At 42.4% G+C, this 72,089-nt stretch overlaps 1 protein-coding gene across 1 annotated transcript; it reads left to right on the top strand.

The window, feature by feature from the left end:
* Positions 1 to 41,797: 41,797 nt before the first annotated feature.
* LOC112254925 (interferon-induced protein 44) lies at positions 41,798 to 70,581 on the top strand. Its single transcript, XM_024427902.2, has 8 exons — positions 41,798 to 41,935; positions 51,819 to 51,905; positions 52,170 to 52,203; positions 56,440 to 56,644; positions 68,131 to 68,280; positions 68,410 to 68,581; positions 68,753 to 68,853; positions 69,157 to 70,581. Exons 2-8 carry the CDS (start codon positions 51,860 to 51,862, stop codon positions 69,328 to 69,330), a joined length of 882 nt encoding a protein of 293 aa, XP_024283670.1. The 5' UTR covers positions 41,798 to 41,935; positions 51,819 to 51,859; the 3' UTR covers positions 69,331 to 70,581.
* The last annotated feature ends 1,508 nt before the right edge of the window (positions 70,582 to 72,089 follow it).

Below are 72,089 nucleotides of genomic sequence, written 5' to 3'. Positions count from 1 at the left end.
ACACTACAGTAAATACTACAGTAATTTCTGAAAAAATACTACAGTAATTATTACAGTTTACTACAGGCCTCAAAAACACTACAGTAAATACTACAGTATACTACAGTCCAAAAACACTACAATAATTACTACAGTATACTACTGTTTTCTTTTACTATGGTAATTATACTATAGCTAACTGTAAATACTAGTTTTCACAGTCATGTTTTTCCAGACTTTAGTCTATAGTATTTAGTATTGTTTCAACAAAACACCAAATAATAAAATTTCTCATAGAAGAATTGTGTTGCGTTCTTCCAATAGAGTTCCAGACACTTGTAGGATACACTGTATGCCAAGAAGCATTTGAAGCTGTTCTGGCAGCTCGTGGTGGCCCAACACTCTATTAACCCTTTAGATCCCAATAGAATGATGCTGTAGATTACTGAGAAGATAAAGCTACATTTCTCACACATTTCAAACAAACAGACATAGCTCAAAACAAAGCACAAATGAGAATTAACTGACTTGCTTAGTTAAATAAAGGTAAAATAAAATTTAAAACATGTCAATAGGACTAACACTAATTGTGTCTTCCATTGTGTAGACACACTATCAAAAAACAATTAATACTCAACTCAACAAAAAACCCTAAAGTATTTAAATTGGAGTAAATTTGACTAAATGACCAAAAATATATGAAGTATAATATATTATACTTAGAAATATTATTTATATATAAATAAAACAATTCTCCAAAATGTGACCAGAGGACAATATTCAGAAAGTATTTCAAAACCCACACAAAGTAGGTTATGTGATTGTTAAAGAAGTAAGAATTGTTGTCAATGTAAAAATGCAAAAAACTATTCAGAGACTAGTTCAAAATGTAGGTAACCTCTCTCAATAAAATTTAGTACAGACAAGGCCTGACACAAAATGTAGAAATAATAGCCTATTTTGACAACAATTCAGTGAATGCAACACTTATTAGATAGAGACAGATAAAGAGAGAAGATACAAAACACAACAACTGTTCAGAGACAATAAAATATTTGTAGGACAAATCCATATTTCACACTTTAGTGTTTCCATTTAGCCTAAAACATGTCATGTTAAGCACGGCCCCATCCGACAGTGATTATGGCACAGAACACGTAGAATACCAGTCAAAAGTTTGGACACACCTACTCATTTAGCGGTTTTTCTTTATTTTTTATTATTTTCTACATTGTAGATTAATAGCGAAGGCATCAAAACTATTAAATAACACATATGGAATATTTTGCCTTGATGAAAGCTTTGCACACTCTTGGCATTCTCTCAACCAGCTTCACCTGGAATGCTTTTCCAATACTCTTGAAGGAGTTCCCACATATGCTGAGCACTTGTTGGCTGCCTTTCCTTCACTCTGCGGTCCAACTCATCCCAAACCATCTCAATTGGGTTGAGGTCGGGTGATTGTGGAGGCCAGGTCATCTGATGCAGCACTCCATCACTCTCCTTCTTGGTCAAATAGCTCTTACACAGCAAAGCACCCTCACACCATCACACCTCCTCCTCCATGCTTCACGGTGGGAACCACACATACGGAGATCATCCGTTCATCTGCTCTGCGTCTCACAAACACACGGCGGTTGGAACCAAAAATCTCAAATTTGGACCTCTGAACAGTTTATGTTGAGATGTGTCTGTTACCTGAATTCTGTGAAGCGTTTATTTGGGCTGCAATTTCTGAGACTGGTAACACTACTGAACTTATCCTCTGCAGCAGAGGTAACTGTGGGTCTTCCTTTCCTGTTGCCGGTCCTCATGAGATCAAGTTTCATCATAGTGCTTGATGGTTTTTGCAACTGCACTTGATGAAACTTTAAAAGGTCTTGACATTGTCTTGATTGACTGTATTCATGTTTTAAAGTTATGATGGACTGTAATTTCTCTTTGCTTATTTGAGCTGTTGAATCTTGTTATGTTCATACAAATTTTTACACATGTTAAGTTTGCTGAAAATAAACGCAGTTGACAGTGAGAGGACGTTTCTTTTTTTGCTGAGTTCATATATTTTGTGTCCTCTATTGTCCATATTTGGTCAAACTATACTTACTATACCCGCCATGGGCCGTCAAATTCTGTGACACATGGGAATGCATTTTGATTCAATTAACTTCCAGTCTCCAACTCCCATATTTCACCAACTAGCCACTACAGTAATTTATTGTTTTTATAACAGTAAATGAGAGTATTGTCAACAGTGTGCTGCTAACAGCTAGTGTCCTCACTGTCCAACTGCTGTCTCGAACCAGCGAGGCTCTGCTTCGCAAAACATACGTGACGGTCCTTGCTTGACATCGTTACCAACGGGTGGCACCAGCCACAACATTTCAAGCTATCTATGGAGTGAGCTTATGGCACATTCTTACCTCCGTTACACATGCCTTTGGACTTTTGTCAATGCAGGCACTAAAACTGAGTATACAGATCGGGCTGTAATTGTATTTTAACTGATATGTCTCATGCTGTTCCCACAGTAAGTCATATCTCTTACCCTTCTTTGGTGACGTGCTTTTTGCATTACCCATGACTGCTTTTCGGAGGAAGAAAATAAAAATACAATTTTGGGTAAATAGTGTATGTCATGTCTGCACAGCAGCTAGGGCCACATAGAAACAGATACAGCGCAGTCTGGAATTATTGGATCCCTTGATAAAGATGGAGAGAAAAAATACTAAGATAAGTAATACAAAACTGAACTAGAGTGTATGCAAAAAAATATATATTTAATTTAACATAATCGCTCAGAAAGATAGGGGTCAAAATTATTGGATCCCCTGTTTTCAATACCGCTGGTGTGTGTGGCCAAAGAGCTCTATTTTCATGTCATCTGACCATAATACCACCTGGAGTTTGCTAAACTGCATTGGAACTTAGATTGAAACCAGTGCTATGGTCAAAATGACACAAAAATATAGGTCTTTGGCCACATACACCAGCGGTGGGTTAGGCCTTGGAAAATACCTCATACCTTTTGTCAAATATGGTGGTGGATCTTTTATGTTATGGGGCTATTTTGCTCCACTGGTCATTGGGCCCTTGTTAAGGTCAACTGCATCATAAACTTGACCAAGTACCAGGACATATTTTGCCAAAAACCTGGTTGCCTCTGCAGGAGGATGAAATTTGGCCACAAATGTATCTACCAGCATGATAATAGCCCCAAGCACACATCAAAATCCAAAAAGAAATGGTTAATTGACCACAAAAATCAATTCCAGTCTCTGGACTTGAACCCCAATGAAAACCTGTGGTTTGAAATGAGGAGGACAATCCATAAGCACATACAAAGGATATCAAGGATCTGGAAAGATTCTGTTTGGAGGAATGGTCTAGATCCCTCCCAATGCGTTCTCCAATCTCATGAAAAATTTTGGAAAAAGGCTCAATGTTGTTATCCTCGCATGTGAAGGGTGCTGGAGTTTCAAAAACAGGGGATCCAATCATTTTAACTGCTGTCTTTTCTATTTGTTAAACAAAATATTTTTCACTAAGCAATTGTACTAGTATAAAATAATATAATTTATTCTTATTCAATTTACAGTATAGCTCAGTATTAGCAATACTTAATTCATACGGTCTTTTTTGCTCATATTTATCAAGGGTTCTGTAGCATTCTTCGTCGGGCGAAAGAGAGGAGGACCAAAATGCAGCATGATGATTATCCATTTTAATAGAATACTTTAACAACAAACAAAAACAATAAACCGACAAAATGAACGAAGACGAAACAGTCCCATAATGTGAACACACACACACAGGAAACAGGAACAATCACCAACAACCCAAAACAGGCTACCTAAATATGGTTCTCTATCAGGGACAACGATTGACAGCTGCCTCTGATTGAGAACCATACCAGGCCAAACACAGAAATAGAAAATCATAGACAAACTAACACAGACAACCCACCCAACTCACGCCCTGACCATACTAAAACAAAAGACAAAACAAAGGAACTAAGGTCAGAACGTGACAGTACCCCCCCCAAAGGTGCGGACTCTGGCCGCAAAACCTGAACCTATAGGGGAGGGTCTGGGTGGGTGTCTGTCCGCGGTGGCAGCTCTGGCACCGGACGTGGACCCCACTCCGCCTCCTTAACCGCCTCCGTGGCCTCTTAAGAGCGGCGACCCTCGCCGTCGACCTCGGACTGGGGACCCTAGCCACAGGTCGCGAATGGACGGGAGATTCCGGCAGCGCCGGAGTGAAGGACGACTCCGGCAGCGTCGGACAGGCAGGAGACTCCGGCAACGCCGAACAGGCGGGAGCACCTGTAGGGAGAAGATGGAGAGACAGCCTGGTGCGGGGGCTGCCACCGGAAGACTGGTGCATGGAGGTGGCACCGGATAGACTGGACCGTGAAACCGTGAAAGCGCACAGGAGGTCTCGAGCACCGAGCCTGCCCAACCCTACCTGGCTGTATGCTCCCCGTAGCTAGGCCAGTGCGGCGAGGTGGAATAGCCTGTGCTGGCAAACCGGGGACACCATGCGTAGGGCTGGTGCCATGTACACCGGCCCGAAGAGACGCACTGGAGACCAGATGCGCTGAGCCTGCTTCATGGCACCTGGCTCGATGCCCACTCTAGCCCGGCGATACAAGGCACTGCAATGTACCGCACCGGGCTATGCACACGCACAGGGGACACCGTGCGCCTCACGGCATAACACGGTGCCTGCCCGGTCCCTCTCGCTCTCCGGTAAGCACGGGAAGTTGGCGCAGGTCTCCTACCTGACTTCACCACACTCCCCGTGTTCCCCCCCCCCAATACATTTTTGGGGCTGCCTCTCGGGCTTCCAGCCACATAATGCCGCCTCTCGGCTTTCGCTGCCTCCAGCTCAGCCTTGGGGCGGCGATACTCTCCAGCTTGTGCCCATGGTCCCTTGCCGTCCAGAATCTCCTCCCATGTCTAGGAGTCCTGCGATTCCGGCCGCTCCTGCTGCCCGTTACCACGCTGCTTGGTCCTTTCTTGGTGGGTGATTCTGTAGCGTTCTTCGTCGGGCGAAAGAGAGGAGGACCAAAATGCAGCGTGATGATTATCCATTTTAATAGAATACTTTAACAAGAACAAAAACAATAAACCGACAAAATGAACGAAGACGAAACAGTCCTGTAACGTGAACACACACACACACACACACACACACACACACAGGAACAATCACCTGGTGAGGAACAATCAATTGGCCTGGTATGGTTCTCAATCAGAGGCAGCATTCAATCGTTGTCCCTGATTGAGAACCATATTTAGGTTGCCTGTTTTGTATTGTGGGTAAGAAATACAAAGCACTCAATGTAAGTAAGAAATTTGACCTCTATTATTTCAAAAAACATTTAGGGGCAGTTTCCCAGATTAAACTTTACCAACCGGCCAAAAGATGAAGCTATTATTTCTTTTACATCATTTGTCATCTCACGTTTGACTATAATATATTCAGCCAGCAATACACTAATTTCCCCCATGGACCGGCTCGTACGTAAAACATCCACCATTCAGGGTGCAAAGGCATCAGTTTCCTCCTTAACTCGATTGAATGACTCATCGTGGGATTTTTTTTAAAAACTATGCTTACTGTTTCAATAAAACACAAGTATCATTCTCAGATTTCCGGACATCCGCGTTAGTCTGTTAACCACTGGATGAACACGCACTGCATCAGGAAATAGGATCATTGTGTTTTATTAAGACAGTACACATATTTAGCTGTTTATTTGTCACTGACGAGCCATCCAATCGAGTTAAGAAGGAAACCCCCACAGGATGTTTTATGGGGGACACAGAGTACTGCCGGCTGGGATGACTCCATCAACACCTAGAGGTAATAAGACATCAGGAAGAACTACACCCTCTAGGAGTCTCGGCACTAAGATTACACCTGGTCCTCGACTAAAGCCTTGTCCTGGATTATATGCAAGAATCATCTGCAAAAGGGTGTGGTCTCATCATGAATCCCAGGATTTGATACAGGAAATGTCACACAAATGAACACATTATGTTTGCAATTCTAACATGTTCTATGAAATAAATTGATAATCTGTTTTCAGTACATTTGTACTGTATTTAGTAACTAAAATGATCTCCAAACTAGCTTTTTAGGTGTTTGTGAAAGCAAAGATTGTTGGAATGCAATTTTAGCAGGTTACATTTCAATTTGTGTTATAGTAAAATGTGTAATTTTGCATTTATCGTACAGGCTTCATCTATATCTGGGAAACCGCCCCATAATGTAGAAGTTGTACTGGAACAATAGATGACAATGTAACACATTCCCCTTGTGCACAAATTACAGGGAGCTTCTACAAACATTGTAGTATAGCAATTAGATTTTTCCTTTTGCATTGCAAAGTAAGACAAACAAACATTTATTTTGTCTAGTTTGACACTGAGACAACTTACAACCAAGACCAAAAAACTACGTGTGCGCAACGTTGAACGTTTGCTGGGCATAAATGACGCTCAAAACTATTAAAATTGAAGTGAAGACCCCCAAAAACGTGTAGCCTCGGAACATTTACTGTTGACTGGGTCGGTACAAACGGATGCAGTAAACAAATAACCAAAAATATTTTCAGTCACTGAAACACAATGTAAACAAACTGAATAGGTGAACGAGAAAGCCTAGAAACACAGGAGTTAAGTAAAACCTTAATACAATGAAATTAAAATGACTGAATGCTTGTAAGGCAAGCATACTAGATGATCAAAACATTAGATCACATCAGAAAAGCCTGAATGGGTTCGCCAACTCCCCAACTATACAAGACAAGTATGTTATAACTAAACATAATTGTACTTACTATCCACAGTTCTCAAGCAACAGTTGCTGATCTATGGGCAAGTTCAAGACTTCCTGATGTGACGTTGAATGTGAGCCATATCCTCATCCGGAGACTCAAATGTGTAGTCTTTACCATCATGAGATAGCCATAAACAGGCCTGGAATCTCAGTCCATACTTCACACCTGGATGGTCCCGTAGTAGTCGTTTGGCCTGTCGAAAGCTGCGAGCTGCCTGGAAACAGTGGGGGAGTAGTCCTGGTAGATGAAGAAGCTCTGTCCTTGAAAGCTCAGAGTGGTATTGCGGGCTCCTCGGAGAATCTCGATCTTCTCATGGAAAAAGTGCACTCGAAGAATTATGTCACGGGGACTCTCACCATCCCGGGGCTTTGGGCGCAGCGGTGGGCATGATCAATCAGGGGCTTCTCATCTAAGGCAAGAACATCCTTCAGCAGCCCAGAAACTAAATCCGTGGCGCGAGGCATTTCCGCTGACTCTGGGACTGATACAAGTCTCAGGTTATTGCGGCGAGAGAATCCCTCTAAACTCACACAGCTCTCCTTCACCTTTTTCAAATCCGCAGCTAGGCGTTTCACGTCAGCCTCCATGGATGAAGTTAAGTCGGAGACATTGGTAGCGGAGGTCTCCAGTGCTGCAATCGTTGTAGTGTGCTACGCCGTTGTTGTTTTGAGTGATGTGATTGCTGGCACCGTCTCGTTCCGCAGGATGGTTAGATCTGATTTTAAAGTATCAGAGACCTCCTGTATTCGGGCCTTAATCGTAGCAACTACCTCCATTTTCATTTCAACTATGTCAGAGCGTAGTAGTTTGACGGCCGCACCCCCAGGTAAAGTGTGAGTCCCCGGGACTCAGGAGAGGGTGGTGATGAGAGTGGGTCTTGTAGGCCGGGTTTTCTCAAAGTCATGTTTTTGGGCTTATGTTTCGTCAACATGCTGACATTCGAAAGCAAAGTAGTCTTGGTTTTTACGGAAAGGGATCACCTAACTAATATTTACGGTTCTACTGCAAAATTCACATAAACTTTAAGAATACCGTGGGAGCAAACGGAAAACATGTCAGTCGCAAATCGCGTCCCTCCAACCCCCCATCCAAAGTATTTTTTGACACAATAAATAACACAACTGGTATATTTGTGTCACAGATATAAATAAAATGTCAACAATTGCCAAAAGGAAATTAAATAATGAAAAATGATTATGTATTTATTTACCTTCATTTTACCCAGAAATCTCAAAGAGAGCCAGCTAAAGCAGAAAAGCATAAATACACAGAACCATAAGGTCACATCAAATGAGTGACTTTATATCAATGTCAGTTAGAATGCAAAAACATGATGCATATAGCTATCAATGAGACTAGCTTATCTAATACAAGTGTGCACTGTTGTGTGTTACATGTACACTCTTGGGGAAAAAAAGGCTCTATCTATTACAGTAACGAAAAGGGTTCTTCGCCTGGCGTCATGACACCCCTTTTTTGTTCCAGGTAGAACCGTTATTGATCTCGGTAGAACCCTTTTGGGTTCCAAGTAGAACCCTTTACCCAGAGGGTTTTACATGGAACCCAAACGAGTTTGACCTGGAACCAAAAAGGGTTTTGCTATGGCGACAGCCAATGAACCCTGTGTATAGTTCAAAGTAATATAAAACTCAACCAGTGCACTTACATTCTTTCAAGCTTTTTGTCACACAAAGGTGCATATTGCATCTATAAACAGTATAGGCCTTTACATTTAAGTGAAATGATACAACCACAATATGAAAACATTGAAATGAGAACTTTCATTCCAATCTTACTTCATCCTGTCTGCAAAACAAATGTCCAAAAGACTACAATCACCTTGAAAGGCTACATTGACCTTGAAAGGCTACATTAACATTAGTATATTGACCTTTATACAACCGGTGGGACTAATCCTGAATGCTGATTGGGTAAAACCACATTCCAGCCTGTGTCTATTTCACAAGTTACCACCGGCTAAATCTATGACGTTGAAATGCACATTTATGTCCATCTCAATGCGCAACCCACTGTCTCATCAACCCTGCCAGGAAAGGTATAAACTTAATCTCTACTATAATAAGTATCTAGACATTATCTACCATATCTTTTAGATTAGCATTTGGTTTTCAACAGCAGAGATTTGTATAAACCCTGCTGTCTGTCTCTCCGACCTTTTCAATATTGTATTGCGATCTCCATCGTCCCAAATAAACGAGTCAGACAGGAAATTGAGCAACATAGACAACTTTTTTTCAGTTGACTGGCTAAATCGATACTTTGTTGCGAAAACTAAAATGGATGAATGGAAGATTTCTTCTGATCTTTTTGGCGGCATGACTATGGATGAATAAAAAGAGATGGCAGTAATACCCAGGCATGCAGATTTGGGGGAAACTGCATTGAATGACCTAGAGAAAAGACACAACGGGAAAAAAACACATAAGAATACAAACTGGGCTGTCCGTTGCTTTGAGGGCTGGCTAGCAGAGAAGAAAAACGTTGTTGACTTCAAAACTGTCACTAAGGAAAAGTTTAACATCCTTCTCCAACATTTTAATGGAAATTAACAAAATGGGAAGGTGGAGCAGTACATAAGTAGCTACCTGGCACTCCGGAGTGGGCTCAACCAGTTTCTAAATTACACACCCATCGGTCGCAGCTGATGCCTTATGAAGGACACTGAATTTACCACTTCGAATCATGTATTTCTGGGCAACATCAAACAGCTAAGAAGGCAAGGAAAATATATCAAACAGCCACCCTCCCATCACCGAGAAGGACATGGCCCCGCTCCAAAACTCCCAGGCTCTGAATCCCGGTACACCATGGGGTCTGGTCGAGAAGGTGTGGTTTGACCTCTGGTAACATCTGGGTCGAAGAGGAAAAGAGGAGACAACTAAACTCTAACTCATGTAAAAACAGATGAGAGCATTCTAAGGTTTGTTGTTCATAATTTGAACTCATAATCAGGCTACTGGAAAACAATATTATAACAGGCCACAAAGAATCATCTGGACCTACGGGAGAGGGGCAGGGGGTACAAGAGTGGATTCATGTTCAAGCAGCCAGGGAAGCCACTATGCCCGGTGGCATCACTGGAGAAATATCTATCGAAATGCCCGGAGAGCGCCCGATCTGGTACATGTCAGAGCAAATGGGCATGAACTATCTGGCAGAACTTCTACCTAAGATCTGCAGGGCAGCAGGAAAAACTACATACACAAATCACAGCATCAGGACAATGACAGTCCAGAAACTGGCCAATGCTAGTTTAGAAGCGAGCAAGATTATGTCAGTGAGTGGGCATAGGTGTGACGGTTCGCTCCATAGCTACTGGCTTCCATCACAGACAGGATGTGCCTGCAGGAAGGGTACCATATGAGGGAGGAGGATATCTTCCCTGTAACACACAGCGTTGAGATTGCCTGTAATGATAACAAGCACAGTCCGATGATGCTGTGACACATCGCCCCAGACCATGACGGACCCTGCACCTCCAAATCAATCCTGCTCCAGAGTACAGGCCTCGGTGTAAACCTCATTCCTTCGACTATAAACGTGAATCCGACCATCACCTCTGGTGAGACAAAACTGCGACTCATCAGTTTAGAGCACTTTTGCCAGTCCTGTCTGGTCCAGTGACGGGGGGTTTGTGCCCATAGGCGACGCTGTTGCCGGTGATGTCTGGTGAGGACCTGCCTTACAACAGGCCTACAAGCCCTCAGTCCAGCCTCGCTCAGCCTACAGTCTGAGCACTGATGGAGGGATTGTGCATTCCTGGTGTTACTCAAGCAGTTGTTGTTGCCATCCTGTACCTGTCCCGCAGGTGTGATTTTCGGATGTACCGATCCTGTGCAGGTGTTGTTACACGTGGTCTGCCACTGTGAGGATGATCAGCTGACCATCCTGTCTCCCTGTGGCGCTGTCTTAGGGGTTTCACATTACGGACATTGCAATTTATTGCCCTGGCCACATCTGCAGTCCTCATGCCTTCTTGCAGCATGCCTAAGGCACATTCACGTAGATGAGCAGGGACCCTATCTTTGAAAGACAAGGTCCTGATAAAGGGACGTTTCTTTTTTTGCTGCGTTTAAAAACTGTAGTCTATTCTACTGTATCTTAGTCTATGCCGCTCTGACATGGCTTATCCATATATTTATATATTCTTAATTCATCATTCCTTTACTCAGATTTGTGTGTATTGGGTATATGTTGTGAAATTGTTAGATATTACTTGTTAGATATTACTGCGCTGTCGGAGCTAGAAACAAGCATTTCGCTACAACCGCAATAATATCTGCTAAACACATGTATGTGACCAATGACATTTGATTTGAATAGCAGGCAGGCATATTCATGGTAATTTTCAACCTCTCCTTGTCCCAGTCTGTAATCTCCACATTTTAAGATGACCATCATCAATCCTGTTCCCAAGATTTCTAAGGCTTCATGCCACAATGACTACCGGCCTGTAGCACTCACATCTGAAACCATGAAGTACTTTGAGAGACTGGTTAAGGCACAAATCAACTCCATCAATCCAGACACCCAAGACCAGCTCCAATTTGCATGCCGCCCCAACAGAGCCATAGATGACGAAATCCACACCTCCCTCACCCACCTAGATAATAATGGCGCCGAAGGAGATGGACGCTATTTGTAACTTATTTTGTTCATAAAGTTTCTGCCACCGTGTCTTATGACCAAACAGAGCTTATTGATATGCAACGATTACTCACCCCGTACTGGAGGAAATCTTCTTCTTCAACGAGTCGGACGGGAAGGATTTACTCCAGACACCCGACAAGGCCCTCGTCCCCATCATTCGCAGGAGGAAAAGACGGAGGTATCGTGGACGACGGTCCGGGTGCCTTGTAAGAATCCATCGCAGAGAGGGTAATCTACCTTTACCATCGGTCCTACTAGTCAACTTACAATCAATCAATAATAAAATAGACGAACTACGAGCACGTATATCCTACCAACGGGACATTAAAAACTGTAATATCTTATGTTCCACAGAGGACAGAACAGTGGCTTCTGGTAAGACAAGGGGTGGCAGCCTATGCATATTTGTAAACAATAGCTGGTGCATGAAATCTAAGGAAGTATCGAGATTATGCTCACTTGAGGTAGAGTATTTCATGATAAGCTGTAGACCACACTATTTACCAAGAGAGTTTACATCTATATTTTTTGTATCTGTCTATATACCACCGCAGACCGATGCTGGTACTAAGACCGCACTCAATAAGCTGTACACGGCCATAAGCAAACAGGAAACGCTCTTCCAGAGGTGGCTCTCCTAGTGGCTGGGGACTTTAATGCAGGCAAACTGAAATATTTTTTTACCTCATTTCTATCAGCATGTTAAATGTGCAACCAGAGGAGAAAAAAACTCTAGACCACCTTTACTCCACACACAGAGATGGGTATAAAGCTCTCCCTCACACTCCATTTGGCAAATCTGATCATAATTCTATCCTCCTGATTCCTGCTTACAAGCATAAACTAAAGCAGGAAGCACCATTGACAGTCAATAAAAAAGTGGTCAGATGAAGCAGATGCTAAGCTACAGGACTGTTTTGCGAGCACAGACTGGAGTATGGTCCGGGATTCTTCAGGTGGCATTGAGGAGTACACCACATCAGTCACTGGCTTCATCAAGTGCACGACGGTGACTGTATGTACAGTCACCGTCGTCCCCACAGTGACTGTACGTACATACCCCAACCAGAAGCCATGGATTAGAGGCAACATTCGCTCTGGGCTAAATGGTAGAGCTGCCGCTTTCAAGGAGCGGGACTTTAACCCGGAAGCTTATAAGAAATCCCGCTATGCCCTCCGACGAACCATCAAACAGGCAAAATGTCAACACGGGACTAAGATCGAATCGTACTACACCGGCTTCAACACTCGTCGGATGTGGCAGGGCTTGCAAACTATTACAGACTACAAAGGGAAGCACAGCCGCTGAAACACTGAAACTTGCATGAGAGCCTCAGCTGTTCAGGACCACTGTGTGATCACCTTCGCCATAGTTGATGTGTGTAAGACCTTTAAACAGGTCAAGGCCGCAGGGCCAGACGGATTACCAGGATGGGTACTCTGAGCATGCGTTGACCAACTGGCAAGTATTTTCACTGATATTTTCAACCTTTCCCTGTCTGAGTCTGTAATACCAACATGTTTCAAGCAGACCACCATAGTCCCTGTGCCCAAGAACACTAAGGTAACCTGCCTAAATGACTACCGACCCGTAGCACTCACGTCTGTAGCCATGAAGTGCTTTGAAAGGCTGGTCATGGCTCACAGTGGTAGGCCTGATCACAGACAACGACGAGGCAGCCTATAGAGAAGAGGTCAGAGACTTAGCTGTGTGTTGCCAGGACAACAACCACAGAGAGAATACAGTAGACGGTTTGTGTTCAAAGATGATTGATGACCTATTTTGTGTCATGTGGTTATGCCCATACATGTACATCCTGTTCTTCCGTTCTCACACTATCGAGTGAGTGCTTATGTATCCTGATAGTGCATCTGTTTATGGTAAAGCATGTTTTTGCATTAAAGATGATTGATGTGTAGTGACCTTGTTGAACATTTTAAAGAGTAGAGTAGTGAGTCTCTGCTGTTTATGATAATGTATATGAAACAGTCATTTCTGGGGGGGTTGTGCATTGGTCAGTATAAGTAAAGAGCTGTGAACACTACGAGCGACAAGAAACCTCGAGAGAGATAAACCACTGAAGACTCCAAAGAAGAAAGAAATTAAACATGGCTCCTAGACCAATTTTAGGTGTATTGTGATTTAACTACAATTAATGAAATCGCTGTCTCTCTCTCTCTCTCTCTCTCGCTCTCCGTGTGTGTGTGTGTTGAGAAGGATCTGTAGCGTCCGGGAGCTAATGACCTCTGTCACCCCCCAACATGGGGTTGTGTGTGGGAGGTCGTTCGGTTACAAGCAGAGAAACATGCTGATAACATTATTTTATAAGAAAGGAATTAAAGAGTAATTATACATGTAAACATTTAAAGGATATAAATGGCATTTACGTATGAACATTTTAGAAGAAAATACAAGGGTTTTAAAAAGAAAAATGTATTTACCTTCAGTGAATGACAGTTCTTCCTCTTGCCCTCTGTCTGTGTGTGTGTGTGCGTGTGTGTGTCTGTGTGTGTGTGTGTTGTGTGTGTGTGTGTGTGTGTGTGTGTGTGTGTGTGTGTGTGTGTGTGTGTGTGTGTGTGTGTGTGTGTGTGTGTGTGTGTGTGTGTGCGTCCTCCGTCCCCAGGCTGCATGGTAGGTGTATGGTAGGTGCATGGTAGGTGCATGGTAGGTGTCACGAGCTGTGGGTTGACACAGAGAGATAATCCTGATCAAGGAGCAAAATGCCTTATTTTATATGAATACAGTTAAAAAACATGTTTTAAGGGGTAATAAAGTGTCGTATTGTTTGATAATAATATGTATGTTTTATAAACATTTTAGTAAAAAAAGCTATAGAAGGTACAGAGGTATAGTATAATATTGCATAGCACACATTTTGACAATGGTAATATGTTTAAAGGTCTGTACAGTGGGCATTTCGGTATTAACATTTTAGAATTAAATATTATACTTAAAAATAAAATATATCTAACCATGAATGGAATCTCTCTCTCTCTGTATCTGTCTGTCTCGGTTTCTCAACACAGGAGAAAGGGTTCTGGGAAGATGGGCGTGTGCGTGTGTGTGTGTGTGTCTGGGGTGTGTGCGTGTGAGGCGGGTACTGGGGCGATCTCATGACCTCTGCCTCTCCCCTTGGGAGTGCGAACGTGTGGGTATGCTTGTAGGAACCAAAGGTTTTTAAACCTGTCTAACCTCTGACCTACAAAAAAGACTTCTCAGCATATCCTTGTGAATGGTCAACAAACGTTTACAGACCTTACACAGTAGGTTACTATATGTACATATTGGTACCTCATAACAACACAGTAGGTTACTATATGTACATATTGGTACCTCATAACAACACAGTAGGTTACTATATGTACATATTGGTACCTCATAACAACACAGTAGGTTACTATATGTACATATTGGTACCTCATAACAACACAGTAGGTTACTATATGTACATATTGGTACCTCATAACAACACAGTAGGTTACTATATGTACATATTGGTACCTCATAACAACACAGTAGGTTACTATATGTACATATTGGTACCTCATAACAACACAGTAGGTTACTATATGTACATATTGGTACCTCATAACAACACAGTAGGTTACTATATGTACATATTGGTACCTCATAACAACACAGTAGGTTACTATATGAACATATTGGTACCTCATAACAACACAGTAGGTTACTATATGAACATAGTGGTACCCCATAACACATGTAGATTTTTTCCCCCAGAGGATGTCCCTTGGGACTGTCACCTGTGGTGGCTGTCTCATTCAATCAAGCCATCCTGTTTTTGAAAGGGTAATTGTACTTATGACTTAAACAGATCAATTTTACCCCCTTTAATGACCTTTTCATGCACTGGGTTATTTCAATAAGGGGCAAACAGAGGGTTTCATGGTAGTCTTAAACAAATCTACTGAGAAAACAAAAGTATACACCTCACACACATGGTTATGGACTTAAAAAAGAAGACACCAGTAACCAGTAACATGTCAGATATAGTTTAAATGTATTCATTTTTGAGTTTGCAACCCATTACTTTAAATACATCACAGAAGACTGAAATATAACAAAACGCCTAGTGTGTTTATTAAGATGTACACTGAGATGCTCAGTTGGGCAATATTCCCCACCAGTGATTCCCCAACATCTGGTCAACATGGGACCCAAAAATAGAGCAGGTATCTTATACCAACATATCTTTCTAGACATTTATCCATAACAAGGCCTTTAATAGTGTCCAAAAATGTCTCTAAAATGTCACATATTTTAAGCATCTTTATTTTCATGCATATAACTTGTCAACAAGTATTTTTATGACCAAATTCACATTCTTTAGAGTAGACATAAAAAAAGGATTTCATAATTGTTTGATAGTAGATCCCTGAATGGTCAAAAAACTCTTCAAATAGACGTACAGTGCCTTGCGAAAGTATTCGGCCCCCTTGAACTTTGCGACCTTTTGCCACATTTCAGGCTTCAAACATAAAGATATAAAACTGTATTTTTTTGTGAAGAATCAACAACAAGTGGGACACAATCATGAAGTGGAACGACATTTATTGGATATTTCAAACTTTTTGAACAAATCAAAAACTGAAAAATTGGGCGTGCAAAATTATTCAGCCCCCTTAAGTTAATACTTTGTAGCGCCACCTTTTGCTGCGATTACAGCTGTAAGTCGCTTGGGGTATGTCTCTATCAGTTTTGCACATCGAGAGACTGAATCTTTTTTCCCATTCCTCCTTGCAAAACAGCTCGAGCTCAGTGAGGTTGGATGGAGAGCATTTGTGAACAGCAGTTTTCAGTTCTTTCCACAGATTCTCGATTGGATTCAGGTCTGGACTTTGACTTGGCCATTCTAACACCTGGATATGTTTATTTTTGAACCATTCCATTGTAGATTTTGCTTTATGTTTTGGATCATTGTCTTGTTGGAAGACAAATCTCCGTCCCAGTCTCAGGTCTTTTGCAGACTCCATAAGGAGTCCATTCTTCCAGAATGGTCCTGTATTTGGCTCCATCCATCTTCCCATCAATTTTAACCATCTTCCCTGTCCCTGCTGAAGAAAAGCAGGCCCAAACCATGATGCTGCCACCACCATGTTTGACAGTGGGGATGGTGTGTTCAGGGTGATGAGCTGTGTTGCTTTTACGCCAAACATAACGTTTTGCATTGTTGCCAAAAAGTTCAATTTTGGTTTCATCTGACCATAGCACCTTCTTCCACATGTTTGGTGTGTCTCCCAGGTGGCTTGTGGCAAACTTTAAACGACACTTTTTATGGATATCTTTAAGAAATGGCTTTCTTCTTGCCACTCTTCCATAAAGGCCAGATTTGTGCAATATACGACTGATTGTTGTCCTATGGACAGAGTCTCCCACCTCAGCTGTAGATCTCTGCAGTTCATCCAGAGTGATCATGGGCCTCTTGGCTGCATCTCTGATCAGTCTTCTCCTTGTATGAGCTGAAAGTTTAGAGGGACGGCCAGGTCTTGGTAGATTTGCAGTGGTCTGATACTCCTTCCATTTCAATATTATCGCTTGCACAGTGCTCCTTGGGATGTTTAAAGCTTGGGAAATCTTTTTGTATCCAAATCCGGCTTTAAACTTCTTCACAACAGTATCTCGGACCTGCCTGGTGTGTTCCTTGTTCTTCATGATGCTCTCTGCGCTTTTAACAGACCTCTGAGACTATCACAGTGCAGGTGCATTTATACGGAGACTTGATTACGCACAGGTGGATTGTATTTATCATCATTAGTCATTTAGGTCAACATTGGATCATTCAGAGATCCTCACTGAACTTCTGGAGAGAGTTTGCTGCACTGAAAGTAAAGGGGCTGAATAATTTTGCACGCCCAATTTTTCAGTTTTTGATTTGTTAAAAAAGTTTGAAATATCCAATAAATGTCATTCCACTTCATGATTGTGTCCCACTTGTTGTTGATTCTTCACAAAAAAATACAGTTTTATATCTTTATGTTTGAAGCCTGAAATGTGGCAAAAGGTCGCAAAGTTCAAGGGGGCCGAATACTTTCGCAAGGCACTGTATGTTTGTAGCACAAAATATCTTACAGTTAGGCAATCATTCACTCTCTCATCATGTCACAAGCGAACCGGCTCCCAGAGGCAGGACCATAAAATGCCCCAACTCACTCAAGTGCCCCTCCCCTCTCCAACAGCCATCAGCCCAGAACAGCATGAAGACCGAACAGCTAAAAGATAATCTGGGAATCCTCCCTCCCTCATGGAGCTTTTTGAAGGTGAGTTGAATATTCAATGTGATGTTTGTATATAGATATATATTATTTAAGAATGATTTGTCTTAATTGTTTTCATTGACATATGTTTTTTTTAATGAAGGCTATTTATCCATTGAGCACTAGCCATTGTTTTTATCCATACTGTTTGTAAACAATAGCTTCTGCCCTCTTAGGTTCTATTTGATCCTTTTATTATATCAAAACCACTCAGACTAGAAAGTACGAGTAGAAACTATGATTAGAAACTATGGCCAACTATGTTCAAACTATGATTAGAAACGATAATTAGAAACTATGACAAACTATGATAAAAAACTGTGAACAACGATGAAGCCATGTATGTGTGTGTGAGTGGTGATCTATTATTTAATTGTGTAATATTACACACTCTCTCTCTCTCTCTCCCTCAATGTATAACATTTCACTCAATGTATACCAAAGTAACAAATATTTAACAATGTTTAAATGTTTTGTATTGCAACAGTTATGAAAGACAACGACATCCATTTTTTAGGCAAAATATTAATATAATGTGTTACATAGTGTGTGTATCTGTGAGAACCTTTCTCTCTCTCTCTCTCTCTCTCTCACTTTCTCTCTCAGGCTATGAAAAAAAAACAAAAGACATGACATTGACTCCTGAGTGTTGAACTTTTGCCCACTCTACAGCCACCCTGGTATTTATATGACCCCGATGGTCATCTACGATTGTTGGAACGTCTTGAATAACAATAAGGGGCACATGTACTCTTAAATGTCCACTCAGCACAACCCATGGAGCATGGTTCCTCTCTAGTTTTAATCCTAGGTTCATGACTTCTAGGGAGTGTTTCCTAGATGCTGTGCATCGGCATATGCATTGATGGGTCTTAGGTTTTTAGACTGGGTATCTGTAAAACACTTTGAGACAACTGCTGATGCAAAAAGGGCTTGAGGGTTGTTCAAGTGAAATTGTCCAGTTGAAACTACAAACTTCACAGTGAATGCAGCTTTTCATCGACTCTTCCATCATCCATTAAAATGTAGATTAAAGAGAGAGATTGACATTTTTTCACGTGTGCTCAAGTAGGCTTTCTACTTTCCTCTGATATTTATTTAGCAAAGATGAACACATAATCACTCCAGACAGATCCAAGCAAAAACTCAACACCTAAACATTAGAAATCTGACATGCTGTATGGGATTTAAATGACTAATTTTCAGACTGATCAACTGTAGGCTACTAATAAGAGCAGCTGTATAACGTTACATCCTATGCGCCCTGTCCATCTGGTCATGGTAAACTAATTGGTAACGTTGTGTATTTATCGTCCATTTATGTATCAGGAGAAAATGTTAATGTGATCAAATTCAGTTTATATTAAAATTTTGGGCTGGCTAGGCTGCCTACATGTTTTTAATCCAAAATGATTCACTGGAATTAATATCTTGTATCTCACACACCCTATTTTAGGTTTCCCTCCATTACGGGATAATCAGACCTATTTGTGCGCCTCCGGACGATCTCGACTATCCCCTCCAAAACGTATTTCGACAGGCAATCTATATTTATATAATTATGTCTCTGACCTACTCTCTTATAATTTTATTATTATATTTCGCCTTCTATTTTACGTTTTCCGGCCAATGTATATCAACCAATTTTATGTTTTAGGTCTCAACATTAGCTAGTTTACATTGGTAGTGGCCACAGATACCTAGGGTCATTACTACAGACTCCCCCCTTCCTCCTGGTTGGCACTATACCCCATTCCGAGATTTCATGTGGCACTTGCTTGCAGTTCCTATAGTTTCCACTGGGTGTCAAGTCTTTAGAAATTGGTTGATGTTTTTCCTTTGGGAAATGAAGAAGTAGGGCTGTTCAGAACGAGGGTCGAGTGAAGTGTACTGTTTGATAGGGGCGCGCGAACTGAAAGCTCGCTCCACTTTGTTTTCATCCGCAATTGAACACAGTTTATCCCGGCTTAAATTGTATTGATTATTTACGTAAAAAAATACCTAAAGTTGTATTAGGAGAGTTGTTTGAAATGTTTGGAACAAGTTTACAGGTAACTTACCGCTTCCACATGATGTCACCAGTCGTTGGAATTTGGTTGAGCTTATTCCTTTGTGCAATGAAGAAGTATGGCCATCTAGGAACTAGGTAACACTGTTGAGAGTTGCGCAAGAGTTGAAAAGTAGCGTTGGTTTGTTGTCTTCCTGTATTGAACACAGATAGACCCGTCTTCAATTTAATCGATTATTAACGTTTAAAAATACCTAAAGTTGTATTACAAAAGTATTTTGAAATGTTTTGGCAAAGTTTACAGGTAACTTTTGAGATATTTTAGTAGTGACGATGCGCAAATTGGAAGCTGTTTTTTTCTGGATCAAATGCACCAAATAAATTGACATTTTGGATATATATGGACAAACAAAAGGACCAATTGTGATGTTTATGGGACATATTGGAGTGCCAACAAAAGAAGCTCGTCAAAGGCATGATTTATATTTTATTTATGCGTTTTGTGTAGCGCCTGCAGGGTTGAAATATGCTACTCTCTTCGTTTACTGTTGTAAACGAAGAGAATATGCTACTCTCTTCGTTTAATTCTGTTTCAGAATGTCAAATACAATCTCTGGCTTCTCTGTAGGATCAACTGTTGTCTCATTGTGTAAATTTATCTTTACCATGTCTCTTGCTTTGCCAGATAATCGACTAATCATCTCATGTGATTGTTCCCCAACAGGACATCCCTTCCTCCTCAAGTATATTCTCATCAACTCCTCCCATTCATGAATGGAGCATTTGTCTGCACCATCTACTCTATATGTAGGAGGTTCCTTTATGTCTGATTGCATGATGAACTTAATTTGACTGAGATCTACATATCCTACTGACTCTGAATGATGATCGCTTATCTGTTCTGTACTTACTGGTGGCTCATAAGTACTGGACCTGCCACTCTGTAGTTATTCCCTAATGGAGCTCCCTATTTCCCGGGCTAGCTGAGTGACCAGCTCAACTAGACCATCTACAGGGGCATTTAGATTAACAATAGATGAAGGGCTTTCATCCAACATTTTTGTGGAGCAAAACATGGGGGAACCTCCTGCACCTACACACTTTACAGGGGTTTGATCAGAGTATGAGAAAAACCTCCCCCTCCCAGCAGTGAATTGGGTTCATCACCATTGTAAAACCACTAATGTTACGTTAAAATGTCTGTTGATGAACACACTTCTATGTTGGTTAACTATAAACAGCGCTCTCAATACATCGTTGTCAGAAATAAATTAAACAGGAAAAAGACTGTAGTTCCGATTTTTGCCACAAGGCGGCAAGAGTACCTCAATGATATAATTAGTCTCTAGAGCAGCAATGCAGCGGTGATTGAGCTGACGTCGATCAACGATGAATCCGGGTCTAGAAGCACACATGTAGCCGGTGCTATACTGCACCGCTGTAACTCTGTGTTGTGTGAGGTTGATTGAGACTATAGACGTGGACTTTGCAGATCAGGTAGTTTTAATTAAGCAGAACTCACTCTCTGCATCCTGCATCCAAAAGGAAATAAAACATTTGTAGAGCACATATGTTCCGCAAATCGTCGCCTCTTTCTCTCATAGTGCATCATGTAGAGAAATGCTATTTCTTATGCAGGTGACCAACCTATTGCTAATACGATTAGAAAGTCTTCTACAGTCTTCTACAGAGTCCAAACTTCTACAGATGCACAATCGAGAGCATCCTGGCGGGCTGTATCACCGCCTGGTATGGCAACTGCACCGCCCTCAACCGTAAGGCTCTCCAGAGGGTAGTGAGGTCTGCACAACGCATCACCGGGGGCAAACTACCTGCCCTCCAGGACACCTACACCACCCGATGCTACAGGAAGGCCATAAAGATCATCAAGGACATCAACCACCCGAGCCACTGCCTGTTCACCCCGCTGCCATCCAGAAGGCGAGGTCAGTACAGGTGCATCAAAGCTGGGACCGAGAGACTGAAAAACAGCTTCTATCTCAAGGCCATCAGACTGTTAAACAGCCACCACTAACATTGAGTGGCTACTGCCAACACACTGTCAATGACACTGACTCTACTCCAGCCACTTTAATCATGGGAATTGATGGGAAATGATGTAAATATATCACTAGCCACTTTAAACAATGCTACCTTATATAATGTTACTTACCCTACATTGTTCATCTCATATGCATACGTTGATACTGTACTCTATATCATCGACTGCATCCTTATGTAATACATGTATCACTAGCCACTTTAACTATGCCACTTGGTTTACATACTTATCTCATATGTATATACTGTACTCGATATCATCTACTGTATCTTGCCTATGCTGCTCTGTACCATCACTCATTCATATATCCTTATGTACATATTCTTTATCCCCTTACAATGTGTATGACAGTAGTTTTTTTGGGAATTGTTAGTTAGATTACTTGCTCGTTATTACTGCATTGTCGGAACTAGAAGCACAAGCATTTCGCTACACTCGCATTAACATCTGCTAACCATGTGTATGTGACAAATAAAATTTGATTTTGATTTGATTTAATACAGGGCTACAACTCAAAGTAAAGCCTGTGGGGTCCCCTACAGGATAGCTCCCACATTACACTAACTGCCAAAACCAGCGCACACACATAATCTCCTTTGTAGCTGAACATTGTGTGCCCGAAGAGGATTCTACGATGACGGACAGACAACTGAGCCAATGGCGGAAGACTACAGACTACACCCCAGCTGAACCAATCCAAAGATCCGATCTTCCAGAATCAACTTAATTTCTGTTCTGTATATTAGTGGTGTACTGATTGTAACGGTCTCTTTGCCTGCTGTTCCATACTTAACGGAGGAGCCGTAATTACACTAGATATCTTCACTCTGAATAAACTGTTACTTGTCATAAAATTTACCACTTTGTCTGAATCGATCCTTGACCGGCTCACCCATCTACATATCTAATTTCTAACAGAACTTGGTAGGCAGAGGATGGTTAACTAACGGTCCAGTCGAAGTGAACTGATTGGGTGTGCGAGAACGGGTGAGCTCGTGGAAAGGACGATTCAAGGAGGACGGGTGAAGATTTTTCGGTGGGTGGACAACAATTCTGCTCAACTCGGGAAACTGATCTAAAGGTGCACCATAAATAAGGTAAGCAAAACCTGTTAAATCAAACTTTGCATATTGTCGTATAGTCTGTCTAAATTTTGATCAGTATTTCCGAGTAAGTATGAATTCTTGTGTAAATTTATAATTTGCTGACGAGTCGAAAGAACAGTGTAGTGAACATATGTAGTAACGAACCGGCGACGGCCGGTGTGATATAAATCATTGATGAGATATCAGTAAGGGGATAGTTAATTACTATTCATTAAATCTGGCGCCGAGGGGATAAATTGTAATTTTGTCCCGTGACCCGGTCAGCACAGTCTGATAGCTTTCAATGATGAGAGATCACTTTTAAGGCCTGGATAGTTCCGATAGGGGTCGGGAATAGAGATCAGTAAGGGGATAGTTAATTACTATTCATTAAATCTGGCGCCGAGGGGATAAATTGTAATTTTGTCCCGCGACCCGGTACGGCTCAGTCTGATAGAGATTCACTGATAGGGGTCGGACATGTGTAATAATTCTGATAGGGGTCAGCTCGATAGGGATCAGGAATAGAGATCAGTAAGGGGATAGTTAATTACTATTCATTAAATCTGGCGCCGAGGGGATAAATTGTAATTTTGTCCCGCGACCCGGTACGGCTCAGTCTGATAGAGGTTCACTGATAAGGATCGGCTTTCAGGGGTCAGAGATATAACGTGTTGTTTTGTCTTGTTTTGTCTATTTGTAACTGTTTATATTAAAATGCAATGTGGTTGTAATTGCTTCCATTAAGATTGTTGGTGGTTAGATAGAGGGAGAGAGATAGAATTATAATAAGGGATATTGGATAAATCCAAAACTTCTATATTGTATGTACCTATGACTTCTGTGTTAAATGTATAATCAGGAACGAAATGACTGATGTATAATTGAAATAATATCTGAATATAATATTTAAATATTGAGACTAAATAGTCGAATACATCCCTTGGTTGTGCGCTCCACAAATGCTATACCAACCCATTCGTTTTTTCTCGAACTAAAACATACTAAGGAGAAGCTCAGTGATAAGACAGAGCACGAGCAGCAGTGTCTCTTCGAATACATCGTGGGTATTAATCAACGTCGGGCGAAGTATATGCTAACTATATTCAGATAGAAGGAGAGAATTTCGATTAAAACTACGATTAAATTCCGATTGAATTAAATTAAATTACGTTTAAAGCAAATTCACAATGGCGACCCCCAATACTCCAAAGCTGAGGTTTAATGAGTTCCTAGAACAAAAAATAGAATATAGATCAGGGGGAAAGGAACAATGGAAGCACATGAAGAAAGTTTGGGAGGGATTAAAGCTAAAATGGACACAAGAAGGTTATTTAGGAGGGGACCGCCATCCGCGGTTCAGCTGAAAACAATGGAATGTGGGTTAAAAGAGACGTTGCAGGAAGCTAGAGAGAAAGAGGCAGAAAAGAACAAAAATCACGTATTTAAGAAAAAAGGGACTAAACAGAGAGAAAGGGCAGAAGTGGAACTGAAGATAGGAACTTGGGCCATTGAAGAGGCGCTAAGAGCACAACTGAATAAAAAACCGGAAATGATGGGGGTGGCCACTCCCTCACAAGGGGAAGATGAGCAGACGGACCACCACCAGGAGATGGCGCCAAATCCATTTCCCTCTGCCCCGCCAACACATGTGCCCTCAACGACCCGACCCCTTTACCCAGTCCTATCAAATTTGCCTCCACCTTATACTGATAAGGGGAAAAGGGCCGGGCCCGCGTCAACACAGGCCCTGTGTTCCTTGTAAAAGAAGGAGTACTCCAAGGGGATACGTTGATCACAGGGGGCCACCTGGAGTGTGAAGAATTAAAGCCTGGCCCACAGGGTTACTCCACACCAGGGGTGCACAAGGTGCACACCAGGGCCATCTGACATGCATGCCCCTCGATCTATGCGAGAACAGCTCCGCCCCAGTGGCCACACGAGGAATCCATTCATAGATGGAGCAGGGGGCAACGGGAGCAGCTTGAAGTCAGAGGGGAGGGGAACCCCCACCTCCTGCACATCCAGTGTGTACAGAGAACATAGAGGGGAACCAAGGAGCGATATTAGTAAGGAGTATTTCACAAGTGGCCGCCGACAAGAAGAAAATTTAATGTGTCTTTCAGCGAACCGGAAGAACAGGAAGGAGATGATATGGAACCACAAGAGGAGACAGAGGAAGACGTTCCCCTCACGGCTGCAGGTGTATGGGAGGCAGAAAGCCAACTGAAACTCATGGAAGAAGTCGCAGCAGAAACGGGTGAAATAGTCCTGATACAAGGAGTTTTTAAGGGAAAATCAACCCCCGTTGAAACGGCAGTAAGACGGTCGAGGCGCATCATAGCCAGACAAAGGAGAGGAGAAGAAGAAGAAGCCCAAAGACAACATGGGCCGTATCAAATGCCACTCAGGATGGACGACACAACGCACCGAGAGGAATACGTTGCCTGGAAGATGCAAGATTTAACGGCCCTGATGGAACAGCTCCCGAGCTTACATGGGGGTGCCTCAGCCTGGCTGCTTCAGCTTCAGTCCCTAACTTCCGGGGTCCGGCTTGCCTTGGGGGACATGAAGGCCTTATTGGCTAGGTCAACCGACTACACGACCATGAATGCCCTAATAAACACAGCAGGACTGGGAAAATTGGGGTCAGCAACAGAACCTGAGAAATACAGAGTATCACTGTGGAATGAGCTCAGAAGGGCATATCCCACCGAGAAAAATTATGCAACCCTTACCTCTTTTGCCATGGAAGACGGGGAGCAGGCAGCTCAATACCTAGATAGGGCCAAGACCACCTGGAGGTCAGTCCACATTGAACCCCATGACCAGAGCGGAACCACTCTCAGCATGTGGAAGGAGATGGTGGTGAATGGGACACCCATAGAAGTGAAAACCAAGCTTAGGGCCACAGTGGGGCTGATGGCCTTGCCCACTGCCCAATTCAACTCCCATGTCCACCATCACATCTCTCAATACAACAAAGACAAAGGCACGGCTGATTCACAAGTTCAGTCGCTGCAACTCCAACTGCTCAAATTACAATTGAATGAGGCCCAAAAGACCGCAAAGCCAAAAAAGCAAATGGTGGCGGAGGAACCCACTGATATAGCCAAGATTGTGACTCAGACCATGAACCAGATGTTGGTGGCCGCTCCAGCACCACCGACCCCCGCACAGGCACCGGTCGTATACGCCGCCCCTCCAAATCCAGGAGCCAACTACGGATATGAGGGTTACACCCAGCCTGGATTTTCTAACCCATCTGGACCGACATGGGGGGGACCGCCGCAAGCTAGAAGAAATTGCTACAACTGTAACCAAGAAGGGCATTATGCAAGGATCTGCCCTGCTCCCCTCTCACAGCAGCGCCAGTCATACTTGGCCTACAGAGGGAGGAGAGGTGGACAACGGGGAAGAGGGGCCCCAAGGTACCCAGCCCCTGCCCAGGGATATCCACCAGCCCCTGCCCAGGGATATCCACCAGCCCCTACCCAGGGATATCAACCAGCCTACAACCCAGCGCCCCCTACCGGTCCCACCTTCCAGGGGATGTCCGAGGGATACCCCCCATGGGAATGAGGCTGCCCACCACCACCAGTTGGGTTAGATGGCCAACAATTCTCTGTCCACACGGAACCCACTATTACATGTGTAGTACAAGGGGTCACCCACAGGTTCCTTGTGGACACTGGATGTACATATTCCGCCATCAATTCTCATCAACCCCTCTCTTCAGACAAGGTAAAGGTGGTGGGGGTTTCAGGAAATCCTGAAGATCAATACAAAACTACTCCACTATTGTTCCAGTGGGGCCCTTCCAGTTTGAAACACCAATTCCTATATTGTCCAAATTGCCCAATCAACCTACTAGGTCGAGACCTACTCTGTAAGTTAGGATGCGCAATCTACCTAACTGAGTCAGGTGTGGAGGTCGCGCTCGATCCACCGCCAAGGGCCCGAATCCTGATGCTCCCAATTCTGCCCGCACCTGCTCTATCCACCACACAGGAGGTTTACTGGCTCAAATGCCTACCATCTGGACCTGGAACTCCTGCCATCCAATTTCAATTCAACCAATGGAGGAAGCTAATATATACCTTCCATCCCTATAAGACACCACAGGCTGAGTTGCACTGCACTCTCAACGTCACTGACGACGAAGACACGCCGTACACACAAGATTGGGATGAAAACATGATGCATCTTACCCCAAACATACGCTGCCTTACCATCGTGTGCGGCCCTGAGGGAGTGGCAGCCCCAGTCATACTCCCACACCATATTAAACCTTGGTATCAACTGGGACCCGACTCTGCTCCACACGTGACCCTCGCAGTAGGGAATGGACATGAGGCCCGAAGTCTGGGTCCAATGATAAAAAGGGCCTCGAAACTCACTTGGGAAGCGACTAGTACACCAGGCCTGTTGAAGGCAACCACCGAAGAGATGTGGCGTCTGACTATGGTGGACACTGAAGAACAGTGCCAGCCTGAGCGCCTCACTCTCCCCAGGCATCACGGGAAACCATATTCTGATCACCCTTCCTCCCTGCTGTCTTGGACTCCATAGACAAGGCAATATGGACAACCACACCATTTGACGTGGGAAAGTTACAGGTCCAACCAGTGTGCATTACCCTAACCAATCCGGCACAAGTACCAATATTTCGAACCCAATATCGACTGAAGCAAGAACAGACAGAGGGGATAAGACCCACTATCGAAGGCCTACTGGAAGCTGGGTGCATATACAGGACTCTATCACTCTGGAACACCCCCATACTTCCTGTTCTGAAGGCAGGAGGAGAAACATACCGGATGGTGCAGGATTTCCGGGCTGTAAATGAAGTTACCACACCCATCGATCTCCCTGTTCCAGACCCACACATCATACTGAGCAACCTGTCACCCAAACATCGGTATTTCACCGTAGTGGACTTGGCCAATGCCTTTTTCAGCATCCCATTGGATGAGGCTTCCCAGCCACTTTTTGCCTTTACCTACGAGAATCAGCAATTTACCTATTCCGTACTTCCCCAAGGTTACACTTCTTCCCCGGGAATCTTCAATTATATTCTGAAGACTCACCTGGCAGAACTGAAAATCCCAGAAGGAGTGATACTCATACAATACGTAGACGACCTGTTGCTGGGGGCTCCCACCTCAGACCTCTGTCTAGAAATGACTAAAACCCTGTTAGACTTTCTGGCAGTCAAAGGCTACAAAGTCAAGATGTCAAAAGTCCAATCATGCAGACGAACCGTTCTGTTCCTGGGAAGGGAAATCTCAAGCGAGGGGGCCGGACTCTCAAAATCACACCGAGACTCAATCCTACATCATCCCAGGCCCATTACTGTTTCAGGAATGCTCTCTTTCCTGGGGTTGACGGGATACAGCTGTACTCACATCCCAGACTATACTGAAAGAACTGAACCTCTGAGAGAAATTGTTCGAGAAGCTGGCCCAAGAAACCTACAGGCCCCACTTACATGGACTCCTGAAGCTTCAACGGCGTTTGGGCTCCTGAAGACTGACCTGTCTGTGGCTGCTGCTCTCACGGCACCAGACTACGGTAAAACATTTCACCTGGATGTTTCTGAAAAGGAAGGCTTTGCATCCGCCGTCCTTTTTCAGAAACATGAGGGGGAGAGAAGAGTACTCATGTACCACTCTTCAAAACTTGACCACATTGAAACCGGCCAGACCGCCTGTTCCAGATACGTTGTGGCAGTAGCCAAGGCGATTGAGAAGACAGCCCATCTGGTAATGTGCCACAAGATGCAAATACACACCCACCACGGGGTGGCAGCATACCTCATCAGCAAAGAATTTACCTTCAGTGCGGACAGAAAAAACAAAATCCAGAACAAATGCACCCAGTCACACATCACTTTTGTGAACACCGACAAGAACATGGCAGATGCACTCACCGCAGAAGATGGCCTAGCACACTCCTGCCAAGAGAGGGCAGCACAAGAGCTCAAACTGAGACCAGACCTGGAAAATGAACCACTGACATCTCCAGACCTATGGCTGTACACAGACGGATGTTGCTACAAGGGAGACACAGGAAACGTAGCTGCCTATGCGGTCGTACAGCAGCTGCATGACAAAACACATGTCACGTTGGAATCAGGAATTATCCCCCAGCCAGCATCGGCACAACTTGTGGAAATTGTGGCTTTGACTCAAGCTCTAGAGAAAGCCGAAGGAAAAACTGTAAACATTTACACGGACTCGGCATACGTACACGGAGCAGTGCACATAGATGGACCACAATGGGTTAGGCGCAACTTTACCACCACAGGTAACCTACCCATCAAGCACCGAGCCCAAATGGAACGTTTGATGCATGCCGTGTCCTTACCAAAGACAGTGGCCATAATGAAATGCCGAGGCCACCAAAGACTGACCAGCAGAATCAATCAAGGAAATGATGCCGCAGACCTGGCAGCCAAGGCCGCAGGAGGATACAGCCCCGACAGATGGTGCTCGGGATAGAACCGGCAAGGACTGAATTGACAAGCCAACACATACTAGAACTACAGGAAGAGGCAGGCCCTTACGAACATTCGGTTTGGACACAGAAGGGAGGCTCTAAGGGACCAGATGGAATATGGAGATGCCATGATGGCCGACTGGTGGCTCCGGCTAATCTCTGTCCAGAACTGATAAGGGAAGCCCATGGACCCACTCATGAAGGGAAACTCAGAACTTTACAGAAGGTTTCATACATATGGTGGCACCCCCACATGAAGGACATGACAGATTTATTCTGTGACGAATGCAACATATGTGGAAGCCACAATCCAAAGAAGCCCTACCAAACCCCGATGGGGCCTACCCGGTGCCAAACGCATGTTTCAAGACATCAGTATAGACTATACAGACATGGGAGAAGACAATGTAAAGAACGGGAAGAGATATTTGCTAGTAATGGTAGATAGATTCTCTAGATGGGTAGAAGCAATTCCAACAGCTAAGGAGGATGGGAAAACGGTCATTAAGTGGCTACAGACAGAATTCATACCTAGATATGGGGTCCCTAGACATATCCGAAGCGACAATGGGTCCCACTTCGCAAACAAACACCTGAGACAGGTGGAGGAAAAGTTCGGCATTATACACAAGTTTGGTTCCGTGTATAAGCCGCAGGCCCAAGGCCTTGTGGAGCGCTGCAACCAATCTCTTAAGTGTAAGATAGCCAAAGTGTGTGCTGGTACAAAACTGACATGGGTGGAGGCCCTGCCACTGGCGTTGATGGCCATGAGGTCATCACCTGGGGCAGGGACTCATCTCTCACCCCACGAAATAATGACAGGAAGAGTAATGCCAGGTCCACCAAGAGAGGGAGGTCATATGCCCCCTCTTGATGTACACCAGATAGGTATGACTGACTATGTAAGAAAATTGACGGAACTGTCCGTAGCTCTTTCCAAACAGATACACAAAGTCCATGAGGGGGAGCTGACGGGAGATCCGGAGCAACTGAGGGTAAAGGTCGGCGATTGGGTAAGGATCAAGGTCCACAAAAGAAAGTGGGCGGATCCCAGGTGGACTGGACCGTACGAAGTGAAGGAGGTTACCTCACACTCAGTCCAGGTCAAAGGTAAATCGGGCGCACCTTGGCACCACTTGACTCATTGTACACCAGCACCGACTCCGTCTAGAACTCTGACTGAAGTCAGGGTCGATTTGAGCGACCTAAATTTGATTACAACCACAGAACCCTTAGTTGGTGAGGATGTGGGAGCAGCTCCCCAGCACACCAACTAACAGGTCGTCCAGAGATAGGGGCTATCCCTGGACGAGATTGGGGATATCGGGCCCCGTGTTTGTTATTTTTATTGTAGTCACAGGAGTTTCCATGGGGATTCTCCTGTGGGTATTAGAGCATCATACACCTACATCACAAGCAGATATAGGACCCTCTAATGGGTCATTCAACCTGACCACATCCATGGCACATATAGAACTGACCAATCATTTGTGCAAGAGGCATTCCACCACCCCTGACACTGATTGTAAGGCCAACGACATACGGAGCACGACCGTTTGCGTCCCCGCAAACGCAACTAATATCATTAACATCCCTTGGGGGACTTTAGGGTACTCTAGGCTAAAGGGGAGGGAACAGGCGGGGACCAGTGCACTCTGGTTTGCCGGACACGTCTGGTATATGACATTAGGGAAGGTTGGCGATTGGTCTTGGAGGAATTTGGTGGGGGAGACAGGTAATGGGTGGGAAGACTGGACAACAGACGAGGGGGCAGTGAAATGGCGGAAGCGACTGACTTTAACTAAGACAAATACGGGACTGAAACTTACTGTTAGGCCAGGGGCCAGCCCTTAGGGTGTTATGATTTCATACTGGCCCCAGGGAATTCCGGGGTCAGATATTGGTTGTGGCGAATTTGCGTGACTAATAATCCTAAACCGACTTCGGTTACAGTAAGGAATGACATGACCACACCCGTAAAAGGGTCCCCGTCATCCCCACTGTTTGGCCCGGTGGAGGCAATATCCAGGCTTAAAAGTCCGGATGATGTAATTTTAACAGCCACAGGAGTCTCAGGTTTTTCCAATAATTGGCTATTGTTGACCGAGGAAGCTGCAAATACCACCAGGCAGAGTTGTGTGGTGTGCATGGGAGCTCGTCCATTGCTCCGCATTGTCCCAGCAGTAGTGACTCTAGCATGTCTAATCCCTCTTATGACTACAGATAACCCCAGGGATAATTGTACTGCCTGGGATGAGGTCTATCCGGTTACTAAATTCACCACTAGGAACCCAGTGTTTTCCAACCAGGTTGCAAGGGCAAATTTTACTTGTGTCAATATGACGGGAGGAGGAACCGAGGTGGGATGGATCCCTGCGGATTGGTGTCTGGATACAGTTAATATTAAGGGGAGCCTCAGGCCAATATCCAGAGCAGATGTGTGGTGGTGGTGTGGTAGCACGGTCCTGTTTGATAAGTTACCCTCCAACAGTACTGGACGCTGTGCACTTGTTACTTTCTTGTTGCCTGTTTCTATCTACCCTATAGGAGCCGAGGACCTTGTTCTGCGGATCCAGGGAGTGAATCCCGGATATAGGGGACGTTCCAGGAGAGACACCACCCCATCTAGTGGAGACCCCTCCTACATAGACGCTATCGGAGTCCCTAGGGAGTGCCTGATGAGTATAAGTTAATAGATCAGGTAGCTGCAGGGTTTGAATCATCCATCTGTTGGTGGTGCACAATTAACAAGAATGTTGATCGTATTAACTATATACATTACAACGTCCAAAGACTAGGCAACTGGACTCAGCAGGGTTTTGAAGCAGTACATGGTCAACTGGCTGCAACCAGCCTGATGGCTTTCCAAAATCGTATTGCCATTGATATGTTACTCTCTGAGAAGGGCAGAGTTTGCTCTATGTTTGGTGACCAGTGTTGTACTTTCATCCCTAATAACACAGCCTCGGATGGTAGTTTGACGGTCGCTCTGGAAGGTCTGCGGACACTTAATGGTAAAATAAAATCTCATTCTGGGATAGATACCTCGATGTGGGACTCCTGGATGAGTGTGTTTGGTAAATATAAAACCCTGGTGTCCTCCATTTTGGTATCCATTTCGGTGTTCGCTGCCATTTTAGTTCTCTGTGGATGCTGTTGCATTCCATGCATCCGTTCCCTTACCACTAGGGTTATCTCTAGAGCTATTGACCCTTCCTCCCCTTCCCAGATGTTTCCTCTGCTGGATAAAGACCTACTTGAATTCGAGGATGAGGAGGAGAGTGCCTATTAGGTTTACATTATATCTGCTGTTGCCTTATGGGGATGTATGTATGTGTTATGCAAGTGGATCATTCCGCCTGACTTGCCTAGTTTAAGTCACATCTCTTTGGAGATGTGAAGAGAGGGAATCACAACTTTTTCCTGCGGGAAAAAGTTGGCTTATGTAGACAAGCATTTTACTTTTATTTTGAGCTGTTGTTCTCCGCTCTGTTAAATGAGGGTTGTAAGTTCCTAGGTGGCTGGTAGCCAACTTAGTACATAGTGGGATTGAATGGAGAACATGATGGTAATACATATATATCTATTTCTGTTTAATACCGTGCCTTATTTCATAGTCCCCTTGGGAGAAGTTTCTCTTTCTGTCTGGATCTAGTTAGGTTGTGTCACGTCTCTGGTGAGACGTGAAGAGAGGGTTTTGTAGAAAAATGCTATTTCTTATGCAGGTGACCAACCTATTGCTAATACAGGGCTACAACTCAAAGTAAAGCCTGTGGGGTCCCCTACAGGATAGCTCCCGCATTACACTAACTGCCAAAACCAGCGCACACACATAATCTCCTTTGTAGCTGAACATTGTGTGCCCGAAGAGGATTCTACGATGACGGACAGACAACTGAGCCAATGGCGGAAGACTACAGACTACACCCCAGCTGAACTAATCCAAAGATCCGATCTTCCAGAATCAACCTACTTTCTGTTCTGTATATTAGTGGTGTACTGATTGTAACGGTCTCTTTGCCTGCTGTTCCATACGAACTAACGGAGGAGCCGTAATTACGCTGTACTAGATATCTTCACTCTGAATAAACTGTTACTTGTCACAAAATTTACCACTTTGTCTGAATCGATCCTTGACCGGCTCACCCATCTACATATCTAATTTCTAACAATCACAATGATTTTTGAATACAAAAATGAGTACATTCTCTCCTTATTATACATAACATATTTTACATAGATAAAACCACATACCTGCATCCAAAAAGGAAATAAAACATTTGTTGAGCACATATGTTCTGGGCTGGGATCATTCGAGGAGCTAGCCATCGTTCACACATACAATAGCCTGCTAATACCTTAACTAGCTATTAACCATATGTTGAATTCAGAATGTTGAGATCATCCTAAAAAGTACAATTACAAGTGCATCTTAACAATACCATCCACTTATGAGTGACCTCTAAATATACATCATTATTCATGAACAAAACACTGTGTGTATGACTTTGTACTTAAAAGAATCAAACTTTTCTGAAGACAGAAAAAGCGTGCCTACCTCATAGTGCATCAAAATGATTCGAGCACGAGCACCCTGGTCAAAACGTAAGTACACACTCCCCTTCTCCCAGGATGCAAGCATGCATAATAACAAATCAACACGACATATTAATATATGAACCTGGTGAAATTCACATAGTACTTTAACAGCTGTTACACTCTTACCAACTAAGCCAAACAATATCACCCATTCCATATATAACACTGTCTACTCCTAGAGAGCCACTGTTATATGTTCTACTGGTCTGTTATCTATAATTAAATGTAATTTATAGTAGTAACAAAGAATTGGGCATCACTAGTCCATAGTGCGGTCATTCAGAGTGTTGAGCTTTGAGGCATTTACATTTAGTAGCTGATTGAAGGCAAAGTGGAAACCAGACTTGTAGTCTGTGGTGCCTTTAGCTTGCATGATCTGCACAGTCTCTTTGAAGATCTTCTTGTTGCGAACGTTGGCCTGGACCAGGTGTTTGAAGCAAGGGACCACTGCCTCTGCCTTCTCATTAAACTGAAACAGGGCAGGAGAGAGAAGGACAGAGCAGAAGAGAGTTTGAAGAAAGACTATGAGAGAGCAGGTTAGAGAGATAAAGTGTTGGTGTTTCATACTGGAGAGGGAATGCAAAACAACAACGCTGGACAGAGTGGAATCAGGTGTATCAAAAAGGCAGTTTATTGGTCAAAGTTATCTTGTCCTGCCGTTTATCTTGCACGGACCTAAGGAATGTGACTCTGTGAGGAGTCAGAATAATTAGGCTGCTCAGCCAGAGTTTACAGCAGAATGTATACACAGAATAATGTAGGTGGAGTCTCGGCGTGTTGGTCTTCTGACTGGTCCTGAAGAGTTGGAGGCGGGCCTTGCTCTAGCCAGAGCGGGCCCCATTGGTGCACAGCAACGTCCTTTGCTCTTGGCACCCGACCAGTAGGGGGGGGTAGAGTGTGAGTGTACAGTGCTTCATGAGATGTATGTGTGTCAAGGAAGCGTGGATTTTAGGGACTGGTAATGTCTGCTTTAGGCTCAGGTGTTTCCTGTTTATGCAGGAGTGCATGTAGGGTTCAATGTCAGTGAAATAGCTTGGCACTTCTAAGCTCGTTGCAGGCTGCTCTTTGTAGTTTGAGGGGAGTATATTTGCGTGATGGCAGCTGTGTGTCCTTCGGATAATCATGTTATTGCACATAGGCTCTAAACTTGACTGAGGACACTGGGCCCAGAGTTATCTGAGGGCATCCGGTTTAACCAGAGTGTTGGTCTGGTAGTAGTGCTCGATATTAGAATTATTTATATAACAAAAGACAGTGGGTTAGAGAGGGAGGAAGGGAGGGGTTGATTATTAACAAATGTATAACCGTCATATGATTGTGTTTTGTTGTGTTGTTTAAGGTTGTGCAACATGTTTTATGTTGATATCCATGTATCAAAAATAATACATAAAAAAAGTATAACCAATGAAATATCAATCCCAGGTTTAACGAAAGTACCACATTATCAGACATACGCACCCTGGCCACGTTGACATAGTCGTCATCAGACAGTATCCAGCATCTCCGTCACTGATGCCTTGATCAGCTTCAGAGTCAGTCCGCTCACACTGCCTCTCCAGAGGTGGGAAAGGGGAAAGGTATCATGGCACACATTAAAAAAAATATAGAATAATAGCCCAAGCCAACATAATTCAGCCCACACGAACACAGTGTCACACTGAACACAGCATAACACTAACCTGTAGGAAGTACACAATGTTTTATGAGGCCTACATAAAATTATCCCCCGTACAGACTAGGTCGACTTCAAGTTTTTTTAACAATCGGTAATCTGCATTTTTGGACACTGATCACATTGCACTCCACGAGGAGACTGCGTGGCAGGGTGACCACCTGTTACGCGAGTGCAGCAAGGAGCCAATGTAAGTTGCAAGCTAGCATCAAACTTACCTTATAAAAAACAATCAATCTTAAAATAATCACTAGTTAACTACACATGGTTGATTATTATACTAGTTTAACTAGCTTGTCCTGCGTTGCATATAATCAATGTGGTGCCTGTTAATTTATCATCGAATCACAGCCTACTTCGCCAAACGGGTGACGATTTAACATCCGCATTCGCAAATAAAGCACTGCCGTTGCACCAATGTACCTAACTATAAACATCAATGCCTTTCTTAAAATAAATACACAAGTATATTATTTTAAACCTGCATATTTAGTTAAAAGAAATTCATGTTAGCAGGCAATATTAACTAGGGAAATTGTGTCAACTCTCTTGCGTTCTGTGCAAGCAGAGTCAGGGTATATGCAGCAGTTTGGGCCGCCCGGACTCTTCCTAACAAATGTAACAGTATAATTTTAGACCGTCCCCTCGCCCATACCCGGGCGCGAACCAGGGACCCTCTGCACACATCAACAACAGTCACCCTCGAAGCATCGTTAAGCATCGCTCCACAAAAGCCGCGGCCCTTGCGGAGCAAGGGGAACCACTACTTCAAGGTCTCAGAGCAAGTGACGTCACCGATTGAAACACTATTTAGCGCGCACCGCTAACTAAGCTAGCCGTTTCACATCCGTTACACAAAGACAGTAATTAATTTGCCAGAATTTTACATAATTATGACATAACATTGAAGGTTGTGCAATGTAACAGCAATATTTAGACTTAGGGATGCCACCAGTTCGATAAAATACTGAACGGTTCCGTATTTCACTGAAAGAATAAACGTTTTGTTTTCGAAACGATAGTTTCCGGATTTGACCATATTAATGACCTAAGGCTCATATTTCTGTGTGTTTATTATATTATAATTAAGTCTTATGATTTGATATTTGATAGAACAGTCTGACTGAGTGGTGGTAGGCAGCAGCAGGCTCGTAAGAACTCATTCAAACAGCACTTTCCTGCGTTTGCCAGCAGCTCTTCGCAATACTTGAAGCACTGCGCTGTTTATGACTTCAAGCCTATTAACTCCCGAGATTATAGTGCCTATAAGAACATCCAATAGTCAAGGTATATGAAATACAAATGGTATAGAGAGAAATAGTCCTATAATTCCTATAACTGCAACCTAAAACTTCTTAACTGGGAATATTGACGACTCATGTTAAAAGGAACCACCAGCTTTCATATGTTCTCATGTTCTGAGCAAGGAACTTAAACGTTAGCTTTTTTACATGGCACATATTGCACTTTTACTTTCTTCTCTAACACTGTATTTCTGCATTATTTAAACCAAATTGAACATGTTTCATTATTTATTTGAGACTAAATAGATTTTATTCATCTATTATATTAAGTTAAAATAAAAGTGTTCATTCAGTATTGTTGTAATTGTCATTATTACAAATACATAAATTGGCCGATTAATCGGTATAGGCTTTTTTTGGTCCTCCAATAATCGCTATCGGCATTGAAAAATCATAATCGTGAGCTTCACAGCTATGGCATGATGCTAGGAAACTACGTCTAAGAGCCAGCACAGTGAAACGAGTCCCCAAACGAAACACCACAGATCCCCAAAAATGTATAAATTAGCATTTGTATCAAATCAAAATCAAATCAAATGTATTAATATAGCCCTTCGTACATCAGCTGATATCTCAAAGTGCTGTACAGAAACCCAGCCTAAAACCCCAAACAGCAAGCAATGCAGGTGTAGAAGCACGGTGGCTAGGAAAAACTCCCTAGAAAGGCCAAAACCTAGGAAGAAACCTAGAGAGGAACCAGGCTATGAGGGGTGGCCAGTCCTCTTCTGGCTGTGCCGGGTGGAGATTATAACAGAACATGGCCAAGATGTTCAAATGTTCATAAATGACCAGCATGGTCAAATAATAATAATCACAGTAGTTGTCGAGGGTGCAGCAAGTCAGCACCTCAGGAGTAAATGTCAGTTGGCTTTTCATAGCCGATCATTAAGAGTATCTCTACCACTCCTGCTGTCTCTAGAGAGTTGAAAACAGGGACAGGTAGCACGTCCGGTGAACAGGTCAGGATTCCATAGCCGCAGCCAGAACAGTTGAAACTGGAGCAGCAGCATGGCCAGGTGGACTGGGGACAGCAAGGAGTCATCATGCCAGGTAGTCCTGAGGCATGGTCCTAGGGCTCAGGTCCTCCGAGAGAGAGAAAGAAAGAGAGAATTAGAGAGAACATACTTAAAATCACACAGGACACCAGATAAGACAAGAGAAGTACTCCAGATATAACAAACTGACCCTAGCCCCCCGACACATAAACTACTGCAGCATAAATACTGGAGGCTAAGACAGGAGGGGTCAGGAGACACTGTGGCCCCATCCGATGATACCCCCGGACAGGGCCAAACAGGAAGGATATAACCCCACCCACTTTGCCAAAGCACAAGAGCACCAGTTTGTACCCAACCTTCACTGGCAATACAGCAACAAAGCATGGCAAAGCAAATGAGGTCAATGTCATCACACTCCTGGAGAGCAGAGGGCATGTTGTGGAGAACAGAGGCCTGGTGGTGCACCCTGACCATCCTTGGTTGGGAGCCAGCTCAGATGGGATCCTTGATGCAACACAGCTCCTTGAGATCAAGTAATCATTTTTGAGTCGGCCAAATGGTGACATCAAAAGCTTGGATGATGGACAGTACCTAATTCACCCCAATAGAAAAGATGGATACTACCTTAAGCTGGGTAAAAATGTTTTCAAGAAAATAGATTATTAGCTGTATTATTACAAGTATTGAACATTGTATTGTAAACTCATACTAATCAGAATTTTGCTGCAATGTGCTTTCTTATTCCTTCTTTCAGACACAAGTGACCATGATGTGCATGGGCCTACAGAGCTGCAAGCTGGTTGTCTGGACACCAAGCAAGCACATAGAAGTGGACATTTCATTTGATAAAGACAACACATGTGCAACAGCTGCAGAAGTTCTACTTTTTACAGATACTACCTAGGTTGGCTGATGATTTGGCTGAAAAGAAGATACATCTCTGCCCAAAGTACCTGGAGCTCTTTAAGTAAATGGGAGTGAGCAGTAGATTGAATATGCTGGGCATACACAATTCAATTAGTTTGAGCATGCACTTACTTCATGAAGTACTGTTTTAATAAATATATTAAATAATACAAAAGATACTAATATTAGATAATCAATTTATTAAGAGATATACCTACACAAACACAGTGTCATGATGTCACCAGTTTATTTTTCATAGGACAAAGTAAATTTTCATTAGACAGAACCAGTTAAAATAGGCAAGTTGGTACAGGCAGTTGTGTGAGCTGACAAAACAATGATTTAAAACAAATAGAGCTAACAGTAGGAATAAAATAATGTTACAAATGCTGACAATGTTTTGTAATTCATTAATAGGAATAAAGTGATGTACATTTTTGTAATACATAAACTATCAGTGCATGTTAGTCATGTTGATTGTGTTAGACATAGTCTCTATTTGCTAGAAATAAGCTCTCCTCTCAGATTTACAAGAGCTGCACACATTTTAAGTATGTTGTCAATTTTAGGGACCAAACTAATTGGCAGTTTGTGAGAGAATCTTGTACACCCTTAAGACGCCTTATTGCCGTTCCACATGAATACGGACATTAGCAATGCGTCGTGTACGAGTGACCTGCTAATTTGTCAACTGGCATTTCTTGCGTGTAAATGCTTGTAAGACCAAGCGTACATTCCGTTCCTCTAGCAAGTCCCCAATTGTGAAGCCACGGACCATCACCTCATCTCCAGCACGCAAATGGTCGAGAAACCCTGAGTTCTGTGTTATGAACCAATCGCTACATTTCCCACCATAAGCCTCTGAAATTAACACAGCCATTCCTGATGGAGCAGTTGCAACTAGATATTTTACAGTATTACTGGCATATTAGTGACTGTAAAATTCAGTTCTTGAGTCCAGATTTTAGCCTACTGCAAAACACTTTCTGTGCAGTCAATAACACAAGTTGTGTTTGAAAAATGATCCTGAAAAACCTGTGGCATGGCAGCCTTTATTGTCTCACGAGGCAGCCATGGAATGAGATCCTTGGTGTGCTCAGCAATAACATCTATCCAGAACTTCAATGTTTTACTGACCTGACCAGGTGACCTTTTGAAGTGTCTTGCTAAATCAGCTATAACAAAGTTCTGTCTAAGTTTCATTAGGGTCAACAGAATTTGGTCTACAACTGGCATTGCTGATGATGTGGGGGCAAAACCTTGGAAGCAAGACACAAGAGTGTTGAATTCTAGTAGTGGAATCCCTGTGTGCAGCAGACAGTCTGCATCATCTTTCAATGTAACATCTGCAACAGATAGTGACCTCTCAGGGGCTGGTGCAATTGTCATGCCACATGTGATAATAGGTCCTTTGGTGTAGGTGTGGTACTCCATTGCTGGGTCTGACCACTGTGTTTGGGTATCATGGAAGGTCTTTGAAATATAACCTGGCTCCTCGGAAACCTCTACCACACCAGACTCATCTGCAGTTGATGATTAGTTGAATATGAATATAGATGATTAGTTCATGAAATTATTTGGTAAAGACCTGGAAAAGCAAATACACTAATTAGGGATACTTTTGAATACATTTTTAACTCCCTGTGCCTTACTTATATTGTTTATCAGACTATTCACTACTGCAAATAAGCACTCTAAACCCAGTGGGATACATAGACTAGGTTTAATATTTTCAAAACAAATATTCTGTATCTATTAGCTAGAACATGGAATGAACACCTGCCAAATACAGGGTAAATGTGGGCTGTGACAGGTAGTTAATTATTAATATTATTATAAATTAAGAATAATCATGGATTAAAGGTTACACAATATGTACCATATTTCTAATGCCAGGTAGCCTTCCACTGACTCAGTGTTTTAAATTATAAAGCGTTTAACATAGATTTCGTAAGTGGGCAAAAAATAATTCTGGTAGAAATTAAAGAGATTAATTTCAGACCCTAACAAACACGCGATATCAAAACTAGTCGACATAACGTTACCTATTCTTGTGACATGTATGTCAACCCTCCTGCTGAGGCGGCGTCTCATAACCCAGAGAGTGTCGTGTATGGGTTATAGTGCGTTGGCGTTTTATCAACAAAGCGAAACGAGGATTGTTTAGTTTTTGAGACAATTTCTTTTCACTTTGTCGTCATTTGGGAGGCAATGGAAACTGTACCATCTCGTGACAGGAACATTCTGATTTAGTTTTAGGTTTATCGAAGGACTCCAATTTCAACATCTAGCGAGTGAATATTTTATTATTCCTTATCCCAGTTGGTTAGCTTCTAAAACCAAAAATACAGCTGGTCAACTCAGTACCGCTACTTCCGCAGGAAATGCCACCCATAATGGTTTCCCCAGGAAACTTCTGGATAAAAACATGTTTTCACTTTGTCATTATGGGGAATTGTCTGTAGATGAGTAAAAAACAACAACGATTTAAACCATTTTAAATTCAAGCTGTAACACAACAAAATGTGGAATAAGTCATGGAGTATGAATTAAATATTTCTGAAGGCACTGTAGAAGCACGTTTTGGTACCATAATTGTGTTCTGGAAAAAAATCACATTTACATGAATATTGACCACAAATATTGCCATTTTCCCAATAACTATAATGGAGGATTCTGCTTCTTGAATACAACAGCCTGCAGAATCCAACGCGGCATTCAACTTTAGATCCTCGACGAGATGGGACAGTCATAAAACAGAGTCATATTGAAAGTGAAACTATGGCCCCTCTATTCCTGTAACGGTACCATTTACAGGAAATTGGTATAGAAATAAGAGAGCCAGATTGCCCTCTCTACTTGATAGATTTGTAGAATTATCTAGTTATTCTATATCTAACACTGGAACGTGAAAATCACTGCACCAGTCAATTTCACTTTCTATTGTAGCCTATATAAGTGCAGCTGCAATCATTGTTTCACATCTATATCAGCATCTCAGTCTCAGGAGGAACTAGTACTAACAAGGTAAGTCTGTGGCATTACCAATTATTCTACTGATAAATATTGGTAGAGGACCTACTTGATATACAGTACAGTATATTCTTCCCATTTGCAATGTAAAAGGAAAAATGTAATTGCTATATTTCAATGCTTGTAGAAGCTCCCTGTAATTTGTGCAAAAGGGGAATGTGTTACATTGTCTTCTATTGTTCCTACAGTATATAGCCTCTATATTACGGGGCAGTTTACAATATACAGATTAAGCCTATATGACAAATACGAAATAAGACATTATACTTTAACACAAATTGAATTGTAACCCGTGAAATTGCATTCCACCCATCTTTGCTTTCACAAACACCTGACAAGCTAGTTTGGAGTACATTTTTTGTTACTACATTACAAATGTATTGGAAACAGGTTATTAAGTAATTTCACATGCTGTGGAACATGTCAGAAATGCAAACGAAGCGTGTTACTTTTGTGTGAAATGTCCGGCAGGGAATACTGGACTAATGCTGCTTTTCAACTGTATACACCCTTATATTATACTAGGGAAATTGTGTTTCCCTAGCTAGGGCTGACAGTGAGGACATGTGAAGAGTAGAATCAACAACCTCTGCATAATCAAAACAGTTGCTTTATGAGAAGGTGTTAAAGTTCACAGTTAACCATTGTTATGACAGCTGAAAAGTACCAGTGGCCTACCTTTGGCCCCAAGTAAGAGAAGGTCTGCTCGAGCCATGGCCCAGTGAGACATGGGTGCCAGCCATCGACTGCAGCCCCAAATGTTTTTGTTCCAGACCCAAACCTTTTGATCAGGGCAAGCTCTAGTCTTTGGGTGGCCCTAAGTGGGATTTGGGCCCTAAGTGGGAAATATGTTTTAAAGTAAATTTCCTGCAATTATACACATTTTGCCATTGGGCATAAAGACAATGTTGCTGCTTTAAACCACTTTTTTTTGCAGTTCTACACATTTTGCCATGGGGCTCAGAGAACATTGTAGCAATGTTAAAGCAAGTTTTGTGTTGTTATACACATTTTCCATGGGGCGGAGAGAAAAGTTTGCAATTTTATTACAAATTTCATGTAATTCTACTCATTTTGCCATGGGACATAGATACATTTGTTGCAGTTTTAAAGCTAATTTCCTGAAATGACTTATGCTGTGTTAATGATACTGTATCTGAGTAAGAGCGACTACAGCCAATAGCCAATTCATGCAATTCTACTAATATAGCCAATTTGTGAACTTGTACTATTCGAACTCAAGTATTCAAACTCTCAACAGTCGTTTTTGGTCGGGAGACCCTAGTGGCCAGAGGCCCTATGTGACTGCTTATGTTGCCTGGATCCAGCCCTGCTTTTGATGGTCGAATAATTGTTAAATTGCACACTTTAGGACCAAGCAGATGACTTGGAACTTTGCACCCAGCGGTTTCTAAATCCATTATAGCATGTTACATTTGTTTTCTTCCTATGAATTTGGCTCCAGCCTTGGAAATGTTTGGGCTATTAGCAATTATGTCCCAATTCCTGAAAGGGAAGACTCCCAAGGAACATACAGTGCCTTGCGAAAGTATTCGGCCCCCTTGAACTTTGCGACCTTTTGCCACATTTCAGGCTTCAAACATAAAGATATAAAACTGTATTTTTTTGTGAAGAATCAACAACCAGTGGGACACAATCATGAAGTGGAACGACATTTATTGGATATTTCAAACTTTTTTAACAAATCAAAAACTGAAAAATTGGGCGTGCAAAATTATTCAGCCCCTTTACTTTCAGTGCAGCAAACTCTCTCCAGAAGTTCAGTGAGGATCTCTGAATGATCCAATGTTGACCTAAATGACTAATGATGATAAATACAATCCACCTGTGTGTAATCAAGTCTCCATATAAATGCACCTGCACTGTGATAGTCTCAGAGGTCCGTTAAAAGCGCAGAGAGCATCATGAAGAACAAGGAAAACACCAGGCAGGTCCGAGATACTGTTGTGAAGAAGTCTAAAGCCGGATTTGGATACAAAAAGATTTCCCAAGCTTTAAACATCCCAAGGAGCACTGTGCAAGCGATAATATTGAAATGGAAGGAGTATCAGACCACTGCAAATCTACCAAGACCTGGCCGTCCCTCTAAACTTTCAGCTCATACAAGGAGAAGACTGATCAGAGATGCAGCCAAGAGGCCCATGATCACTCTGGATGAACTGCAGAGATCTACAGCTGAGGTGGGAGACTCTGTCCATGGGACAACAATCAGTCGTATATTGCACAAATCTGGCCTTTATGGAAGAGTGGCAAGAAGAAAGCCATTTCTTAAAGATATCCATAAAAAGTGTTGTTTAAAGTTTGCCACAAGCCACCTGGGAGACACACCAAACATGTGGAAGAAGGTGCTCTGGTCAGATGAAACCAAAATTGAACTTTTTGGCAACAATGCAAAACGTTGTTTGGCGTAAAAGCAACACAGCTCATCACCCTGACCACACCATCCCCACTGTCAAACATGGTGGTGGCAGCATCATAGTTTGGGCCTGCTCTTCTTCAGCAGGGACAGGGAAGATGGTTAAAATTGATGGGAAGATGGATGGAGCCAAATGCAGGACCATTCTGGAAGAAAACCTGATGGAGTCTGCAAAAGACCTGAGACTGGGACGGAGATTTGTCTTCCAACAAGACAATGATCCAAAACATAAAGCAAAATCTACAATGGAATGGTTAAAAAATAAACATATCCAGGTGTTAGAATGGCCAAGTCAAAGTCCAGAACTGAATCCAATCGAGAATCTGTGGAACTGAAAACTGCTGTTCACAAATGCTCTCCATCCAACCTCACTGAGCTCGAGCTGTTTTGCAAGGAGGAATGGGAAAGAATTTCAGTCTCTCGATGTGCAAAACTGATAGAGACATACCCCAAGCGACTTACAGCTGTAATCGCAGCAAAAGGTGGCGCTACAAAGTATTAACTTAAGGGGGCTGAATAATTTTGCACGCCCAATTGTTCAGTTTTTGAAAAAGTTTGAAATATCCAATAAATGTCGTTCCACTTCATGATTGTGTCCCACTGGTTGTTGTTTCTTCACAAAAAAATACAGTTTTATATCTTTATGTTTGAAGCCTGAAATGTGGCAAAAGGTCGCAAAGTTCAAGGGGGCCGAATACTTTCGCAAGGCACTGTATCTTCTGTTCTAAAAAAAGATGAAATACCCAATGATTGCCTGATGATCTTTCTCCTGCTTTCCTGAATGTTCCAATACCTGTATGATGCATTTCAATCACATGAAAGCATACCTAATTCAGACTTCATTTGGCATTCCCTGACTTAACTTATCCATGTCTTATTTATAAAGTCAGATTCAAATGCTTCATCAAACAACTTTAACAGATTTGTTATAGATACGCTCAGGGTCCTAAAATAGAAAATAAAATAGTGTACTGGTAAAATAGTGTACCATTTTATCCCTACTTTAAAACAAATATGTGTTAAAAGGGCAGTAAATATATACTGAACAAAAATATAAATGCAACATGCAGCAATTTCAAAGATTTTACTGAGTTACAGTTCAGGAAATCAGTCAATTGAAATAAATAAATTAGGCCCTAATCTATGGATTTCACATGACTGGGCAGGGGCGCAGCCATGGGTGAGCCTGTGAGGGCATAGGCCCTCCCACTTGGGAGCCAAGCTGACCCACTGGGGAGCCAGGCCCAGCCAATCAGAATGAGTGTTTCCCCACAAAAACGCTTTTTTACAGACATAAATACTAAAATGCTCACAAATAGGGATGTAAACAAATTTGTGCACAAAATTTGACAGAAATATGCTTTCTGTGCGTATGGAAAATTTCTATGATCTTTTATTTCAGCTCGTGAAACATGGGACCAGCACTTTACATGTTGCGTTTATATTTTTGTTCAGTGTAATAGAAAAAATATATGGATACAGTAGAATGCACTGTACTTCGGCATGGTCTGCCACTAGTGCTGAGCAATTTATTCACATTACTTTACTTAAATAAAGTATTTCAGTTGTTGTGTATATTACATTTGTTTTATTTGATAACTTTATTATTTCATTCCAAGTCATCATCTCATCTCCAAAGAGCTGCTGCCTATGCTGTCTGACAAAATCACTATTTAAGTAGTTCTTCAAAGTAAATTAGGCATACTGCTGACTGCTGATTACCAACTGTCAATCACTTAGATCATGTATTTTCAGGTAGAGATAAATCACGAAGCAACTGCACCCTATCCCTTTTGAGCATGCACTTTTCTGTCTCTTCTCACTCTCAGTGTCTGCCCCACACTAACCTAATGTCGCAGGCATAAAAGAAACAAACTGACAGGACAAGTAGGCATGCAATGGATTATGGTGAATGTAGTTAATTACCACGTTTTATGTAGAATATTGGCCTGTTGGAAACTACAACTCCCTAATATGCACAGTTCGGGCTTGATCTTATTTATTTCTAGAAAAATAAACAACTGCGTAAACAAGATGGTGCCAACAGAGAGGGCTGCCTCGCTTCTAGTCATTAGAAAACTTTGCAGTATTTTTAAAATGTATTATTTCTTACATTGTTAGCCCAGAAAATCTTAAGTGGTATTACATACAGCCGTGAGGAACTATTGGATATCAGAGCAACGTCAACTTACCAGCACTACAACCAGGAAAATTACTTTCCCAAAGTGGATCCTTTGTCCGCACCACCCAGGGCATTTGAACTGATCCCAGATGCTGACCCAAAACAACGCCGCCAGAGAAGAAGAAGACAGAGCGGTCTTCTGGTCAAACTTCAGATGTGCGTATACCACCCACCGCTTCCAAGTATATTACTCGCTAATGTCCAGTCTAGATAACAAGATCGACGAAATTAGGGCAAGGGTTGCTTTCCAGAGAGACATAGGGATTGTAACATACTCTATTTCACGGAAACATGGCTCTCTCGGGATATGCTGTCGGAGTTGGTAAAGCCACCTGGATTCTCAGTGCATCGCACTGACAGGAGTAAACATCTCTCCAGAAAGAAGAAGGGCGGGGGTGTATGTTTCATGTTTAATGACTCATGGTGTAATTTTAACAACATATAGGAACTCAAGTCCTTTTATTCACCTGACCTAGAATTCCTCACAATCTAATGCCGACCATATTATCTCCCAAGAGAATTCTCTTCCGTTATTGTTACAGTAGTGTATATCCCCCCTCAAGCCAATACCACGACGGCCCTCAAGGAACTACACTGGTCTTTATGCAAATTGGAAACCATATATACCTGAGGCTGCATTTATTGTAGCTGGGGACTTTAACAAAGCTAATTTGAGAACAAGGCTACCTAAATTCTATCAGCATATCGCCTGTAGCACTCACGCTGGTTAAACGTTGGACCACTGTTACTCTAACTTCCGCAATGCATACAAGGCCCTCCCTCGCCCTCCTTTTGGCAAATCTGACCACGACTCCATTTTGCTTCACCCTTCCAATAGGCAGAAACTCAAACAGAATGTACCCATGCTAAGGACTATTCAACGCTGGTTTGACCAATCGGAATCCACACTTCAAGATTGTTTTGATCACACGGACTGGGATATGTTCCGGGTAGCCTCAGAGAATAATATCGATTTATACGCTGATGCGGTGAGTGAGTTTATAAGGAAGTGTATAGAAGATGTTGTACCCACTGACAATTAAATCCTACCCTAACCAGAAACAGTGGATAGATGGCGGCATTCGCGCAAAACTGAAAGAGCGAACCACCGCATTTAACCATAGAAAGGCGACTGGGAATATAGCCAAATACAAACAGTCTAGTTATTCCCACCTCATGGCAATAAAACAAGAAAAATGTGGGGGAAGAGACTAAGTGGAGATGCAATTCAATGGCTCAGACACGAGACGTATGTGGCACCGTCTACAGACAATCACGGACTACAAAAAGAAAACTGACTTCTTGCTTCCAAACAAACTAAACACCTTTGCCCGCTTTGAGGATAATACAGTGCTACCGACACAGCCAGCTACCAAGGCCTGTGGGCTCTCCTCCTCCGGTGGTCGACATGAGTAAGACATTTAAACGTGTTAACCTTCGCAAGGCTGCCGGCCCAGACGCCATCCCTAGCCACGTACTCAGAGCATGCGCAGACCAGCTTGCTGTTGTGTTTACGGACATATTCAATCTCTCCCTATCCCAGTCTGTTGTCCCCACATCCTTCAAGATGGCCACCATTGTTCCTTTACCCAAGAATACAAAGGTAACTAAACTAAATGACTATTTCATAGCACTCACTTCTGTCATCATGAAGTGCTTTGAGAGACTAGTCAAGGATCATATCACCTCCACCTTACCTCTCACCCTAGACCCACTTCAATTTACAGGTGCATCAAAGCTGGGACCGAGAGACTGAAAAACAGCTTCTATCTCTAGGCCATCAGACTCTTAAACAGCCATCACTAGCACAGAGAGGCTGCTGCCTACAGTGGCGTACAGCAGGTCAGCCACCAGGGGGAGACTCGAGGCCTGGTGACAGACGGAGTATACATCACGAGGCGATGGCTCCATCTGCTGGATGTGCCAGGTCTCGACGGGCTCTTCGCCCAGGACTAATTGGGGCTGATTGGGGAGTGAGTAATCAAGGGCTGATTGTTCATCAGCTTTACAAGCCCTATAAAGCTGCCAGAAGGGCAGCACACAGGGAAGGACTGGGAAAGTAAGGGGACTTCCGTGTAGTTGGAGACGGTGCCCGAGCTAAGACGAGGGAGTTTGTGTGCTCGACAGGATACATCAAGACCTGGAGCCCAGAAGACGGTATCCCAGAGAGGGTCTCATTGGGGAGACCTATCCTTTTCTTTCGAGCTAATCATACTCTGTCCGTGTCTGATCTGTGTAAATATCTTGACCCAACCCCCCGGTCTGCCACAGTACATACATACAGACTTGAAATCATTGGACACTTTAATAAATGGAACACTAGTCACTTTAATAATGCCACTTTAATAATGTTTACATATCCTGCATTACTCATCTCATATGTACAGTTGAAGTCGGAAGTTTACATACACCTTAGCAAAATACATTTAAACTCAGTTTTTCACAATTCCTGACATTTAATCATAGTAAAAATTCACCGTCTTAGGACAGTTAGGATCATCACTTTATTTTAAGAATGTGAAATGTCAGAATAATAGTAGAGAGAATTATTTATTTCAGCTTTTATTTTAATAAGTTTATATAAGCCTTCCACAAGCTTCCCACAATAAGTTGTGTGAATTTTGTCCCATTCCTCCTGACAGAGCTGGTGTAACAGAGACAGGTTTGTAGGCCTCCTTGCTCGCACACGCTTTTCAATCCTGCCCACAAATTTTCTATCGGATTGAGGTCAGGGCTTTGTAATGGCCACTCCAATACCTTGACTCTTCTGTCTTTAATAAGCCATTTTGCCACAACTTTGGAAGTATGCTTGGGGTCATTGTCCATTTGGAAGACCCATTGCGACCTAGCTTTAACTTCCTGACTAATGTATTGATTATTGTTGCTTCAATATATCCACATATTTTTCCTCCCTCATGATGCCATCTATTTTGTGAAGTACACCAGTCCCTCTTGCAGCAAAGCACCCCCACAACATGATGCTGCCATCCCCGTGCTTCACGGTTGGGAGAGTGTTATTCGGCTTGCAAACCTCTCCTTTTTCCTCCAAACATGACGATGGTCATTATGGCCAAACAGTTCTATTTTTGTTTCATCAGACCAGAGAACATTTCTCAAAATCTTTGTCCCCATGTGCAGTTGCAAACTGTAGTAGTTTTTTATGGTGGTTTTGGAGCAGTGGCTTCTTCCTTGCTGAACGGCCTTTCAGGTCAATATAGGACTCGTTTTACTGTGGATATATATATACTTCTGTACCTGTTTCCTCCAGCATCTTCACAAAGTCCTTTACTGTAGTTCTGGGATTGATTTGCACTTTTCGCACCAAAGTAAGTTCATCTCTAGGAGACAGAACCTGTCTCATTCCTGAGCGGTATGATGGCTGCGTGGTCCCATGGTGTTTATACTTGCGTGCTGTTGTTTGTACCACTGAACGTGGTACTTTCAGACATTTGGAAATTGCTCCCAAGGATGAACCAGACTTGTGGAGGTCTTGGATGATTCATTTTTATTTTCCCATGATGCCAAGCAAAGAGGCATTGAGTTTGAAGGTAGGCCTTGAAATATATCCTCAGGTACACCTCCAATGACTGGAATTGTGATACAGTGAATTATAAGTAAAATAATCTGTCTGTACATTTTTTGGGGAAAAATGACTTGTGTCATGCACAAAGTAGATGTCCTAACCGACTTGCCAAAACTATAGTTTGTTAACAAGAAATTTGTGGAGTGGTTGAATAACTAGTTTTAATGATTCCAACCTAAGTGTATGTAAACTTCCGACTTCAACTGTATTCTATACTATCTATTGCGTCTTAGCCTATGCCGCTCTGTCATTGCTCATCCACATATTTATATATTCATATTCCATTCCTTTACTTAGATTTGTGTCTATTAGGTATCTGTTGTGGATTGTTAGATATGACTTATTAGATATTGCTGCATGGTCAGAACTAGAAGCACAATAATTTCGCTACACTCGCAATAACATCTGATAAACATGTGTATGTGACCAATAACATGTGATTTGATTTTTATTTTTTTATTTTATGGAATTCAAATAATTCAACCCGACGTCGGTTCTATAAAGATTGTAATTGTGTCAATATGTTGTGAATATTGTAGAAAATCCTCACAGCCGTTTTCCATACTGAAAACTGATGAACCACTTCATGCGCACCAGCTTACCATGCAGTATGTTCCTCCGAAGTGTGAGTTGAAGAAATTACAATCTTGGTTTTGGGGATTTCCACCAGTCTTCGTGGTTTTTATAAGCAGAGAGAATAAATTGTACAATTGTAAACTAACAAAGTATCTTTGAAGTTGTAACCAATGTATAATCCTGAGTGGCGCAGCGGGCTAAGGCACTGCATCTCAGTGTAAGAAGTGTCACTATAGTACCTGGTTCAAATCCAGGCTGTATCACATCTGGCTGTAATTGGGAGTCCCATAGGGCAGCACACAATTGGCCCAGTGTAGTCCAGGTTTGGTTGGAGTAGGCAGTCATTGTAAATAAGAATTTGTTCTTAACTGACTTGCCTAGTTAAATAAACATTTAGAAACCTGATAAGGTCCAATATCTGCTAGCTGGACATTCATCTTGAAGTGCACCAGATTGCTGCATTTAGCTATTGAAATTATTTTTGTTTTCCTTCTGGGGAAACCCCAGGACCCAACTACTAGGGTTCCCCCTCTGACTTTGGGCAGAGCCCCCAATGTCCTCAAATCCTAGCAAAGCCCCTGGTGCCGGCCAGCATGGATGTAAAAATAAAAGTCTTAGCCTTTGGGCAAAACACTGGGGTAAAACCTGTACAGAAATACACCATAGCATTTTCAATGAAGCCATTGAGCTTTTTTAAATTCCAGGACCAGGCTTGATCTGTCTGTGAAACTGCCCCTAAATGTAATGTGTTTTTTTGTGAAATAAATAGAGGTCAAATTGCTGACTTATGCTTTGCGTTTCTTGGTCAGTAGTTTCTCGATGTCTGAAGCCACCTTCTCCACCACCTCATAAGGAGAATTCTTCACTAGGCTGAACTACCATCTTTTCTCAATGTAGATCTGCAAAAATAGTTTTAAATACAGACATCATCATTTTGAGTGCAGTTATATGATAGTTCCACATGTTGTACTGATTGTATACTGATTGTATTACAGTATTTCACATAATTTGCAACAGTTTCCGATCCTTGAGTTGTCAGCAACAAGGAGGCACCCAGAACATACATAACATATATCTGTTTGTATGTCGCTCTTTGCAGACTCGGATAGTATTTTTATATTCCCTCTCTGAAAAGCAAAGATGGGCGGAGAAGCGTCTACACCATCACCACCACCACCAAAGAAGGGTAAGAGACATATGACATATCTGTAAAATACCCTTTAAGTGAATATATCCTGTCACTTGTTCTGGAAATCAGCATACTCTGTTTTAGAGCATGCATTGACAACAGTCTCAAGGCAGTACTTACCATCGACTGTAGTCTACTCTCATTTATTGTGTGTAATCAAAATCATCAGATTCTTTTGAAAATTATAGATGGGGGTATTGGAATCTGGAAAACAATAATTAAGTTAACTTAATCAAAATGTGTCCCATGTGTGTCACACAGAATTTGACAAAGAATGGAGGAAAACATGTTGGGGGTAAGTACTATACTGTCTGATCAAATATTGAGGATGAAGGAGTGGAGCTCCCTCACTTTTTTCAATTTGAGAATACACAGAGTTGGAAATATTATTTCTGGAAAATGAATTATAATAAATTCTAAATATTTTTTTTGTAATCACCATAAAAAAAAAAAAATGTAAACATTAGAATGACAAACCAAATAAATATGTATAGCAGCATAGAGGTAGGTAAATGGGCATTTCTTCCCTGTCTTCTCCCTGGCGGTGGTGAGAAGGATGAAGAATATAGGCTACAGGGGTTCCTACTTTAAAAGTTGCGTCATACTGCGGCACACCTTGAGGGCTGCTGCAGCATTCTGTGGCATGTTATCTATTTGCAGCCATTGTTTCTGTTAATGCAAGTTATTGTTAGTTTGCCCCAAACCTAACACTTTGTAGTCAGGACAAAAATAGCTTTGCCAACATTTTTGTAGTATTTAGTGTCTAGTTGCATTAGCCGGTAATAGCATGCTTTTAGCTGTTTTTAAAAATCGAAGAGGTGATAAATACTAACACGGCTCAGGAGAAGACCCAGATGCAGACAGTTCAAAGTAACAAATGTTTATTACAAAAACAGGGGGCAGGCAAATGACAGGTCAAGGGCAGGCAGAGGTCAGTAATCCATAGCAGAGTCTGAAAGGTACAGAACGGCAGGCAGGCTCAGGGTCAGGGTAGACAGAATGGTCAAAACCGGGAAAACTAGAAAATAGGGACTAGAGCAAAACAGGAGTACGGGAAAACCGCCGGTTGACTTGACGAAACAAGACGAACTGGCAACAGACAAACAGAGAACCCAGGTATAAATACACTGGGGATAATGGGGAAGATGGGTGACACCTGTCAGTACCATAAGGGTCAGTCCAAACTTTGAGGAAATTATGACATAATAAAAATATATTTTTTAAAATCACTCACCTAAAATAAATAGCACTACACCACTGACTGTCAATCAAATAATCTTGAGCTGCTTGCATGCAGCCTGCCTGTGCACAGACCACTGTCTCCTAAAAAAAGTACTTTAAAGTTGGTTAAATTACTTACCAAGACAGTTAGTAGAAAGAAAGCACAATTTATTCATATTATTTCATCATATTAAAACATCAGCTATCTGAGTAGCTAACCGATCGCTGCAGCTGTACATAGTCCATCTGTAAATAGCCCACCCAATCTACATACCTCATCCCCTTATTGTTTTTATTTACTTTGCTGCTCTTTTGCACACCATGTTCACTACTTACACACCATTATCTGCTCATCTATCACTCCAGTGTTAATCTGCTAAATTGTAATTACTTTGCTACTATGGCCTATTTATTGCCTTACCAACTCATGCCATTTGCACACACTGTATATAGACTGTATGCTTGTTTATGCTATGTGTAACTCTGTGTTGTTGTTTCTGTCACACTGCTTTGCTTTATCTTGGCCAGGTCGCAGTTGTAAATGAGAACTTGTTCTCAACTAGCTTACATGGTTAAATAAAAAGGTGAAATAAAAAATAAATGTAATAAAAATAGTCCTGACACAAATCTAGGGTTGCTACCCAAGTTGGCTGGTTGTTTGTTCTATCGGTTCGGTTGCTAGAGACTCGACTCAGTCATTCAGTCTTTTTGTTCTGTATCTATGGATATGACCCAGTCATTCGTTCTAAATGTTCCATTGCCACCCTGGCTGGCAATGTTCTTATCCGTTGCTTGCTAGCTAGCCAACTATGGCTAACTTACAGTCAAAAGGCGCAGCCAGAATAACAGCAAAGTAGCCGCATTTGCCTTTGTTTAAGTTGTTTTCTAGTGACATTTATTTGAATACTTCCATAACAATGAGCTAATGAGGCGCGATTTCGCCTGGCATAGAAAATATGCTCACTCTTCAGGACACTTGTTCAGAGGAGCTAGCCAACAACACAGCTAACACAATTATGGTGATTCATGATTTCAACTGGCTGAGAAAAGCTGCCTGCCTGTCTGTCTCATACCGACACGTTCATTACTATGAGACATCTGGAGATCAATTTTTTATATTAAAACAATGTAGCAAATGTCAGAGAGACAGACAGCAAGGTTTATACAAATCTCCTCTGTATAAACTAAATGTTAGTCTAAATGTCTAGATGCTTGTTATAGTCAAAGCCCATATTTATAGTCAAAGATTGTCAAAGCCCATATTTATTCAAATGAGATGTTTTCCCTACCAAGAAGTTTACTTGCGTTTGAAAATGTGTTTAAATAATTTGTTGTTGTTGTAATAAATTCTTTACAGCCATGTTTGCATCATATTTTATATCACTTGAGGAAAATACACTTTATGACACCATCGTGAAGCATTATGACCACCCTGTGTCACTTTACTTGGACTATGAAAATACACTGACACTGTCAAGAAGCATTATGACCATCATATTCATATAAGCCAGATAGGCCTATCATGTACTGTATATGCCTTTATGTCAATCATCAGTCAAAAAGAGGGTTCTTGTCCTGCTCCTGAAATCTGCTCATGCATTCATTCCAGTCATCAGCAACAGAGCATTGGGGTAGGTGCTTGTCTGATATCAATGTGTGCGCAATTACAATGATAATTTAATATGGTCAATACATTTTTTTGTTGAAATTATATAACTATATACTGTTGACACATACTATGGTGTAATGGAATGTTTTGCCTTGTGTGGTAGGTTTTGTGGGTTTTGACACTCTTATGTAGGTGTCATAACCAGCCATAAAACGCAATATGTCACAACAGGTCTAAATATTATGGGTCATGACAGAGTTATGACCATATTATAACAGGTTATGGCACATTGTCAGGGTGGGGGGCAGCAGGGTAGCCTAGTGGTTAGAGTGTTGGACTAGTAACCGGAAGGTTGCAAGTTCAAACCCCCGAGCTGACAAGGTACAAATCTGTCGTTCTGCCCCTGAACAGGCAGTTAACCCACTGTTCCTGGGCCGTCATTGAAAATAAGAATTTGTTCTTAACTGACTTGCCTAGTTAAATAAAGATAAAATAAAAATTATGACATGGTTATGACTGTGCCATAAAATATTATTACTTTGTGTGTCAAGTAAAGTGTTAATGAACATTCTATGCCGCCGCAGAATTCTACTATCTGAAAAGGTACAGATGCTTCTGATGCGGACTTTGTTTAATTGTCTGAAAAATGATCAATTGTCGCTATCGTCATGTTACTGTTCTATGCCTGTAAAGGGTCGCGGTAGATATAACTTCATTGCCCGGCACTAGTGGTCATACATACGCAGCAGGACCATTATTCTGTATGTGAGTTGACATGAAATTGTATGATATTTTATCATTTAAATGGAAAACCAATTTTTTAAAAATGTTAAGCAAAATTGTCACAGGACAGACAATTTTTTAAAAACCTGTCACGCCTTGACCATAGAGAGCCATTGTTTCTCTATGGTGTAGTAGGTCAGGGCGTGACTAGGGGGTGTTCTAGCTTAATATTTCTATGTTGGTGTTTTGTATGGTTCCCAATTAGAGGCAGCTGGTAATCGCTGCCTCTAATTGGGGATCATATTTAGGTAGCCAGTTTTCCCACCTGTGTTTGTGGGATATTGTGTGTGTGTGCTAGTTGCACCACTTATGTTACTTTTCGTTTTTGGTTTATTGTTTTGCCTAGAAGTTTTGCTTTATTAAAAGAGCCTTGGTCCTTATTACAAACGTGACAATTTTTGGGGGATACATTTCTGTTTTACCATGTATGAATATGTTATTCAATGTGTTTCTATGGTCTAATAGCAGTATGGCCAAATTCAATGATTCATCAAATACTTTTTAAAATATATTTCTTGGATACTTACAGGGATCCTAAAATAAATAGCTAAATTATTATTGTTATGACCATCTTAAAACAATTCCATATGTTAGCTTAGTAGAAAACTAGCCGTGGGCCCTTAGACATTAGAGTTCTAAACCTCTCTGCCAAGAATTTTCAGTTTTTCCCTCCCCACTCAGACCATTTCCAGACAATCCTAGCAAAATTATTGCTTGGAAATTGCTCTTTAATAAGAAGCTATTTGATTATTGAAGTCAGGTGTGTGCCAGCTAGAGCTGGACCAAAGTGTGTCACCAATGAGGTCCCCGAGGACTGGAGTTGCCATCCCTGTTGTAGCATATGATATATGTTATAACCCATACTGTATGTCTTCCATGAGATGTGCTACAGAAATAACACTTTATTTTATCTGACAGTAAACTAGAGAGAGATGCCATGGTGGCTGCACTGAGGAACTTTGAACTGAGTGATCCTGATGTGGGTCAGCTGAGATGCCTGCTACATGGACCAGTCGGTGCAGGGAAGTCCAGCTTCATCAACTCAGTCAACAACGTTTTCCAAGGACGATCAACACATATTGCCCTGGTAGCTGCTGCCTCTGGCACAAGTTTCACCATGAAAGTAAGTTGGTTTGCCTAATAAATTGAACTACACCATTCAGGTATGGGATATGGCTTCCTAATATACCTTGGTACACTAAGACATGAGCCACATACAGGCAGAACAGAGACATGAAGAGAGACTTATAGAAACAAAGAGTGGTCATCTGCACACTTTCAAAGAGGCCCAGTGCAGTCTAAATTACGTGTTTCCTGTGTTTTGTATCATATTGTACAACAGCTGATAAAAATAACACTGTAAAAGCGTGAAAAAATGTGATCGTTATTTACTGATGGTTGCTGGTTGAAAATACAATTTACACAGCACCTTCTAATCAGCAGGTTTAACATGGCAGAGTTTTGGCTTGCCTTTTGACATCATCAGGCAGTATATGTTAATAGACCAATAACAAAGAGAGTTCCAAGCCTCTCTGCCAATAACAGCTAGTTTTCAGGTTACATACAGTGCCTTGCGAAAGTATTCGGCCCCCTTGAACTTTGCGACCTTTGCCACATTTCAGGCTTCAAACATAAAGATATAAAACTGTATTTTTTTGTGAAGAATCAACAACAAGTGGGACACAATCATGAAGTGGAACGACATTTATTGGATATTTCAAACTTTAACAAATCAAAAACTGAACAATTGGGCGTGCAAAATTATTCAGCCCCCTTAAGTTAATACTTTGTAGCGCCACCTTTTGCTGCGATTACAGCTGTAAGTCGCTTGGGGTATGTCTCTATCAGTTTTGCACATCGAGAGACTGAAATTCTTTCCCATTCCTCCTTGCAAAACAGCTCGAGCTCAGTGAGGTTGGATGGAGAGCATTTGTGAACAGCAGTTTTCAGTTCTTTCCACAGATTCTCGATTGGATTCAGGTCTGGACTTTGACTTGGCCATTCTAACACCTGGATATGTTTATTTTTGAACCATTCCATTGTAGATTTTGCTTTATGTTTTGGATCGTTGTCTTGTTGGAAGACAATTCTCCATCCCAGTCTCAGGTCTTTTGCAGACTCCATCAGGTTTTCTTCCAGAATGGTCCTGTATTTAGCTCCATCCATCTTCCCATCAATTTTAACCATCTTCCCTGTCCCTGCTAAAGAAAAGCAGGCCCAAACCATGATGCTGCCACCACCATGTTTGACAGTGGGGATGGTGTGTTCAGGGTGATGAGCTGTGTTGCTTTTACGCCAAACATAACGGTTTGCATTATTGCCAAAAAGTTCAATTTTGGTTTCATCTGACCAGAGCACCTTCTTCCACATGTTTGGTGTGTCTCCCAGGTGGCTTGTGGCAAACTTTAAACAACACTTTTTATGGATATCTTTAAGAAATGGCTTTCTTCTTGCCACTCTTCCATAAAGGCCAGATTTGTGCAATATACGACTGATTGTTGTCCTATGGACAGAGTCTCCCACCTCAGCTGTAGATCTCTGCAGTTCATCCAGAGTGATCATGGGCCTCTTGGCTGCATCTCTGATCAGTCTTCTCCTTGTATGAGCTGAAAGTTTAGAGGGACAGCCAGGTCTTGGTAGATTTGCAGTGGTCTGATACTCCTTCCATTTCAATATTATCGCTTGCACAGTGCTCCTTGGGATGTTTAAAGCTTGGGAAATCTTTTTGTATCCAAATCCGGCTTTAAACTTCTTCACAACAGTATCTCGGACCTGCCTGGTGTGTTCCTTGTTCTTCATGATGCTCTCTGCGCTTTTAACGGACCTCTGAGACTATCACAGTGCAGGTGCATTTATACGGAGACTTGATTACACACAGGTGGATTGTATTTATCATCATTAGTCATTTAGGTCAACATTGGATCATTCAGAGATCCTCACTGAACTTCTGGAGAGAGTTTGCTGCACTGAAAGTAAAGGGGCTGAATAATTTTGCACGCCCAATTTTTCAGTTTTTGATTTGTTAAAAAAAATTGAAATATCCAATAAATGTCGTTCCACTTCATGATTGTGTCCCACTTCTTGTTGATTCTTCACAAAAAAATACAGTTTTATATCTTTATGTTTAAAGCCTGAAATGTGGCAAAAGGTCGCAAAGTTCAAGGGGGCCGAATACTTTCGCAAGGCACTGCATCTCTCCTAGTAGGCCCTCCAATCAGGCCCCTCACTCACACCAGCTCCCAGACAGTCCTAGCAAAATTCTGACTTTCTATTTTGGTTTCATAATGGATAACTATTACAGTAAGGTACTTAACTGTTACCCAGAAATTATTTGATATGGAGCTAAAAATGGCTGCACTGGGTCTTTAATACAAAGCATAGTCAGTCACAGATGTGTAGGTTTCAAAAAGTAGGATAATGGACAGGATAGAAACTGCACACTGTTGGAAACATGGGAAAAATGAGTGTACAAAAAAATTCCCCCGCATGAGGCCCCATCATATCAAGATTGCAACGCGTTAAACCAACTTCCTGATCTTCAAATGTACCATTAATATTTCACATAGGGATTCATTGTTTTATATACACTGAGTGTACTAAACGTTATGAACACCTGCTCTTTCCATGACAGATTGAACCAGGTGAATCCAGGTGTAAGCTATGATCCCTTATTGATGTCACTTGTTAAATCCACTTCAATCTGTGTAGATAAAGGGGAGGAGACAGGTTAAATAAGGATTTTTTAAGCCTTGAGAGACATAGATTGTGTATGTGTGCCATTCAGAGGGTGAATGGGCAAGACAAAAGATGTACTGTAAGTGCCTTTGAACGGGGTATGGTAGTAGGGGCCAGATGCACCGGTTTGTATCAAGAACTGCAATGCTGCTGCTTTTTTTTTACGCTCAACCGTTTACCGTGTGTTTCAAGAATGGTCCACCACCCAAACATCTAGTCAAGTTGACAAAACTGTGGGAAGCATCCCTATGGAATGCTTTTGACACCTTGTAGAGTCCATGACCCAACGAATTGAGACTTTTCTGAGGAAAAAGGGGGGGATTGGAGGGGGCTGATGCTGATTGGCTGACAGCTGTGGTGTATCAGACCGTATACCACGGGTATGACAACATTTATTTTTACTGCTCTAAATGCATTGGTAACCAGTTTATAATAGCAATAAAGCACCTCGGGGCTTGTGATATATGGCCAAATCAAATCCAACTTTATTGGTCACATACACCCGTTTAGCAGATGTTTTCGCTGGTATAGCGAAATGCTTGTGGTTCTAGTTCCAACAGTGCAGCAAACTCTAACAAGTAATATCTGTCACGCCCTGACCATGGAGAGCCCTTGTTTCTCTATGGTGTAGTAGGTCAGGGTGTGACTAGGGGGTGTTCTAGTTTAAATGTTCTATGTTGGTGTTTTGTATGGTTCCCAGTTAGAGGCAGCTGGTAATCGTTGTCTCTAATTGGGGATCATATTTAGGTAACTATTTTTCCCACCTGTGTTTGTGGGATATTGTTTTGTGTTTGTGCATGTGCACCACGTAGTCACGTTTCGTTGCTTGTTTTTTGATTTGTTTTAGTTTCACTTTGAAATAAATATGTGGAACTCAACACACACTGCGCCTTGGTCCGTCTCTCCTCATGTTCGTGACAGAATATCCCACCAGTTTTGGACCTGGGAGGAGATCATGGGAGGTTGTGAGACCCTTCCTTGGAAGGAGACACCAGGGAAGGTGGAAGGACAGCGATGACCCCGGGGACCACGGCCACAGAAACCCCAAGATTCTTTGGGGGGGGGGGCTTGGTCGGCGGAGTGTGGAAGAGCGGGAAATCAGTCCGTTGCCATCTGTGCCAGCTCCTCGTACTCACCCTGAAGAGCCAGAGACCGTCAGGGTGGCGATGGATATGTTGGGAGAGAGAGAAATGAGAGAGATGTTAGTTAGGTGTGTTTGACACAATAGAGAAACAAGGGCTCTCTATGGTCAGGGCGTGACAGTACCCCCGGCCAAAGGTGCGGACTCCGACCGCAAAACCTGAAACCAAAAATGGGGAGAGTAGAGGGGTGATTAGTGTTGGTGGCGGTTCCGGTGTAGGTCGTAGCCCCCGCCCAGATCCCGCTGTCGCGCCGGGCTGAACGCCGTGCCTGGAGTGGGCATCGGCACAAAGGAGGACTCCGGCTATGGAGCTGGGTTGGACGCCGTGCCTGGACTGGGCACCGGTGCAAAGGAGGACTCCGGCCATTGAGCTGGGTTGGATGCCGTGCCTGGACTGGGCACCGGTGCAAAGGAGGACTCCGGCTATGGAGCTGGGTTGTACGCCGTGCCTGGACTGGGCACCGGCGCAGAGGAAGGCTCCAGCCTTGGAGCGGGACTGGACACCGGCGCAGAGGAGGGCTCCTGACATGGAGCGGGCTGGACGCCTTGCCTGGACTGGGCACCGGCGCAGAGGAAGGCTCCTGCCAGGGACGCCTTGCCTGGAAGTTCCGGACCGTTGACCGCCACCGGAGGTTCCGGACCATAGCCAGAGGTTCCAGACCGTGAACCGTCGCCAGAAGCTCTGGACTGGGAACCGTCGCCGGAAGCTCTGAACTGGGAATGCGCACTGGAGGCCTAGTGCGTGGAGCCGGTACAGGTGGCACCGGACTGATGACACGCACTCCAGGGCGAGTGCGGGGATGAGGCACAGGACGTACCGGACTGGGAGGTGTAATGGAGTCCAAATGTGTGGAGCCGGCACAGGTTTCACCAGACTGCTAACCAGATCCTCTGGTCGAATGTTGAGCAGAACACACTTGCACAACATCTCTCCCAACTTCTCCATTGCCTCCCTGACGGTCTCTGGCTCTTCCCTCCCTGATCGTCTCTGCCTCTCCCAGCTCCATGTGTCCCCCCCAAAAATAATCTTGGGGTTTCTTTGGCAGCGGACTGACGACACGCTCCTCATGGCGAGTGCGAGGAACCGGCATAGGACATATCGGGCTGGGGAGGCGCACTGGAGATCTGGTGCGTGGAGCCATCACAAATGGCACCGGACTGATGACCCGCTCATTCACTCTCCGCTGCTCGACCGGCCACCCCTTATGCCACCCCCCGAAAAAAAAAAATCTTGGGGTTGTCCTTGGGCTTTCTGTGGCTGCAAACCCTGGTGTCGTCGCTGTACTCCATTATTATCTTCCGTCTGCCGCCAAGGAAGAGTTTCGCATCCACCCATCACTTCTTCCCATGTCCAAAACTCCTTTACCTTGTGGACACGCTTCTTGGTCCTCTTTTGGTGGGATATTCTTGTCACGGTTGTCGTAAGAACGGGACCAAGGCGCAGCGGATGTTGAGTTCCACATATTTATTTCAAAGTGAAACTTTCCGCGATGTGGCTGGTTTTCCTTTTGTAGTCCCGTGATTGTCTGTAGACCCTGCCACATACGTCTTGTGTCTGAGCCTGTAGTGGCTTCCTTTCCTTTTTACCATAGCCACTGCCCAAGCCTGAAGCGGGGGTTGTTTGGTACGCATACAGTCCACACTCAATGTTTCCAAACGGCCAAACATTCAATGACATCCAGGGATATGGTGCAACAAAAATGTTTATTCTTCTTATATCTAACAAATAAATGATTCTCCAATCAACTTAAAGCATAGATTATTTGATATGAAAAATACATATTATGACCTGTATGTATGTCTGTATGGTAAAAAAACTATACTGCTCCCGCATCTAGCAAGGACTCTATCCCCCGAAGGCCCAACTTCCTGCCTTTATCCTAACACACGTACCACAATACAATGAATAGGCAAGAGGGGCCAAAAACTGAATTACACTAACAAATTAATATATCTCAATCAGGTAAATATAAATCATAATATTAATTAACTAATATATCATATACATTAATATATTTACACAAATATACATGGAGCTCCGCATGTTCAGTCTTTTATACAAATATGTCCAAATCGGCTCTAACATACCGGCCCCTAATTGTTGACTGCACTGAATGCACAACAATTACGTAGAGCCAATACAAAATATTCTATACCAGAATACCAGCACTATTACAGTTCATAGCTATATAAAAATATACAAGGTGCCATATAGGAAAATAGTCCATAGATCTCAGTCTGAGTTGAAGTGTAAAGGTGTTCAACTTCCAAAAATGTCAAGAGTTTGACGTCCAAAAATGTATGACTATGACATCAAAGAATGTAACAGTACGACATCAATGAATCAGAGGTGCACGTGATTCTAAAATGGAGCACTGTGTGTGTGTGTGTGTGTTTCACTCCGTCGCCTCAAGGAGCAGACAGAGTTTATTGATAGGTCTCTGTAAAATATTGGTCCTTAACCATGACGCTCCGGACAAGACCTTTTGGTCCCTGGCAAAGCCTAACCATGACGCTCCGGACAAGACCTTTGGTCCCTGGCAAAGCCTCCTCACACGCCCCATTAGCCAAGTGTTCCTTGGGGCGGTGTCATCGACGATGACCACGAGGTCACCAGAACTGAAGTTTCTCTTAGTTTTGTTCCACTTGTTCCGCATAAGTGGAAGATACTCCCTGATCCATCTCTTCCAGACGAGGTCAGTGATATATTGTACTTGCTTCCATTTCCTTCGTGAGTATGCGCCATCTCTTTGAGTTCAGGAACATTTCAACATGTAATCCTCTTGAGGCATCATCGGCTGGGTTGTGTTTGGAGATCAAATACCTCCACTGTTTTGCTTTCGATAGGGTTGCTATGATCCGTGACCTATTAGCCACAAAGGTATGGAATCTCTTGGTATCATTGCGGATGTATTTTAGCACAGACTGGCTGTCCGTCCAAAAAGTTGACTCCTCAAGTTCAATCTGGAGCTCCAACCTTAACATCCTGTCCACTCGCACTGCCAATGTTGCTGCAGCAATTTCCAGTCTGGGGATTGTCATCTGCTTGAGTGATTGATTTCCCATGAATGCAATGTGAACCTTTTCCATACCGTTTGTGAACCTAAGGTAGCTTGCCGTGCCATAACCTTGTTCACTTGCATCACCGAAGTGATGCAGCTGTGCCGTCTTGACCAAAGTTCTCAGGCATCATACACCTGTCTATCTGGAATCTGGAGAGCTGTTCCAGCTCTGAGAGCCATCTCTTCCATGAAATAGAGTGTTCTTCATGGATGACTTTGTCCCATCCACACTTTCGCTTGCAGAGCACTTGAAGAATTTGCTTTGCCTTTAATACGAATGGGGCGAGGAAACCTAATGGATCATAAATAGAGCTGACAGTTGAGAGAATACCTCTTCTTGTGGACTCTGTTCTTGACAGTGACTCAGAAGGTTAATGCATCACTTTCAATGTTCCATCGGATTCCAAGTGCTCTTTCAACAGGCAGCTTTTCTCTGTCCAGGTCCAGTTATTTTATCTGCTTGGCTTTGTGTTCATCAGGGATAGAAACCAGCACAGTGCGGCTGTTGCTGATCCACTTGGTCAATTTGAACCCACCCTGAGAGCACAAATCCCTGAGATTTTTTGTGAGAGATATGGCTTGTTCTTCTGTGGCCACTGACTTGAGGCAGTCATCAACATAGAAGTTGGACTTGACTGTTTGAATCACCTCTTCATCGTACCTCTCACAGTTGTCTTCTGCAGTCTTTCGCAGTGCAAAGTTTGCACAACTTGGAGAGGATATAGCACGAAAAAGATGCACCGTAATTCTGTACTCCTCCAATCTTTTGTTAGTATCACCGTCCGGCCACCATAGGAATCGCAGGAAGTCTAAGTAATCTTCATGGACACGTACTTGATGGAACATTCCTTTGATGTCTGCCATCATGGCAATGTGCTCTTGACGAAATCTTAGCAAGACTCCTATAACGTGTTTGCCAGGTCAGGGCCTTGAAGGAGTTCACTGCTAAGAGATGTACCTTTATAGGATGATGAACAGTCAAACACCACTCGTATCGTTCCTTTGCGCTTATGGTGAACACCATGGTGTGGTATGTACCATACCTTGCCTTTCTGAGGAGCTGTTCTTGTGGTACCTTCTCGGCGTAACCTTTTGTTATCATCTCTTCCATGAAGCCTTTGTACTCTGCAGCGTAACCTTTGTCCTTCTTGAACTTCCTGATAATATTTAGAGCCCGCTGCTTTGCCATGTCAGGATTGTTTGGCAGGACTACATATTTTTTGCGAAAGGGCAACGGTAAGTAGTGGTGATGGTCTTTGAGGGTTATGGAGCTTGATACGATCTCCATAAACCTACGATCCTCAGCTGACATCTCACTTCATACCCTCTCTCAGGGAAGTCATGGTTGTACTGATTTACAAGAAGAACCCCCAGGTCGGCCATTGAGATACGATTGGCCATCACCGTAGGATGCCCAGATTCTTCTGCCATGGTACAATTGTTAAGAGGACCGTTCATCACCCATACAAAGAGGGTTTGCACTGCATACAGTCCGTTGCCTTGACTATGTATGATTTGCCAGGGTTCCATTGCCTTTGGAGCATTTACGCCAATCAGGAGTTCGACGTCAATTTCCTTCAACTGAATCTCTTTCAGGTATGGCCAACTTTTGAGATCTTTCTGAGTGGGAATATTCTCTCTTGTCACTGGGATCTTATTTTAGGTGTAGACCTTTGGTAATGCAAGAAATGTGTCACCTTCCACATTGCCAATCTCTAATCCAGATATCTCAAAGCTCTTGGTAGGACTCTCCTGCCCCATTGTGCGTAGCAGAATTTCAGTCTCACTGCCTTTAGCTTGCAACTGCCTCATGAGTCTCTCCGTAAAAAATGTTGCTGAGCTACCAGAATCGAGAAATGCATAGGTTAACGCAGACTTGCTTCCATTTGCCATCTTTACTTGAACTGGCACAATCGCAAGTGCACAATCTGTACCGGCCCCGGTATCTTCACCAGCTTCCAGTGAAACAAGAGCACTGCTGACAGTCTCCTCCCACTTTACTGCTACACCCCTCGTATCTGCCTTTGAATGACAGTAGAGAGATTATCATGGCTGGTATTATGGCTGATACCCACAGTGTTGATTCTGTGTTGATTGCTAGACCTTGATGTTGGCTGCTGAAGGGTGTGGTTTATGACTGTTTTCTGAATAGGTTTTGATGGCTTTGTGGTCAGTTGTTGTAAAACTCTTTGTAGTGGGGTCTTTGGAACTGCACCTAATGCAGCAAACTCAACAGGTGATGGTTCAGGTTCCTTATAGACCTCGGGTTCCTGGTTCTCAAAATAAGAGTTCATTCCATCTTCTTGGCTTAGAAAATGGGCTGCCACAGCATGGGATTGAGAAGTTGACTCAACACTCTCCAGAACCTTCAGTTTGGCATTATATGCTGCGATGTCCGTTTCCAGTGCCATTTTTTCCATCCTAACATTCAGTTGAGCTTTCTGTTGTTCCAGTTGAGCTTTCTCCAGTTCCAATGCATGCTTGTCCTGTAATGATGCTTGGCGAGCTAGTAGAGCTGCTCGTTCTGCCTCAGCTTTTAGGCGTGCAGAGGACACTGAGGAAGCAGTCTTAGAATACTTTGTTTTACTTGATGTTTTTGACACATTGGAAATGCTGTCGTGTGGTTCAATGAGCGTTTGGGGCTCGATTTCAGCTTTTTTCCATATTTCCATATTTCTTTAAGGAAATGTTCATAAGTTCTCATTCTTGGTTGATAATAGTTCATGCTCTCCTGTTCCTCCTCTGTGACCAGCTCTAGCACAGAATCATGAGCTTTCTTAAAGTCATTGAGAACAGCATGAAATGCTTCAAGACTCTCATCCACAGTTTCAATGTTTCCTCCATCAACAAAAAGGGCTTTTATTTAATTCATTTTGCATGTACACACTCAAAGTTTGCCTCTCCGGGCTACATAGAGTGAATTTAGATGCTCCTCTGCCCTCTCCAGTGGAGTCTTATTTGGGATTTCATCCTCCATCATTCACTTTTAGTTCACTCAATTTACAATGACACAGTTGTTGGTTTTTGATTGTTAAACGTAATGCCCCTTTAGACCTTTAAATGCTTTAAAAACACAGTCTTCCATTTCAGCATATTGACCCATTTTGAATTGAACATGTGCAAGTTCGGCATTTTTGATGCGTTTTTAAACATTTCATCCCATTATAAGTTGTCCCTTTAATGAAGTTCAAAGACCATTCCCAGTATCTTTAGATTCATTGTTGATGCATTGCATTTCCAGGTTAGTTCAATTCCTTCCAAGCGCCAAATATTAGACATAAGATTAGGCTACATTGTTTTTTTGACTTGAATGTAGGATCTCAGTGTTTCCCAAACTTAAACTTTTATTCTTAAATTGTTTTCACAACGCTGTGTTTTGAATTCCATTCCCAAGTTTATCAAACATTCCAATTAAAAGTCTTTCAGTCTTTTATACAAATATGTCCAAATCGTCTCTAACAGAGCCATTGATATCGTGTGTCCGAACCGTTTCCTTCTGATAGTAATCCTTCACAGAGTTTTTTTGACTTGAATGTAGTGGCTTCCTTTCCTTTTTACCATAGCCACTGCCCAAGCCTGAAGCGGGGTTGTTTGGTACGCATACAGTCCATGCAACTCCACTTTGTCTCTATACTGACTTTTTGCCTTATTGCCTTTTGGAGGGAATGACTACTCTTTTTCTATTCTTCCATATTCCCAGTCACCTTGCCATGTTTAAATGTGGTGGTTCACGATTTCAGTTTTGCGCAAATGCTGCCATCTATCCACGGTTTCTGGCTAGGGTAGGTTTTAATAGTCACAGTGGGTACAACCTCTCTTATACACTTCCTAATAAACTCAGTTATCATTTCAGTGAATTCGTCAATATTATTCTCGGAAGCTACCCGGGAACATATCACAGTCCGCATGATCAAAACAATCTTGAAGCGTGGATTCCGATTGGCTACCCGGGAACATATCACAGTCCGCATGATCAAAACAATCTTGAAGCGTGGATTCCGATTGGATTCCGATTGGTCAGACCAGCGTTGAATAGTCCTTAGCACAGGTACTTCCTGTTTGAGTTTCTGCCTAAAGGGAGAAGCTAAATGGAGTCGTGGTCAGATTTGCCGAAAGGAGGACGGGGAGGGCCTTGTAGCATCCCAGAAGTTAGAGTAACAGTGGTCTAGTGTCTTAGCAGCGAGTGTACTCCAGTCAATATGCTGATAGAATTTAGGCAGCCTTTTCCTCAAATTTGCTTTGTTAAAATCCCCAGCTACAATAAATGCAGCCTCAGGATATGTGGTTTCCAGTTTGCATAATGTCCAGTGAAGTTCCTACCACATGTTGCGTCATGCCAAAGAACAGCCCTTAACCATGATATATTGGCCATATACCACACCCCCTCTGGCCTTATTTCTTAATTCTACTGTTAAATTACATACTTTCAGTTGAGTAAACCGAAACGTTAGTCTTGCACGTTTACTTTGTGCACCTTTTTGCACTTTGCACATTTTGGGGTATTGTGTCCCAAATAAATTATATATTTGTGCAGTCGGGATGTTTTATTATGTTTCCGAGTTCTATAATCTATCATTTATAGATAATTATTTATCTATAATTCTATATCTATAATTATCTTCAAACATAAACATTTAAGTGATGTTATTAAAATAAAATGTTTCTTTTTAGTATAAGACACACTACTTTCAAGGCCGAAAAGGAGAAAAACGTCTGCCCTTTGCATTCAATGATGTCATGGGTCTGGAGACACAGACAAATGGGTTGCACCCTGATGACATCATCAATGCTCTGAAGGGCCATCTACCTGAGGGCTATGAGGTAATTCAGAAGTCATAAACACACACCAGCACGCACACACACACACACACACACACTAGCCAAAGATTAAAATGAATTAGATGTAAACAAAGTAGTATCATCTGACAAGTTTTATCTTTCCTTGGCCAGTTCAATCCTTTACACCCGCTATCGGACCAAAAAGAAGAATACATTCAGAATCCCAGTTTAAGTGACAAAACTCACTGTCTGGTCAGTATTGTGACAGCAGACACAATCTCTCGCATGAATAAGGATGTCATAGACAAGATGAAACACATCAGGGCAGAAGCCAGTAAACTGCGTAAGTAAGCTCATCAAACCCTTTTGTTTTTTAGCGTTTGTAATCTAATCTCAATTGTAACTGTAACCGTGGTTGGGTATTCAGCTGTAGTAGTTTTTGACTTTTTAATATTACATGACAGTATTACCTAAGTTAGTCCTTCTATTAATTAATTCTACATTTCTACGGCAGAAATCCCTCAAGTTGTTGTCATGACCATGCCAGACAAGGCTTGTGAGCTGGTGAACAGGGATGTGAAGAGAATCTACTACAGCAAGGCAATCAAAGAGAAGGTAAATCACTGCAGAGCTGATGAAATTTCACAATGGCCACGTTCCAGGCTGACTACATTGCCAAATCTCACAATGCCCGGATAAGATTTTACATATCAGCTGACCACATCATATGATAAAGCTGTACCTTTGATGCCCAAAGGTACAGTTGATGACATGGCACGCAATTGGTTGATGTAATGCAACATCTGCAATATAGTCAACCTGGAAAGCGACCGTTAAATCTTGGTTGTGCTGAGCTGATCCAAAGATCATCCCTCATGCTAAATTTAACCAGCCCTTTTTGTCTTCATCGTTTCTCAGATGCAGATCTGCAGTAATGAGCTGGGCGTTCCAATGAACTGCATCCTGCCTGTGAAGAACTACCATGAGGAGGGGATGATGGATGACGACATGGACATCCTGATCCTGAACGCTATGACTCAGATTATGAACTTCGCCAACGACTACATCTGGGACCTCCAACAACATGCATGAGTGTCACACGCTAGGAGATTAGAGAGCCATGCAGTACATAGCCTAGATTTGATTTCAGAGTAATTCAAGGTCAATGTAGTCTTTTTCCCCCATAGGAAATAGGACATTTGTTTTCAAGGCAGGATAAAGTAACATTGGAGGGAAAGTTGTCCTTCACATTTTTTTCATATTGTGGTTGTATCATTTAACTTAATATAAAAGCCTAAATATACTGTTTAAAGCCACAATATGCACCTGCGTGACAAACACCTTGAAAGAATGTGCATGCACTGGATATGCATTATACTACTTTAAACTATACATGTAACACCCAACAGTGAACACTTGCATTAGATAAGCTAATATTCTTGCTATATTGCAAAAACATGATGCAGATAACTCACATTGATTTTATATCAATCATTGTACTTTTCAATATTTGATGTGATGTTATAGTTGTGTTTTTTATGCTTTTCCCTGGTAAAAATATATATATATATAGGATTTCACTACAAATTCAATTTAGAATCCAATAGAAAATCCTAGAAGATTTTGGAACCTATCCTAAAGGATTCCAATAGGACTGGTTCCAAAATCTGATGGGATTTTTCTATTGAATTCTTGTATTGGATTCCTATAGGATCCTATAAGATAAAATCCTATAGGATAGAATCAAATCATATAGTATTTGTCACATGCTTCGTAAACAACAGATGTAGACTAACAGTGAAATGCTTACTTACTGGCACTTCCCAACATTGCAGAGACAAAAAGAAGAGAAATAATAGAAAAATAACACGAGAAATAAATACACATTGAGCAACGACAACTTGGCTATATACACGGGGTACCAGTACCAAGTCAATGTGCAGGGGTACAAGGTAATTGAGGAAGATATGTACATATAGGTAGGGATAAAGTGACTACAGGATAACAGGATATATAATAAACAGTAACAGCAGATGAGTCAAACGTGTTAGTGAAAAACTCGTCAATGCAGATAGTTAAATAGTTAACACTACCCGGACTAACTATTAAGCAGTCTTATGGCTTGGGGGTAGAAGCTGTTCAGGGTCATGTTGGTTCCAAACTTGGTGCATTGGTACCGCTTGCCGTGCAGTAGCAGAGAGAACAGTCCCATAGGACTGGTTAAAAAAAAATTGGACTGTTTTGCATGCTATTTGGGCATTAATATGTGTCATATATCAGTTTGCAAACAATGTAAAATACATATATATATATATTGAGTTAATAAAGCCGCATACAAACATTCTCTTTTTTGCTTTCTTGACTACGGCAGCACCAAAATGCAGGTGTTTCAGCCTAACTCAGTGCTTTCTGTGGTTAGCTGAAAATACGGAGTGTAGGGGTTGGTAAATGTTCTCTAGTTGCGCCGTGATTGGCTCAGAGTTCTGTCACTCATGGGGACACTACGTCGCCACAAAATCTACAGGGAGGGCTTGTAAATTCAGGCGTTACTGCATTACCTGGTTGAATCCAGGCTGCATCACAAACTGTCATTGTAAATAAAAATGTGTTCTTAACTGACTTACCTGTTTAAATAAAATAAAAAATGTTAACATGATCAGTCTAATCAAAGGTACGGTAGATATAATGTGATTTGACATAATTTTATCTGTGGCCAATGACCTTGAGCCTTCATGGATGGGCACTTCTAATGTAACTTTATGGAATTTTTATTTCATTGTTATTTATTTAACCTTTATTTAACTACGCAAGTCAGTTAAAACTTCTTCAGGATCGTTGGGTCCCCTGCGGGACGTTGAGCTAATGCATGCTAATGCGAATAGGTTATAAGAATGAGGTTATAAGTAACAAGAACATTTCCCAGGGCATGGACATATCTGATATTGGCAGAAAGCTTAAAATACTGTTAATCTAACTGCACTGTCCAATATACAGTAGCTAGTACAGTGAACGAATACCATGCTATTGTTTGAGGAGAGTGCACAGTTTTGAAACATGAAAAGTTATTTATAAACCAATTAGGCACATTTGGGCAGTCTTGATACAAGATTTTGAAAATAAATGCAATGGTTCATTGGATCTGTCTAAAACTTTTCACATACAATGCTGCCATCTAGTGGCCAACATCTAAATTGCAGCTGGGCTGGAATAATACATGATGGACTTTCTCTTGCATTTCAAAGATGATGGTATAAAAAAATACAAAAGAACAGTTGGTTTTTTCTTTGAATTATCTTTTATCAGATCTATTGTGTTATATTTTCCTACATTCCTTTCACATTTACACAAACTACAAAGTGTTTCCTTTCAAATTGTACCAAGAATATGCATATCCTTGCTTCAGGGCCTGAGTTACAGGTAGTTAGATTTGGGTATGTCTTTTTAGGTGAAAATTGACAAAAAGGGTTCAATCCTTGACGGCCTACCCCGGTCAAACCCTAACGACGCAGGGCCAATTATGCGCCACACTCTGGGACTCCCAATCACAGCCAGTTGTGATACAGCCTGGAATCAAACCAGGGTCTGTAGTGACGCATCTAGTACTGAGATGCAGCACCTTAGACCGCTGCACCACTCGGGAGCCCCAAACATCATACTTTTAAAATCTTAGCTAGCAAGCCCGACAAGTAGTCATCATCATGAATCACGTCGACAATCTATTGGCAAATCCTTTTCAATCCTTGTCATATGAAGAGAAATTATAGATAAAATGTACCGGTGCTCATCGGCCATTGGACATAAACATTACACAACAAGTTGGAAATCGCTAATTCAACAATAAGTGGTTTGGA

This window comes from Oncorhynchus tshawytscha, linkage group LG07, assembly GCF_018296145.1.
Source record: "Oncorhynchus tshawytscha isolate Ot180627B linkage group LG07, Otsh_v2.0, whole genome shotgun sequence".
Classification (NCBI taxonomy): domain Eukaryota; kingdom Metazoa; phylum Chordata; class Actinopteri; order Salmoniformes; family Salmonidae; genus Oncorhynchus; species Oncorhynchus tshawytscha.
This window is presented reverse-complemented; position numbering and strand designations above follow the sequence as displayed.

Bases quoted from the DNA above. Each gene is read 5' to 3' on its own strand.
- LOC112254925 (XM_024427902.2), top strand. From the start codon at position 51,860: ATGGGCGGAGAAGCGTCTACACCATCACCACCACCACCAAAGAAGG. The intron at 51,906-52,169 runs GTAAGAGACATA...TGTGTCACACAG, and splicing joins ACCACCACCACCAAAGAAGG to AATTTGACAAAGAATGGAGG. The intron at 68,854-69,156 runs GTAAATCACTGC...ATCGTTTCTCAG, and splicing joins GCAAGGCAATCAAAGAGAAG to ATGCAGATCTGCAGTAATGA.